At 37.9% G+C, this 72,089-nt stretch overlaps 1 long non-coding RNA gene across 1 annotated transcript; it reads right to left on the bottom strand.

Moving 5' to 3' along the window:
* Positions 1-17,602: 17,602 nt before the first annotated feature.
* Positions 17,603-46,727, bottom strand: LOC122690841. Its single transcript, XR_006340120.1, has 3 exons — positions 46,648-46,727; positions 37,844-37,848; positions 17,603-17,665 (listed from the first exon to the last, which is right to left on the bottom strand). It is a non-coding gene; the product is annotated as an uncharacterized LOC122690841 (long non-coding RNA).
* Positions 46,728-72,089: the final 25,362 nt, after the last annotated feature.

Raw genomic sequence — 72,089 nt, 5'->3', positions numbered from 1 at the left:
GGGACGCTGGTATATGTGGCATATCGAGTGGAGTGACTCAGGGACCTATTGAGGTCGGTAAGTACTAAGGCATGGGTCAAACGGCTGGAAAGCCCCATCATTTTTCTACTTTACTTCACCATTTGTTTAAAGTTCAGGGACTTCTGGTTTCATGCCAACGAATAGAAGCTTGCCTTCAAACAGTAGTTGAACATAATCCCTGGTTCCCTGATGAAGGCAGTTTTGATTTAGAAATTTGGCACCGGGTCAAAGAAAATGTTGAACGAGCCACTAGGCAAGGAGAAAATATTCCAATTGATTTTTGGCCCTTATGGGCTCTCATTAAAGCTGTAATGCTACCATTTTAAGGTAATTCTAGCCCTCACGATATTCGACAACAGACAGAACATTTATTGCATGAATATGAATTAGATGATGAAACTTTACAAAAGGCTTAACTAGAACAACACAAAATATTTCAAAACTTTCCTACTAGCCTTGCCCCAGCTGCTCCAACTCCTCCTCCTCCTTCTCCTCTGCCAGCAGGCACATATCCAGAGGTCTCTCCTTTGTTAAAACTTAATGATTCTGATAACGACTCTCCTGAGGCATTTATTGATACCAAAACTGGCAACACTCTTATGGATAATTATGATAAGTCCTTGACATAGACTCATACTTACAAAAAATCAGCACCTATCCACTTTTCTCAGCAACAGAGACTCTCTGATTTACTGGCTTTGCAGTCACAAGTTTCTGATGCCAATGGTTTTTCCGTCTTTCCAGTTTTAAGAAATTCTGACACTCAAGGGCACATAATATCTCAATATGACAGTATTAATCTTTTTCACATGCAACAAATGAAGAAGGCTATAACTATGTATGGCCCACATTCACCTTTTACAAGAGAGCTTCTAAATGTTGTAACATCTTCTATTGAAAACTTTATTCCCTATGATTGGTGAACTTTAATAAAAGCTCTCCTTAAACCCAGAGAATATCTTCAGTGGACAATGTGGTTTCATGATATAGCCAGAGATCATGCTAACAAGAATGCTCGAGCTGGCACTCCTCAAAATCAAATTACTTATGAAATGTTAACTGGCTCCGGACAATTTGATACTATAGAAGCTCAAATACAATGCCCTCCTTTGTTGCATGAACAATTAAAAACAGTGGCCCTTGAAGCTTGGGATCGAATTACTCCTCAAGGAGAGCCTACAAGTAGTTACACTAAAATATTACAAGGACCTAATGAAAGTTATGCTGATTTTTTGGCTAGATTAGAAACTGCTATTTCCCGCACTGTAATCAGAGAAGAAGCTAAAAGACAGCTAGAGAGATTACTTGCTTATGAGAATGCAATCAGGAATGTCAAAGAGCTATCGCTCCAACTCTTGAGACTGGAACTATTATTGATTATTTGAAAGCTTGTCGCAATCTAGGATCAGAAATTCAAAAGATGCAAATGCTGGTTGGGCAATGGCTGCTACCGTTAGAAAGAGAAATTAAGGATGCTTTAATTGTGGAGATAAAAATCATTTAAAAAGGGACTGCCCTAAGAAGGCTAATAAAATACCAAAAATTTGCCCTCGCTGCTGTAGAGGAATGCACTGGGCCAAAAGTTGTAAATTTAAATTTGATATTGATGGAAAACCTATTCCGGGAAACTCCGAACAGGGGACCCCCCAGGTCCCCTACAACAAAAACCAGGGGCAAATTCTATCTTTTCCCTCAAACCCTCAACATCCGGCAGTGCTGCCGTCGATATACCAGCCCTAAATGATTTTTTCCTTTACCGTCAAGCAGTCCCTACTAGAGTGCCTACCAGACTTTTTGGACCCCTGCCCCCACAAACATTCGGTCTTTTGCTTGGCTGATCTAGTCTGACTTCTAAATGAATTACTGTTCACCATGGAATAATTGATTCAGATTATAAAGGAGAGATTCAAATTCTGATGTCATCTCAGATTCTATGGCAATTCAAAAAGGGGGACAAAATTGCTCAATTACTTCTTTTACCTTACATTTCTATTAATTCCTCTAATAATGTACGGACATGTGGGTTTGGCAGTACAGATCAAAAACAATCTTTATGGACATCATTAGTATCTGAGTATGCCCAACCAAATATAAATATCAAAATTAATGGTAAAAGATTTTCCGGTCTCCTCGACACTGGATCTGATATTACTATTATTTCCAAACATTTATGGCCCAAATCCTGGCCTGTACAAAAGGTCTTTTGCCAAATTGCAGGAATTTCTCAAACTAAAGTACAAGAAGTTTATCAAAGTGTTCAAATATACTCATGTGAGGGACTAGAAGGCCAACCTGCAACATTAAAACCTTATGTGATAAATGTACCCTTTAATCTAATAGGAAGGGACTTACTTATGCAATGGCAAACTCAAATATACATTCCACATTTTTCCTAGGGGCCACTGCTCATTTAACAAACAAAGCAATTATTAAAATAATTTGGAAGAATGATGAGCCTATTTGGACAGAGCAGTGGCCCCTTACAAAGGAAAAATTACAGGTTGCTAAAAAACTTATAGACACACAATTAGAATTGAAACATATTGAGGAATCTTGCTCTCCATGGAACTCTCCCATTTTTGTTATAAAAAAGAAGTCTAACAAATGGCGCCTCTTAACAGACTTTAGAAAAGTTAATGCATCTATGAAACCTATGGGTGCATTACAACCAGGAATCCAATCACCTACTACTATTTCTCAAAACTGGCATATTATTATTATTGATTTACAAGATTGCTTTTTAAATATACCTTTACACCCTTTAGACCGAGAGAGATTTGCTTTCTCTCTCCCTTTTCCTAACCACAACAGGCCTCATAAATGATATCAATGGACTGTGCTGCCTCAAGGAATGATGAATTCTCCCACCATGTGTCAATACTACGTGGATAAAGCCCTTGAGCCTGTGAGAAAACAGTTTCCTGACTTTCTTATTATTCATTATATAGATGATATATTATTTTCAGCTCCATCTGTTTTAGAAACTCATCACATGTTTGATATAACTCAACTATGCTTAAAAAACTCTGGGTTAATCATTGCCCCTGAAAAAATTCAAACCTCTACACCTTACCATTACTTAAGATTTATTGTTAATAGACAGTGTATTATTCCTCAATTAACTCAGATTCGTACTGATAAATTATCAACTTAAAATGATTTTCAAAAACTCTTGGGCAATATAAATTGGATTAGACCCTCATTAGGCATTGCTAATTATCAACTAACTAATCTATTTAATACTTTGAAAGGAGATCCTAATTTAGACAGCCCTCATTCACTTTCTCAAGAAGCACAAGAGGAACTCTATTTAGTGCAGAATAAACTACAAAAACAGTTTCTTACTCGTATCAGATTAGATTTACCTCTAGAATTATTTGTACTGCCCTCTCTTCATTCTCCCACAGGACTTCTTGCCCAACAAGAACACCCAATAGAATGGATCTATACACATTTTAGAGGAGTAAAGTCACTTACACCTTACCTTGATTTAATTGCTGTTATCATTATCAATGGAAGAAAAAGAACTAAAACTCTAATTGGCTCTGATCCTCATAAAATTGTAATACCTATCAATAAATTTCAATTTGAAAATGCATTACAAACTTCCACCGATTTTCAAATAGCCTTTCTAGAATATTTTGGAGAAATTTCATTCCATTATCCATCTAGCAAGCTATGGAATTTTTTCAAAAATACTGAATTTATTATTTCCCACATTGTCAGCTCACAGCATATACCACAAGCTGAAGTTTTTTATATAGATGGAACTAAAAATGCCAAAGCCTCATTCTGGTCTCTCAAAGAATATAAAGTCTTTTACACTAAGTTCCATTCTGCTCAACAAAATGAATTATACGCTCTTATTCAAGTTATTTCCCTGCATCCTTACGCCATTAATATAGTTTCTGATTCCTTATATTCAGTTTTTGTATTAAAGAATATAGAAACCTCTATCATAAATTCCAATCAATCTATTATTCAACAACTTTTTTCAGAATTACAATCCATTATTAGAAGCCGCACTTCTCCCATTTATATTACCCATATTCAGGCGCATTCTTCCCTTCCTGGTCCTATGACTTATGGTAATGAACAGGCTGATAAACTTGTTTCTTTTGCTACTCCGGAAGAACAACATGCTTTGTTGCACAACAATGCTGGTTCCCTACACCAACTATGGAAAATCCCATACTGCCAGGCTAAAGAAATTATTAATAATTGCTCTACTTTTAAACCCCTACATCTTTGACCCATTGCACAAGATGCTGATCCTCGGGGATTGCAACCTAATGAACTATGGCAGATGGATGTAACTCATTGTCCTGAACTTTCTCCTTCTTCCATCCTACATGTCTGTATCGACACCAATTCTTCTTTTATATGGGCCACACCTCTTCGCGGTGAAGCTACACGTCACGTTATAACTCACTTATTAGCCTGCTTTGCTATAATGGGAACTCCTAGCTTTATTAAAACAGACAATGGCCCTGCCTACACTTCAAGATATCTCAAACAATTTTTACAATCCTTTTCTATTAAACATGTTACCGACATTCCTTATAATCCACAAGCACAAGGCATAGTGGAACGAGCACATCACACACTAAAATTACAAATAAAGAAATTAAAAAGAGGACCAATAGTATTAACTAATGACTCCACACATATGCCTTCTCCCTGGAGCTTTAAAGGACCCTCACACCCTGAAAAAGAAGGGAAACTAAGTAATATCATTAATATCTCTTTAGGTTATGAAGTCCTCCCTTTATGTATGGGCCCAGCAGAATTATGTATAAACGTGACAAACTTGGCCTTTCATCCTGCCTCCAGAAAAGGATTTTTGGATACTACTTGGATTATTTACTCCCCTTTCTTTGTCAGTGAACCACGTTTATACTACTGAAACTTTAGGGAAAGAATTAGGGAAAGAACAAAGAACAACATGCCAAGGGTTTACTAATAAGAACTTTAAATATATTTCTGTTCATTGGGACAAATGTCAGGCTAAATCAGGAAAATTAATATTTTTAGCCAATCATACAATTGTTGATTGGGGACCCTACAGTATGTGGTTATCTAACTGCTCAGATAATATTAACAGTACTGTATGTGATTACATTACTTAAGTGGCATGGAAGGTTACCAATACTACAATGGAGCATCACCATGACAGAGGACTTCTTGGATGGCATGACAGTGGAATGGCCCCCCCTCGTCCTCAAATTGTCCTCGATAAACAGACTGGGCCTGAACAATGGGATATCTGGAAGCTTGCTGCAAGCACTGAGGAACTTGGGACTTGGACCGAACATTTCACAAGGACCAATCATAGCCATAGCAATTATTTCTTTTGCTATAATCAATCATATTTTATACAAGCCTGTGTTCTATTTCCTTTTGTTATAGCTATAGGAAACTTACAATTCAATAAGACTTTACGTTCTGTAACTTGCATAAATTGCAGATTATATACTTGTCTTAACTCCTCTATTTCCTTAAGATATGATTCTCTTTTGATTCTTCGATCTCGACGTAGTCTATGGTTACCAATAAATCTCCAACGGCCCTGGGAAGAAGGTCCCATGGCTGGACTTGCTTCCCGGTTGCTTACTAAATTGCTTCGGCGATTCATTGGATGGCTGATTTTTAGTAGTTTGGGATTAATAGCCATTTGCACCACTGCTGCTGTCACTGGTGTTGCTTCACAAACCTCTATTCAGACACATAATTTTATTCAAAATTGGACTAAAGATACCCATACTATATGGGCCACTCAGACTCAGATAGATGAGGAAATTCAAGAAGAAATACAGGAACTGAAAACAGCCATCGAATGGGTTGGAGATCAATTAACAGATGTACAAAAACAGGTGATGCTAAAATGTGACTGGAACTCTACTCAATTTTGTGTTACTCCTGTTCATTTCAATAATAGTGCCTACAACTGGGAACAAATCAAGTTTCATTTACAAATCATACATGATAATGCCTCTCTGAATGTACAATTATTACAAAAAGAAATATTTGAAACCTTTTCTAATAATCTGCCCTCTTCCATTGATATGGAAACTTTAGCTAAACAATTAGTTGATGAATTATCTGGGCTAGACCCACGTGGATGGTTTCAAAGCCTTACTCATAGCATTGGATCTGGAACCATAATTTTGGTGATTGTCTTAACAATTATATTTGTTGTCTACCGTTGCCTTCATGCAAAGATTGTCAAAACTAAGCGAACTCTGATGGTCAGAACTATTTTTACAAATATTAATACATAAATAAGGGGGAATTGTCAGGGAGTGTTTGACAGGAGGATGCCTACGTGCTGTCTCTCATGAGTCCTTTGTCCCTCTTCAAGTGGAATAGCACGCTGCTCCCAGGGACTGAGGTCATTGTGTGAGGCAGGCTTGGGTCTCCTTTAGTAAACATTCTCTTTTTGACAAAATTGCTTAGTCTTGCTCCCCCTTCATGAGATATGGATTGTCTCCTGACCTTGTGACTAGGATTACCCCTTGTTCCCTTGGTAACGGTTAGTGTATGTTTGGTTTTCTGATCCCTATCTTTCCCGAAAGAAGTTTCTTGTACTGCAGCCTGTATATACTCATAGAAAAATCATTAAAGCACCTTTGCTTCATCAGAGCTTAGATCCCCGGGTCTTTTTTGTCTCTCTCTCTCTCTTTTTCTGGCTGACTCTCTGGAGTGTGGAGACCCGTCGTGCTCACTTTTCTGCCCGGGCTTCTAAGACCCCCTCGAGAGGGCGCCTGGTGCCTTCGTGAGCGATGCAAGTCCTGTGTCAAGGACTTTATTGGTCCTCTGCATAAACCAAGGGATATCAGCCTCTTTCTCTCTTTCACTTTCTTATCGTTGACTCCGTACCACCAGGTTCCAGTCCATTAAAGGACCCCAACAAGAAACAACAACAAATTTTTATCCTGAAACTTTAACAAATTCATTGATGGTGTCTAGTATTTCTCTGGTTGCAACATTGAGATTTCCTATTTTTGGTATTATATAATTTGCATAGAGTGACAATTTTCCAATTTGACTTTTTAAAATTTCTTTTTCTTCTTTTCTCTCTCTCTCTCTCTTTTTTGTTTTTTTAAACGATGGTTAAGACACCTCTATATCTCCAAACAGCTGAAGTTATTTTGGAGCTTTCCTGGTGGCAGACAGTAAAGAATCTGCCTGCAACGCAGGAGACCTGGGTTCTATCCCTGGGTCAGGAAGATCCCTTGGAGAAAGGAATGACTACGCACTCCATTATTCCTGCCTGGAGAATTCCACAGACAGAGGAGCCTGGTGGACTACATTCCATGGGTTCTCAAAGTCAGTCATGATTGAATACTAACACACACAGACAGGACTTCTGAAACTTTGTGGAATAAACCTTGCAAGAGTGGACATCCTATCTTTTCTCTAATCTTAGAGTAAGTGCTTTCATCATTTTATCAATGAGTATGCTGTTAGCTGTTGGTTTATCATATATGGCCTTTATTATGTTTAGGTTTGTCCTAGCCTGTCATAGCCTTCCTTCCAAGAAACAAGTGTCTTCTAATTTCATGGCTGCAGTCACCATTCACAGTGATTTTTGAGCCCCAAAAGAGAAAACCCATCACAGTTTCCACTTTATCCCCTTCTGTTTGCCATGAAGTGATGGGAATGGATGCCATGATCTTAGTTTTATTAATGTTGAATTTTAAGCCAGCTTTTTCACTCTCCTTATTTATCCTCATCAAGATGCTCTTTAGTTCCTCTTCATTCTCTGCTATAAGAGTGGTATAATCTACATATCTGAGGTTGTTTATATTTCTCCCCACAATCCTGGTTCCAGCTTGTAAATCATACAACCTGGCGTTTCACATGATGTTATGCCACATATAAGTCAAATAAACAGGGTGACAGTATACAGCCTTGTCATACTCCTTTCCCAATTTTGAACCAGTCAATTTTTCCATGTAAGGTTCTAACTGTTGCTTCTTGACCTGTATACAAGTTTCTCAGGAGACAGGCAAGGTGGTCTGGTATTCCCACCTCTTTAAGAATTTTCCAAAGTTTGTTGTGATTCACACAGTCAAAGGCTTTATTATAGTCAATGAAACAGAGGTAGATGTTTTTCTGGAATTCCCTTGCTTTCTCTATGATCCAATGAATGATGGCAACTTGATCTCTGGTTCTTCTGGTGTTTTTAAATCCAGCTCGAACATCTGGAAATTCACAGTTCATGTACGGTTGAAGCCTTGCTTGGAGTATTTGGAGCATTACTTTGCTAGTGTGTGAGACGAGTGCAATTGTGCGATAGTTTGAGCATTCTTTGGCATTGCCTTTCTTTGGGACTGGAATGAAAACTGACCTTTTCCGGTCCTGTAGCCACCGCTGAGTTTTCCAAATTTGCTGACATATTGAATGCAGCACTTTAGCACCATCATCTTTTAGTATTTTGAATAGCTCAGCTGGAGTTTCATTACTTCCACTAGCTTTATTGGTAGTAATGCTTCTTAAGGCTCACGTGACTTCACACTCCTTGATATCTGGCTCTAGGTGTGTGACCATACCAATCGTTTTTATCTGGGTCATCAAGACTTTTCTTGTATAGTTCTTCTGTGTATTCTTTCCATCTTTTCTTAATCTCTCCTGCCTCTGTCAAGTCTACCATTTCTGTGCTTTATCATGTCCATCCTTGCAAGAAAGTTTCCTTTGTTATCTCCAGTTTTCTTGAAGAGATCTCTAGTCTTTTTCATTCTATTGATTTCCTCTATTTCTTTTCATTGAAAAGGGCCTTTTTATCCCTCCTTGCTTTTCTTTGGAACTCTACATTCAGTTGGATATATCTTTCACTTTCTCCCTCGCTTTTTGCTTCTCTTCTTTCCTCAGCTATCTGTGAAGCCTCATCAAATAACCACTTTGCCTTCTTGTGTTTCTTTTTCTTTTGGATGGTGTTTGGTCACTGCCTCCTATACCACGTTATGAACCTCTGTCCATAGTTCTTTAGGAGGTCTGTCTACCAGATCTAATCCTTTGAATCAATTCATAACCTCAATTGCATAATTGTATGGAATTTTATTTAGGTCATACCTGAATGGTCTAGTAGCTTTCTCCACTTTCTTTAGTTTAAGCCTTAATTTTGTTGTAAGGAACTGATGATATGATCCACAGTCAGCTCCAGGTCTTGTTTTTTGCTGACTCTATAGAGCTTCACCATCTTTGACTGCAAAGATTATAAAAGAATATAATCAATATGATTTCAGTATTGGACATCTGGTGATGTACCTGTGTAGAGTCATCTTTTGTGTTGTTGGAAATGAGTGCTTGCTATGACCAGTGCATTTTCCAGGGAAAACTCTGTTAGCATTTGCCCCGCTTCATTTTGTACTACAAGGCCAAACTTGCTTGCCTGTTACTCCAGGTATATCTTGACACCCTAATTTTGCATTTCAATTCCACATGAATAAAAGGACATCTTTTTTAACAATAAATAAGAAAGACTGTTTATCAGGTTTCACAATCAGTAGCCAGAGAAAATAAAACATAATTACAATTGCAAGCCTTAATGGAAATTAGATTAACCTAACCATATAAAATAACTAAATACAATTTGGTGGGTCAAGCAGAGTGATGTGGTAAGTGGAAATGCATACATGCACTTGTTTTCACTTGCCCAGACAATCTATGTCTTTTGGTTGGTGCATTTAATCCATTTTATTGATTTTAGATAATTCTTTTCTAATATATGTACCTGTGCTTAGTCTCTCACTCATGGCTGACTCTTTGCAACCCTTTGAACTGTAACCCACCGTGCTTTTCTGTCCATGGGACTTTTCAGGCAAGAATACTGGAATGGTTTGCCATTTATTTATCTAGGGGATTTTCCTGATCCAGGGATTGAACTCACATCTTCTGTGTCTCCTGCATTGTTGCAGGATTCTTTACCTGCTGAGCCATCAGGGGAGTCCAATGCCCAATATACCTAATGCTATATAAATTTCTCCCAATGCATTGCTTTCATTGCATCCCACAAAATTTGATGTTGAATTTTTATGCTCATTTTTGGGAAATAATGTATAATTTTTGAGAATTTCTCTTTTACTCATGTGTTGCTTATTCTCCAAATATTTTGAGATCTTCTAGCTATCCTTTTTCTACTGATCTCTAGTTTTAGTGCATCATGGAATGAGAAAATAGGTTATATGATTTCTCCTCTTGTCCATTCATTGAATTGTGTTTCATGGCTTAGAATTCACTATCTTAGTGAATATTTCATGTGAGTTTGAGAATGTCAATTAGGCCAAATTAATATGGTAGTACTGGTCATGCAAATTTATCCCTTTCAGTTTTCTGCCTGTTTGATTAATTAATTAGTATTAGAAAGGTGTTAAAGTCTGGACTGTAATAGTGGATGTATCCATTTATCATTTCAGTTTTACCCATTTTTGCTTCATTTTTTTTATTACCTGTTGTTAGGTGCATACATATATATGATTGTTATGTCTTCTTGTATAAATGATCCCATTATGATTTTGTAGTGCCCCTCATTATCCTGATAAGTTTCCTTTTTGTGAAGGTTGCTGTGCCTAAAATTAATATAGATACTAGATTTTTAAAAATAGTGTTAGCATGATGTATCCTTCCCCATTGCTTTACTTTTAAACTATCTGAATCTTTGTATTCAAAGTGTATTTCCTATCAGCAACTATTGTTGTATTTGATGTTTTATATTTTAAATATATATTCATTAAGGTAATTTAAATTTTTCTGTATTTAGAACAAATTTTTTCATAGTTTAATTAATATGTTTCTGTTTTTATTCTGCAATGGCGTTTCTTAAATTTCTTCCCATACTTTTCTTCCTTTCACAGTTTTTTGAAATTTATTTTTAATTGAAGGATAATTTCATTACAATATTGTGTTGGTTTCTGCCATTGTTCAGTTGTTAAGTCATGTCAAACACTTTGTGATCCCATCTCCCGGAGTTTGCCCAAATTCATATCCATTGAGTGAATGATGCCATCCAACCATCTCATCCTCTGTCACCCCCTACTTCTCTTGCCCTCAATATTTCTCAGTATCAGGGTCTTTTCCAATGAGTCAAATTTTTGCATCAGGTGGCCAAAGTATTGAAGTTTCAGCTTCAGAATCAATTCTTCATATGAATATTCAGGGTTGATTTCCTTTAGCATTGACTGGTTTGATCTCCTTGCAGTCCAAGAGACTATCAAGAATCTTCTCCAGCACCAGAATTCAGAGGCATCAATTCTTAATTGCTCAGCTTTCTTTATGGTCCAACTCTCACATGCATACATGATTACTGGAAAAACCATAGCTTTGACTATACAGACCGTTGTCAGTAAACTGATGTCTCTACTTTTTAATATACTGCCTAGGTTTGTCATAGCTTTTATTTGAAGGAGCAGGCATCTTTTAATTTCATGGCTGCAGTCACCATCCTCAGTCAAGATCTGCCATACCTCAACATGAATCAGCAATAGGTATACATATTTCCCTTCCATTTTAAATCTCTTTCCCATCTCCCATGTGATCCCACCCCTCTGGGTTGTCATAAGGCACCAGTCTTGCGCTCCCTGCATTATACAGCAAATTTCCACTGACTATGTATTTTACATATGCCAATGTGTATTTTTCAATGTTACTCTTTAAATTCATCCCTTCCTCTCCTTCCCCAATTGTGTCCACAAGTCTGTTCTCTATGTCTGCATCTCCATTGCTGCCCTGCAAATAAGTACATAAGTACTATTTTTCTAGATTCCATATACATATGTGTGCGTTAATATGCAGTACTTATTTTTCTCTTTATTAATTCACTCTGTATAATGGGCTCTAGGTTCATCCACCTCATTAGAAGTGACTCAAATGTATTCCTTTTTATGGATGAGTAGCATTCTATTCTATATATGTACCACAACTTCTTTATCCATTCATCTGTTAATGAACATCTAGGTTGCTTCCATGTCTTAGCTATTGTACATAGTGTTGCAATGAACATTGGGGTACATGTGTCTTTTTCAACTATGGTTTCTTCAGGATATATGAACAGCAGTGGGATTGCTGGGTCATATGGTAGTTTTATTCCTAGTTTTTAAAGGAATCTCCATACCATTCTCCATAGTGGCTGTATCAATTTATACTCCCACCAACAATGCAAGAGTGTTCCCTATTCTCCACACCCTCTCCAACATTTATTGTTTGTAGATTTAAATATTTTTTAATTTAATTTTTATTTTTTAAGGAAACATTTTGTATTGGGGTATAGCTGATTAACAATGTTGTGATAGTTTCAGGTGAACAGTGAAAAAACTCAACCAAACATATATGTGTATCCTTTCTCTCCCAAACCCCCCTCCCATCCAGGCTGGTACATAAAATTGAGCAGAGTTCCATGTGCTATAGAATAGGATCCCATTAGCTATCCACTTTAAACACAGCAGTGTATATGTGACCTTTCTAAAGCCCCCAATCATCCCTTCCCCCAGCAATCATAAGTTCATTTTCTAAGTCTTTGAGTCTCTTTCTGTTTTGCAAATAAGTTCATTTGTATTATTTATTTTTTAATTCCACATATAAGGGATGCCATGTGATTTTTCTCCTTCACTGTCTTACTCACTTCATTCAGCATGACACTCTAAATCCATCCCTATTGCTGCAAATGGCCTCACTTCATTATGTCCTCAAACCCTTATCAGTCACATCATTTGCATATATTTTCTCCCAATCTGTGGTTGTCTTTGGTTTTGTTTATTGTTTCTTTTGCTGTGCAAAAGCTTTTGAGTTTAAGCAGGTCCCATGATCAACTGAGATTCATCCCAGGGATGCAAGGATTTTTCAACATCCACAAGTCAATCATAGTGATACACCATATGAATAAATGGGGAGGGAGGTGGGAGGGGGGATCGGGATGGGGAACACATGTAAATCCATGGCTGATTCATGTCAACGTATGGCAAAAACCACTACAATATTGTAAAGTAATTAGCTTCAAACTAATAAAAATAAATGAAAAAAATTGAGAAATAAAAACCATATGATCATCTCAATAGATGCAGGAAAGGGTTTTGACAAAATTCAGTACTCATTTATGACAAAACTCTCCAGAAAGTGAGCATAGAGGGTACATACCACAACATAATGAAGGCCATATATGACAAACCTACAGCTGGCATCATACTCAGTTGCCAAAAGCTGAAAGCGTTCCCTCTAAGATCAGGAACAAGACAAGGATGTCCACTCTCATCACTTTGATCCAGCATAGTTTTGGAAGTCCTAGCTATAGCAATCAGAGAAGAAAAAAAAAAGTAAAGGGAATCCAAATTGGAAAAGAAGAAGTTAAACTGTCACTGTTTGCAGATGACATGATACTAGACATAGAAGATCCTAAAGGTGCTATCAGAAAACTACAACTCATCAATGAATTTGGTAAAGTTGAAAGTTACAAAATTAATACACAGAAGTCTTTTGCATTTCTATACACTAACAACGGAAGATAAGAAAGAGAAATTCAAGTAGCATTTCCATTTACCACTGCATCCAAGAGAATAAAATACTTATGAATAAATCTACCTAAGGAGACAAAATATCTGTACTTTGAAAATTATGTTGATGAAAGAAATGAGAAAAGATATAAGCAGCTGCTTGTAAATTTATTGATGATGGCCATTCTGACCAGCAAGAGGTGATACCTAATTGTAGTTTTGATTTGCATTTTTCTCATAATGAGTGATGTTGAGTATCTTTTCATGTGTTTATTAGCCACCTGTATGTCTTCTTTGGATAAATTTCTGTTTAGGTCTTCTGAACTCTTTTTGATTGGGATATTTGCTTTTCTTTATTGAAATTAATCAACTTATTTTAATTGAAGGATAATTACTTTACAATATTGTGTTGGTTTTTGCCATACAACGACATGAATCAGCCATGGGTGCACATGTGTCCCACCATCCTGAACACCCCTCCCGTCTTCCTTCCCATCCTATCTCTTTGGGTTGTCTCGGAGCACCAGTTTTGAGTGCCCTGCTTCATGCATCGAACTTTCAGTGGTTATCTATTTTACATATGGTAATATACATGTTTCAATGCAATTCTCGCAAGTCATCCCAACCTTGCCTTCTCCCACATAGTCCAAAATACTGTTCTTTACATCTGCGTCTGTTTTGCTGCCTTGCATATAGGATTCTCATTACCATCTTTCTGTGTTAATATAATGTATTGGTGTTTCTCTTTCTGACTTACTTCACTCTGTATAATAGGCTCCAGCCTCATCCACCTCACTAGAATGGACTCAAATGAGTTCTTTTTTATAGCTCAGTAATATTCCATTGTGTATATATACCACCACTTCCTTATCAATTCATCTGCTGATGGACATCTAGGTTGCTTCCATGTCCTAGCTATTGTAAACAGTGTTGCAATGAATATTGGGGCACATATGTCTCTTTCAGTTCTGGTTTCCTCGATGTGTATGCCCAGCAGTGGGATTGCTGGGTTGTATGACAGTTCTATTTCCAGCATTTTAAGGTATCTCCACACTGCTCTCCATAATGGCTGTAACAGTTGGCATTCCCACCAACAGTGTAAGAGGGTTCCCTTTTCTTCACACCCTCTCAAAAATTTATTGTTTGTAGAATTTTTGATGGTGGCCAATCTGACAGGTGTAAGATGATCCCTCATTTTGGCTTTGATTTGCATTTCTCTGATAATGAGTGATGCATCTTCTCACGTGTTTATTAGCCATCTGTATGTCTTCTTTGAAGAAATATCTGTTTAGTTCTTTGGCCCACTTTTTAATTGGGCTGGTCTTTTTTTCTGATATTGAGCTGCATGAGGTGCTTGTATATTTTGGAGATTAATTCTTTCCCAGTTGTTTTGTTTGCCATTATTTTCCCCCATTGTGAAGGCTGCCTTTTCACCTTGCTTATAGTTTCCTTATATGTGCAAAAGCTTTGCCTTTTAATTAGGCCTCATTTGTAAATTTTTGTTTTTATTTCCATTACTCTGGGAGGTGGGTCAAAGAGAATCTAGTTGTGATTTATGTCAGAGAATATTCTGCCTATATTTTCCTCTTAGAGTTTTATAGTTTTTGGTCTTACATTTAGATCTTTAATCCATTTTGATTTCGTTTTTGTGTATGGTATTAGAAAGTGTTTTAGTTTCATTCTTTTACACAGGGTTGACCAGTTTTTCCAGCACTACTTGTTAAAGAGATGGTCTTTTCTTCATTATATATTTTTGGCGTCTTTCTAAAAGATAAGGTGACTGTAGGTGCATGTATTTGTCTGTGTGTTTCTATTTTGTTCCACAGATCTATATTTATGTCTTTATAGCAGTACCATACTGTCCATTCTGTCTTGATGACTGCAGCTTTGTAGTGTAGTCTGGAGCCAGAAAGGCTGATTCCTACAGTTCCATTCTTCTTTCTCAAGATTGCTTTGGCTATTCGAGGTGGTTTTTTTTTTTTTTGTATTTCCATTCAAATTGTGAAATTATTTGTTCTAGTTCTTGAAAAATACCATTGGTAGCTTAATAGGGATTGCACTGAATCTATAGATTTCTTTGGGTAGTATAATCATTTTCATTATATTGATTCTTCCAATCCATGAACATGGTATATTTCTCCATCTATTTGTGTTATCCTTGATTTCTTTCATCAGAGTTTTATAGTTTTCTATATATAGGTCTTTTTTTTTTCTTTAGGTAAATTTATTCCTAAATATTTTATTCTTTTCGTGCAGTGGTGAATGGGACTGTTTCCTTAATTTCTCTTTCTGTTTTCTCATTGTTAGTGTATAGGAATTCAAGGGATTTCTGTGTGTTAATTTTATATCCTGCAACTTTACTATACTCATTGATTCAGTACAGTTCAGTTGCCCAGTCATGTCTGACTCTTTGCGACCCCATGGACTGCAGCACACCAGGCTTCCCTGTCCATCACCAGTTTCTGGAGCTTATATAAACTCATTTTCATCAAGTCGGTGATGGCATTCAACCACTTAATCCTCTGTTTTCCCCTTTTCCTCCAGCCTTCAATCTTTCTAAGTATCAGGGTTTTTTTTTTTTTTTTTCCCCCCAATGAGTCAGTATTTTACATCAGGTGGCCAAACTATTGGAGTTTCAGCTTCAGCATCTGTTCTTCCAATGAATATTCAGGACTGATTTCTTTTAGGATGGACTGGTTGGATCTCCTTGCAGTCCAAGGGACTCTCAAGAGTCTTCTCCAACACCACAGTTCAAATGCATCAGTTCTTTGGTGCTCAGCTTCCTTTACAGCCCAACTCTCATATCCATACATGACTTATGGGAAAATGATAGCATTGATTAGACGGACCTTTTTTGGAAAAGTAATGTCTCTGTTTTTAAATATGCTGTCTTAGTTGGTCATAGCTTTTCTTTCATGAGCAAGCGTCTTTTAATTTTATGGCTGCTGTCACCATCTATAGTGATTTTGGAGACCCCCCCCCCAAAAAAAAAATAAAGTCTTTCACTGTTTCCATTGTTTTCTCATCTATTTGCCATGAAGTGATGGGACCAGATGACATGATCTTTGTTTTCTGAATGTTGTTTTAAGCCTATTTTCACTCTCTTCTTTCACTTTCATCAAGAGTTTATTTAGTTCTTCGCTTTCTTCCATAGAGGTGGTGTCATCTGCATATCTGAGTTTATTGATATTTCTCCTGGCAATCTTGATGCCAGCATGCTTCATCCAACCTGACATTTTGCATGACATATTCTGCATATAAGTTAAACAAGCAGGGTGGCAATATACAGACTTGACATACTCCTTTCCTGATTTAGAACCAGTCTATTGTTCCATGTCAAGTTCTAACTGTTGCTTCTTAACCTGCGTTTCTCAAGAGGCAGGTCACGTGGTCTGGTATTCCCATCTCTTGAAGAATCTCCCACAGTTTGTTGTGATCCACATAGTCAAAGGCTTTGGCGTAGTCAATAAATCAGAAATATATGATTTTCTGGAATTTTCTTGCTTTGTCAGTGATCCAGAAGATGTTGGTAATTTGATCTCTGGTTCCTCTGTTTTTTCTAAATCCAACTTGAATATCTGGGAGTACACAGTTCATATACTGTTGAAGCCTGGCTTGGAGAATTTTGAGCATTACTTTGATAGCTTGTGAGACGAGTGCAATTGTGTGGTAGTTTGAACATTCTTTGGCATTGCTTTCTTTGGGATTGGAATGAAAGCTGACCTTTTCCAGTCCTGTGGCCACTGCTGAGTTTTCCAAATTTTCTGGCATATTGAGTGCAGCACTTTCACAGCATCATCTTTTAGTATTGAAATAGCTTAACTGGAATTGCATCACCTCCACTAACTTTGTTTGTAGTGATGTTTCCTAAGGCCCACTTGACTTTGCACTCCAGGATGTCTGCTTTTGGTGTTAGTGTGATGGTGGCCTCATAGAATGAGTTTGGGTGTTTCCCTTCCCCTGCAGTCTTCTGGAAGAGTTTGAGTATGAGAGGTGCTAGCTCTTCTCTAAATTTTTTGTGGAATTCACCTGTGAATCCATTGGTCCTGGGCTTTTGTTTGTTGGAAGAGTTTTGATTACAGCTTTGATTTCCATGATTGTGATGGGTCTGTTAAGATGTTCTATTTCTTCCTGGTTCAGTTTTGAAAGGTTATACTTTTCTAATAATTTTCAATTTATTCCAAGTTGTCCAATTTATTGACATATAGTTGCTTATTAGTTCAGTTCAGTCACTCAGTCATCTCCGACTCTTTGCGACCCCATGGACTGCAGCACACCAGGCTTCCCTGTCCATAACCAACCCTGGAGTTTACTCAAACTCATGTCCATTTGGTCGGTGACGCTATTCGAACATGTCATTCTCTGTCATCCCCTTCTCCTCCTGCCTTCAATCTTTCTCAGCATCAGAGTCTTTTCAAATGAGTCAGTTCTTCACATCAGGTGGCCAAAATATCGGAGCTTTAGCTTCAGCATCAGTCCTTCCAATGAATGTTCAAGACTGATTCCCTTTAGGATGGACTGGTTGGATCTCCTTGCTGTCCAAGGGACTCTCAAGAGTCTTCTCCAACACCACTACTCAAAAGCATCAATTCTTTTGCGCTAATCTTTCTTTATTGTCTAACTCTCACATTCAAACATGACTACTGGAAAAACCATAGCTTTGACTAGATGGACCTATGTTGGCAAAGTAATGTCTCTGCTTTTTAATATGTTGTCTAGCTTCATCATAATTGCTCATAGTAGTCGCTTATGATCTTTTTATTTCTGTGTTGTCTCTTGTGATTTCTTGATTTTAATTTCTAATTTTATAGATTTCATGCTTCTCCCCCCACCTTTATTTTTGATGAGTGTGGCTAACGGTTTGCCTATTTTATTTACCTGCTCAAAGAACCAGCTTTTAATTTTGCTGATCTTTGCCATAGTCTCCTTTGTTTCTTTTTCATTTTTTTCTACTCTAATTTTTTATGATTTCTTTCCTTCTGTTAACTTTAAGGGTTTTTTTGCTCTTCTTTTCCTAGTTGCTTTAGTTGTAAAGTTAGTTTGTTTCTTGTTTCTTGAGGTAGGCTTGAATTGCTATGAACCTCCCTCTTACCACTACTGGAGTTTACTCAAACTCATGTCCATTCGGTCGGTGACGCTATTCGAGCATTCAAACTACATTTACTGAAACCCATATGTTTTGGGTTGTCATATTTTCATTTTCATTTGTTGCTATGCATATTCGGATTTCTTTTTTGATTTCTTCCATGATATGTTGGCTATTCAGAAATGTGTTGTTTAGCCTCCATATGTTTGTGCTTTTTAATAGTTGTTTTTTCTTCCTGTAGTTGGTATGCAATCTTACTGCATTGTGATTACAGAAAGGATGCTTGAAATAATTTCACTTAAAAAAAAATTACCAAGGCTAAATTTATGGCCCAGGATGTGACTTATTCTGGAGAATGTTCCGTGTGAATTTGAGAAAAGGTGAAATCCATTGTTTTAGGGTGAAATGCCCTGTAGATTTCAATTATGTCTAACTGGTCTATGGTATCATTTAAAACGTGTGTTTTCTTGCTAATTTTCTGTTTGGTTGATATAACTATAGATGTGAGTGGGTATTAAAGTCCCCCACTATTATTGCGTTACTGCTAATTTCCATTTTCATACTTGTTAGCATTTGCCTTATGTATTGGGACTCTCTTATGTTGGGTGCATATATATTTATAATTGTTATATCTTCTTCTTGGAATGATCCCTTGATCATTATGTAGTGTCTTTCTTTGTCTCTTATCACAGTCTTTATTTCAAAATCTATTTTATCTGATATGAGTATTGCTACTCCTACTTTCTTTTGGTCTCCGTTTGCATAAGATATCTTTTGCCAGCCCCTCACTTTCAGTATGTATGTGTCCCTGGGTTTGAGGTGGGTCTCTTATAGATAGCATATATAGAGTTCTTGCTTTTGTATCTGTTTGTCCAGTCTTTGTCTTTTCGTTGGAGCATTTAACTCATTTACATTTAAGATAATTATCAATAAGTATGATCTCATTATCATTTACTTTGTTATTTGGGCTCATTTTTATAAACTTTTTCTGTGTTTCCTGTCTAGATAAGATCCTAGACATTTGTTGAAGAGCTGGCTTTGGTTGCTGAATTCTCCAGCTTTTGCTTGCCTCTAAAGCTTTTGATTTCTCCTTCATATTTGGATGAAATCCTTGCTGGGTATAGTAATTGTGGTTGTAGCTTTTTCTCTTTCATCACTTTAAGTATGTCCTAACATTCCCTTCTGGTCTGAAGAGTTCCTATTGAAAGATCAGCTGTTATCCTTATGGGGATCCCCTTGTGTGTTATTTGTTGCTTTTCCCTTGCTGCTTTTAATATTTGCTATTCGTGTTTAATTTTTGTTAGTTTTATTAATATACATCTTGGGGTGTGTTCACCTTGGGTTTATCCTCTTTGAGACTCTCTGTGTTTCTTTGACTTGGGTGGCCATTTCCTTCCCCATTTTATGGATATTTTCAACTGTTATCTCCTCAAATATTTTCTCTTGCCCTTTCTTTAGGTCTTCTTCTTCTAGCACACTTATGATTCAAATGTTGGGGTGTATAACATTATCCCAGAGCTCTCTGAGATTTTCCTCATTTCTTTTAATTTTTTTCCCCTCTCTGCTTCATTTATTTCTACCATTCTGTCTTCGACCTCACTTATCCTTTCTTCTGCCTCAGTTATTCTACTGTTGGCTCCTTCCAGAGTGTTTTTAATCTTAGCTTTTGCATTGTTCATTATTGATTGATTCTTTTTTATTTCTTTTAGGTCCTTGTTAAACATTTTTTGCATCTTCTCAATCCATGTCTCTAGTCTATTTTTCTATGACTCCATTTTGTTTTCAAGATTTTGTATCATCTTTACTATCATTATTCTGAAATATTTTTCAGGTAGATTCTCTATCTCCTCCTCTTTTGTTTAGTTTGGTGTGTTTTATCATGTTGTTTCACCTGTTTAATATTTCTATGCCTTTTCATTTTGTATAGATTGTTGTGTTTGGGGTGCCGTTTCTGCAGGCTGGAAGTTTGTGGTTCCTCTTAATTGTGGCATCTGTTCCCTGTGGCTGGGGTTGATCTAGTGGCTTGTAAAGGTTTCCTGGTTGGGGGAACTTAAGTCTGTTATGGTGGGTGGAGCTGGATCTTTTTTTCTTGGGAGTGCAATGAAGTTTCCAGTAGTGTGTTTTAGGGTGTCTGTAGGTTTCATATGACTTTGGACAGGCCATTTTTAAAGTTCAGTGTTCTTTTTCTGTTTTTATGGAGAATTAGTGTGGTGTATCTTGCACTGGAACCTGTTGGCTCTTGGATGGAGCTTGGTTTCAATGTAAGTATGGAGACTTTTGGGTGAGCTCTTGTCTATTAATGTTCCCTGGGTTCAGGAATTCTCTGATGTTCTAAAGTACTGGAGTTGATCCTCCTGCCTCTGGGTTTCAATCCTTTTCCTACAGTAGGCTCAAGACTTCTCCATCTGTACAGCACATGAGATAAAACCCCTATGTTAATGGTGAAACAACTATCCACAGCAAGGAATACACAAAGAGATTCACAGAGTTATACAGAGAAGAGAAGAGGGAGGAAGGAGATAGAGGTGACCCAGAGGAGAAAAGGGAGAGTCAGGGCGGGGGGGGGGGGGGAGAAATCAAGCCAGTAATCCAATTTCTAGGTGAAAGATTAGAAGATTAGATTAGATTAGATTGAAGATTAGATTAGATTAGACTGAAGATTAGATTCTTAAAGGTACAACATCGACATCAAATATCAAGAAATAAAATTAAAAACTTAGAATAGAGGTTAGACTCTCAAAAATACAATATAAAAATATAAAACAGAATGTATCACAAAAATTAACCAAATATATATGGAATTTATTTTTAAAATAGTTTTTTTTTTAAAAGAAAGTTAATAGTAGGGGATAATTATGAAAGTTAATGCAGTAATCAAGAACTAATTTTTTTTTTTAATTAAGAAGTGATAATAGTAAAAATACACCTAAGAATTTCTCTGGAGCTGTTGTGGGCAGTGTGGGGTCAGTTCAGTGTCAGATTGTCCTTTGTTATAGCTTGTACTTGTCAAGGTCTATAGTTGGCCCTCAAATGCACAGTCTTAGCATTAACTGCAGGGTTTTGATCTGTTGCACCTGTCACTTCTGGGGCGGTTCCCCCTTCTTTGTTTATTTTGGCTTCTTCTGTTTGCAAGTCTCTTCAGTGTCTAATATCCACCCTGGCATAAAAGGGGGTGAAGATGACCACTTATTTAGGCTCACCTGTTCAGTTGTGCTGTGGGGAAGGAGGGACACTGCAAACCAATACTGCTGGCATGTGTTGATAGTGCTCACAGTGGATGGCCCACACTGGGTTTGCCACAGCCCAGGGTGGTGTGTGCTTTCCAGGTCCATGCTTCTTAGGCTCCAGTGTGCTCTGCAAGGGCACCGCTCCAAGTGGACCCTGTGTTTCATGAACTTCTCAGGTTTAAGCCACTCAGATTCTCAGGTGCTCTGCAAGGGCACAGACGTGGATGGGCTATGCATTTTGTGCCCTTACCAGGTCCAAGACTTTGTTTCCCAGGTGCTCCATGAGGGTACACTCCCTTGTTTGCCATGTGTCTCCTCCAAGGAGCTGATCTCAGGTTGTGACACTCCTGGCAGATGCGAACCATCGAGGATCCCAGAAATATGTGGTTAGCAACTGACAGCCTAATCACAGTTTGGTGGAAGATGCCGTCTCTGGGGCCAAGATTGCAGCAGCCCCTTGCCTTCTGGCTCTGGATGCCACACACCTGTGTCTCTACCTCCAGAAAGGGAAGGCACTAAACGGCAGCCAGCTTGCTCTCCTCTGGTATTCACTGGGAGGCTATGCTTTGTTCTATGAGTGCACCAGGGTTCATCATGCAGCATAAGAGTCTTTTGCGGGAAATGTCCCCCTCTCCTCCTTTTTCTGTCTCCCTGAAGATTCCACGGTTTGGGTTACTATCTTACTTTAGCTCCCTCAGATTGTCCTTAGGTCATTCAAGCCTTGTCCTTGCCCTAAGGACTGATGAAGCAGCCTGTGCCTCCCTGCCCAGTACCCACTCACTGCTGGTGGACTTGAGCCTCTTAGTCACTTCTCTGCAGGTGGTTGCAGTTAGGTGTGTATTGTGTATTTTTTTCCCCCGGTTATTTTGTCCTTTGAGATTCCAAATCTCCCCACTGACATGCCTGTGAGAGGGTCCTATTGTGTGGAAACTTCTCCTTCCTTCATGACTCCTTCCCCATCCATAAATCATTTGTCTCTGTTTTCATCTTTTATATTCTGTCCAACGTCCTTTTGAAGACATTGGGCTGCTTTTCTGGGCACCTGGTGTCCTCCACCAGCATTCAGTAGCTGTTTTTGGAAGTTTCTCAACAATAAAACGATCTTTTGAAGAATTTGTGGGCAAGAAAGTCATCTCCCCATTCTATTCCTCTGCCATCTTGGGGCCCCTCCCACGGATATTCGCTTTTCTGATATTGAGCTATGTTAGCTGCTTCTATATTTTGGAGATTAATTCCATGTCAGTTGTTTCATTTGCAATTTTTTTCCCAATAAGGCAGTTTTCTTTACACCTTGTTTATAGTTTCCTAAGATGTACAAAATTTTTCAAACTTAATTAGGTTCCATTTGTTTATTATGTCCAAGCAGAAGTGGAGATGTTTCTTGGAAATCCCTTGCTTTTTCTATGATCCAAAGATCCTGTCAATTTGATCTCCAATTCCTATATCTTTTAATTTTCTAGTAATCTCTTTAGGATTTTCTTTTTTTTTTCCCTTTAAAAAAAATTTTTTTTTTTAAAAATAGGAACATAATTACTTTACTTTACAATATTGTGATAGTTTCTCCATACTTCAACTCAAATTAGCCATAGGTATACCCATGTCCCTTCCCTCTTGAATCTCCCACACACCTTCATCCCCATCCCACCCCTCTATGTTGTCAGATGCACAGACTTTGAGCTCCATGTGTCATACAGAAATTTATTTTTACATATTTATTTAAATATGTAATTTATTTTACATATTTTACATATAGTATTATATGTCAATTTATAGTATTATATGTTTCAATGCTACACTCTCAAACCATCCCACTCTCTCCTTCCTTTATGTCTGTGTCTCCTTAACTGCCCTGTAAATAGGGTCATGAGTAACATCTTTCTAGATTCCCTATGTATGTGTTAATGTATGCTATTTGTATTTTTCTTTTTGGCTTACTTCACTATGTATAATAGGCTCTAGGTTTATCTGCCTCATTAGAACTGACTCAAATGCACTCCAGCTGAGAAATATTGCATTGTGTACCACAACTTCTTTATCCAGTTATCTGTAGGTGGACATCTAGGTTGCTTTCATATCCTAGCTACAGTAAATAGTGCTGTGATGAATATAGGGGTACAAATGTCTTTTGCAATTATGGTTTCCTCAGAGTATATGGATTGTAGTGGCATTTGATGGGTCAAATCATAGTTTTATTGCTAGTTTTTAAGGAAAATCTACACTGCTCTTCATCATGGCTGCATTGATTTACATTCTCATCAACCTAAAAAGAAGGATCCCTTTTCTCCACACCCTCTCCAGCATTTATTCTGTAGATTCTTTGATGATGGTCATTCTGACCTGTGTGAGATGATACATCTTTGTAGTTTTGATTTGTATTTCTCTCATAATGTGCAATGGTGAACATCTTGAAATGTGTTTATTAGCCATCTGTATGTCTTCTTTGGAGAAATATCTGTTTAGGTCTTCTGCCCACTTTTTGATTGCAGTGTTTCTTTTTCTGGTATTGTGCTATGAAGTGCCTGTATATTTTGGAAATTTTTATTGTGTCAGTTGTTTCCTTTGTTGTTATTTTCTCTCAGAGGGTTGTCTTTTCACCTTGCTTCTAGTTTCCTTCATTGTGCAAAAGCTTTTAAGTTTAGGTCCTATATGCTTATTTTTTATTTATTTATTTTTTCTATATGCTTATTTTTATTTCCATCACTCTAGGAGGTGGGTCATAGAGGATCTTGCTGTGATTTATGTCAAAGAGTTCTTCTCATGTTTTCTTCAATGACTTTTATGGTTTCTGGTCTTACATTTAGGTCTTTAAGCCACTTGGATTTATAGTTCTGTATGGTCATAATTATTCTAATTTTATTTCTTTATATTTTGGTGACCAGTTTCACCAGCACCATTATTTAAAAGACTATCTTTTACCCATTGTATATTTTTGCCTACAGGGTCAAAGATAAGGTGCCTTTAGGTGTCTGGATTTATGAACTTTCTATCCTGTTCTATTGGTGCATATTTCTGTTTTTGTGCCAGTACCATACTGTCTTGATGAGTGTAGCTTTGTGGTGTAGTCTGAAGTCAGAAAGGTTGATTTCTCCAACTCCATTCTTCTTTCTCAAGATTGTTTTGCTTATCTGGGTTTTTTTTGTGCTTCCAAACAAACTGAGATTTTTTATTCTAGTTCTGTAAAAACTAACATTGGTAGTTTGATAAGGATTGCATTGAATCTATAGATTGCATTGGGTAGTGTAGTCATTTTTGCAATATTGATTCATTCAACCCAAGAAAATATTTTATATGCCCATCTCTTTTGTCACCTCTGATTTCTTTCATCTGTGTCTTATATTTTTGCATACAGGTCTTTTGTCTTTAGATAAAGTTATTTCTAAGTGTTTTATTCCTTTTATTCAATGGTTGATGCTTTCAAACTGTGGTGCTGGAGAAGACTCTTCAGAGTCCCTTGGACAGCAAGGAGATTAAACCAGTCAATCTTACAAAAATATCAACCCTGAATATTCATTGGTAGAACTGATGCTGAGGCTAAAGTTCCAATACTTTGGCCACTTGATGCAAAGAGCCAACTCATTAGAAAAGACACTGATGTTGGGAAAGATTGAGGGCAGGAGGAAAAGGGGTGACAAAAGATGAGATTGTTGGATGGTGCCATCAATTCAATGGTCATGAATTTGAGGAAACTCTAGAGATAGTGAAGGGCAGAAAAGCCTGGCATGCTTCAGTCCAATTGATTACAAAGAGTTGGACATGACCTAGCAACTGAATAATATTTCCTAAGTGTTTTACTCTTTTAGTTGCATTGGGAAAGGCATTGTTTCCTCAATTTCTCTTTTTTAATTTTTCATTATTGGTGTATAAGAATCCAAGGGTTTTCTGTGCATTGATTTTATATCATGTCACCTTCCCATATTCACTGATCAGCTCTAGAAATTTTTCAGTGGCATCTTTAAAGTTTTTATATAAATAATCATGTCATCTGCAAACAGTAAGAGTTTACTTCTTCTTTTCCAATTTGGATTCCTTTTATTTCTTTTTCTTCTCTGATTTCTCTGGCTAGTATTTCCAAATCTATTTTGAATAATAGTGGTGAGAGTGGGCACCCTTGTCTTCCTAATTTTAGATGAAATGCTTTCAGTTTTTCACATTGAGAATAATGTTTTCTGTGGGTTTGTCATATAAGGCCTTTTTTATATTATGTCCCTGCCTACTTTCTGGAGAGTTTTCATCATAAATGAGTGCCAAATATTGTCAAAAGCTTAGTTTGCATCTATGGAGATGATCACATTGCTGTTCTTTCAGTTTGTTAATATGGTGTATCACATTGATTGATTTGTGTGTATTGGAGAGTTCTTGCATCCATTGGTTAAAGTCCACTTAATTGTGATATAAGATCTTTTTAATGTGTTGTTGGATTCTGTTTGCTAGAATTTTTTTGATATTTGAATCTATGTTCATCAGTGTTATTGGCGTGTAATTTTGGTTTTTGGACATCTTTGTCTGGCTTTGGTATCAGGGTGATGGTGGCTTCATAGAATGTGCTTGGGAGTTATTATTCCTCTGCAAATTCATGGAAATGTTTGAGCTGGATAGTTGTTAGCTCTTCTCTAAACTATTTGCATAATTTCCTTGTGAAGCCATCTGGCCCTGGATTTTTGTTTGTGGGATGATTTTTTATTACAGTTTTGATTGCTGTACTTGTGATTGGTCTGTTCATATTTCCATTTTCTCTTGGTTCAGTTTTGGAAGGTTATACTTTTCCAAGAATTTGTCCATTTCTTCCAGATTGACCAGTTTATTAGCATATAGTTGCTCGTAGTAATCTACTATGATCCTTTGTATTTCTATGTTGACTGCTATAACTTCTCTTTCTTATTTCTAATTTTATTGACTTGAAACTTCTTTTTTTTTCCTTTATGAATCTGGCTAATGTTTTGTCAATTTTTTTCATCTTCTCAAAGAACCAATTTTACATTTCATTGAATTTTGCTATAGTCTTATTCATTTCTTTTTTGTGTTTTTTGGCTCTGATCTTTATGATTTTTTCCTTCTACTACCTTTGGGTGTTTTGTGTTCTTTAGTTGCTTTAGGTGTAAGGTAAGGTTCTCTTTTATTTTTCTCTTGTTTTTTCAGGTGGCTTGTATTACTGTAATTTCCTTCATAGCACTGCTTTTACTGCATCCCATAGATTTGAGTTGTCATGTTTTCATTGTTATTTGTTTCTAGGCATATTTTAATTTCCTTTGATTCCTTTAATGATCTGTTGATTATTCATCAGGGTATTGTTTAACCTCCAAGTGTTTATGTCTTTCATAGTTTTTCCCCCTGTAGTTGATACCTAATCTTATAGTTTTGTGGTCAGAAAAGATGCTTGAAATGATTTCAATTTTTAAAAATTTACCAACACTTGGTTTGTGTCCCAAGATGTGATCTATCCTGGAGAATGTTCCATGTGCACTTGGGAAAAAATGAAATCTACTGTTTTTGGATGAAATGTCCTGTATATATCAATTAGGCCAACTGGTCCAGTATATCATTTAAAGCTTGTCTTTCCTTAATATATTGTCTGGATGATCTGTACATCCCATTATTACTGTGTTACTATTGATTTCCCTTTTAATAGTTGTTAACATTTGCCTTATGTATTGGGGTGTTCCAATGCTGGATGCATAAATATTTATAGTTTTCATATCTTCTTCTGGATTGATCTCTTGATCATTATGTAGTGTAGTTCCTTGTCTCCTGTAACAGTCTATTCTTTTTTACTTTAAAAATTATTTATTTTTGATTGAAGGATAATTGACTTACAGTATTTTGTTGGTTTCGACCAAACATCAACATGAATCAGCCATAGGTTTACCCATGTCTTCTCCCACTTTGACATCTCTCCCACCTCCATCCCCATCCCACCCCTTTAGGTTGCTTTGGAGCCCCAGTTTGAGTTCCCTGAGTCATACAGAAAATTCTCATTGGCTCTCTATTTTACAAATTGTAATGCATGTTTCCATGTTACTCTCTCCATACATCCTTTTATCTAATATGAGTATTGCTATTCACACTTTCTTGTGATTTCTGTTTGCAAAGAATTCTTTTTCCATCCCCTCACTTTCAGTCTGTTTGTGTCCCTAGGTTTGAGGTGGATCTCTTGTAGACAGTACATATAGGGGTCTTGTTTTTGTATCCATTCAGCCATTCTGTCTTTTGGTTGTAGCATTTAGTCCACTTACATTTAAAGTAACTACTGAAATGTATAATATCATTGCCATTTACTTTATTGTTTTGGGTTTGTTTTTGTAAGTTTTTTTTTTCTCTTGTGTTTCCTGTCTCCAGAAGTTCTATTAATATTGTTGTAAGCTGCTTCAGTGGTGCTGAATTCTCTTAACTTTACTTGTCTGTAAAGCTTTGGATTTCTCCTTCAAATCTGAATGAAATCCTTGCTGGGTAGAGTAATCATGGTTGTAGGCTTTTCCTAGCATCACTCTAAGTATATCCTGCCATTCCCTTCTGGCTTGCAGATTTTCTGCTGAAAGATCAGCTATTATCCTTATGGAGATCCCCTTGTGTGTTATTTGTTGCTTTTCCTTTGCTACCTTTATTTTTTTTTCCTTTGTGCTTAAGTTTTGTTAGTTTGATTAGTGTGTATCTTTGCACATTTCTCCTTGAGTTTATCATGTGTGGGAGTCTCTGGGTTTCCTGAAACTGAGTGGCTAATCCCTTTCCCATTTTATGGAAGTTTTCCACTAGAATCTCTTTAAAAATTTTCTCATAAACTTACTTTTGTCTTCTTATTCTGGAATCCATATGATTTTAATTTTGTTATGTGTATTGTTGTCCCAGAGGTCTCTGAAACTGTTCTCATTTCTTTCTATTCTTTTTTTCTTTATTCTGCTCTGCTTCAGTAATTTGCACCAATCTATCTTCCAGCTCACATATCCATTCTTCTGCCTCAATTATTTTACTATTGGTTCCCTCTAGTGTATTTTTAATCTCAGTTATTGTGTTGTTTGGGCTTCCCTGGTGGCTCAGATGGTAAAACATCTACCTGGAATGTGGGAGACCCAAGTTTGACCCCTGGGTCGGGAAGATCCCTGGAGAAGAAATGGCTACCAACTCCAGTGTTCTTGCCTGGTGAATCCCATTCACAGGAAAGCCTGGTGGGCTACAGTCCATGGGGTCGCAGAGTTGGACATGACTGAGTGACTAATACCTTCAGTTTCTAGTGTGTTATTCATTGCCGATTGTCCATTCTTTAATTCTTCTAGGTCCTTGCTAACATTTCTTTCATTTTCTGGATCTGTGCTTCCAGTATATTTATTTTTACCTGCAGTTTATTTTCAAGATTTTGGATCATCTTTACTATCATTACTCTGAATTCTTTTTCAGGTAGACTGCCTGTATCCTCTTCCTTTGCTAGTCTGGTGGGTTTTTACCATGTTCCTTAATCTGTGCATATTTCTCTATAATTTCATTTTGTTCAATTTACTGTGTTTGGGGTCTCCTTTCTGGAGTCTGGAAGGTTGTATTTCCTCTTACTTGCGGCGACTGCCCTCCACGAGTGGGGTTGGACCAGTGCCTTATATAGGTTTCCTGGTTGGGGGGATGTGTGCTTGTGTTCTGTTAGATGGAGCTGGATCTTGTCTCTCTGAAGATCAGTGCTGTGTCCAGTAGTGTGTTTTGGATTAAATATAGGTTTGGTATGGCTTTGCACAGGCTGTCTGCTAATGTTCAGGGTTGTGCTTCTTTCTGCTGAAAGATTGGCATTGGAAGCCCAGCACTGGACCTTGGTGGCCTTTGAGTAGGGCTTGGTCTTAGTGTTGAGATGGAGGCCATTGGAAGAGCTTTCATTGATTAATGTTCTATGGTGTTGGGTGTTTTCTGGTGAATGAACAACCTGAATTCAGGCCTCCCAACTCAGGGGTTCAGCCCCAACCCCTTACTGTAGCACCACATCTTCACAGACCACACAACACCCTTGTCTTGTTCCTGACTTTGGAGGAAATGCTTTCAGTTTTTCACCATTGAGTTTAATGTTTGCTGTGGGTTTGTAACATACTACTTTTATTATGTTGAAGTATGTTCCTTGTATGCCTACTTTCTGGAGAATTTTCATTATAAATGGGTTTTGAATTTTTTCAAAGACTTTTCCTGCATCTATTGAAATAATCATATGGTTATGTCTTTCAATCTGTTAATATGGAGCATCACATTGATTGCTTTGTGAATACTGAAGAATCCTTGCATCCCTGGAGAAAGGCCACTTATGATGTATGACCTTTATGACATGCTGCTAGATTCAGTTTGCTAGAATTTTCTTGAGAATTTTTGCACATCTGTTCATCAATGATGTTGTCCTGTAGTTTTCTTTTTTGTGGCATCTTTGTCTGATTTTGGTACCAGGGTGATGCTGGCCTCATAGAATGAGTTTGGGAGTTTACTTTCCTCTGCAGTTTTCTGAAAGAATTTTAAAAGGATAGGCATTTGCTCATCTCTGAAAGTTTGATAGAATTCACCAGTGAAACAATCTGGTCCTGGGCTTTTGTATGTTGGAAGATTTTTTTATTACAGTTTCAATATCTGTGCTTGTGATTGATCTGTTCAAATTTTCTATTTCTTCCTGATTCAGTTTTGGAAGGTTATACCTTTCTAAGAAATTGTCCATTTCTTACAAGTTGTCCATTTTATTGGCATGTAATTGCTTACAGTAGTCTCTTATGATTGTTTGTATTTCTGTGTTGTCATAATTTCCCCATTTTCATTTCGAATTTTATTGATTTATATCTTATCTCTTTTCTTTTTTATGAGTCTGGCTAAAAGTTTGTCTATCTTGTTGATCTTCTCAATGAACCAACTTTTAGTTTTATTTGATCTTTGCTATACTCACCTTCGTTTGCTTTTCATTTATTTCTGCTCTAATTTTTATTTTTCCCCTTCTAGTGACTGGGGTTTTTTTGTTTTCTATTTTGTTTAGGTGTAATGTGAGGTTGTTTATTTGATGTTTCTCTTGTTTATTGAGGTAGGCTTGCATTGCTATGAACTTCCTTGTTAGCACTGCTTTTACTGAATCCCATAGTTTTTGGGTTGTTGTGTTTTCATTATCATTTGTTTCTATGCATCTTTTGACTTCCTTTTTGATTTCTTCTTTGATCTGCTGGTTATTCAGAAGCCTGATGTTTGGCCTCCATATGTTTGTGTGTGTGTTTTTTTTTAATTTTTTCCCTGTGGTTGATACCTAATTTTAGAGCATTATGATCAGAAAAGATGCTTGAAAAGACTTTAATTTTTTAAAAGTTTACCAAGGATATATTTGTGATCCAGGATGCGATCTATCCTGGACAATGTTCCATGTGCACTTAAGAAAAAGGTGAAATCTTGTGGGTTTTTTTTTTTTTTTTCGGGGAGGGGGGTTAACCAATCCAAAGTATAGTTTAAAGCTTGTGTTTCCTTGTTGGTTTTCTTTCTGGATGATCTGTCCAGTGGTTTGACTGAGGTATTAAATTGCCCACTTTTATTGTGTTACTGTCAATTTCCACTTTCACAGTTGTTAGCATTTCCTTATGTGTTGAGGTGTTCCTGTGTTGGGTGCACCTGTTCATGGCAAATAGATGGGGAAATAATGGAAACAGTGAGAGATTTTATTTTGGGGGGCTCCAAAGTCACTGCAGATGGTGACTGCAGTCTTGAAATGAAAACATGCTTGCTCCTTGGAAGAAAAGCTATGACCAACCTAGACAGCATATTAAAAAGCAGAGACATTACTTTGCCAGCAAAGGTCTGTCTAGTCAAAGCTGTGGTTTTTCCAGTAGTCATGTATGGATGTGAAAGTTGGATGATAAAGAAAGCTGAGCATAAAAGAATCGATGCTTTTGAACTGTGGTGTTAGAGAAGACTCTTGAGAGTCCCTTGGACAGCAAGGAGATCCAACCAGTCCATCCTAAAGGAAATCAGTCCTGAATATTCATTGGAAGGGCTGATGCTGAAGCTGAAACTCCAATACTTTGGCCACCTGATGTGAAGAACTGACTCATTGGAAAAGACCCTGATGCTGGGAAAGATTGAAGGTGGGAGAAGAAAGGGACAACAGAGGATGAGATGGTTGGATGGCATCACCAACACGATGGACATGAGTTTGAGTAAGCTCTTGGAGTTTTTGATGGACAGGGAAGCATGGCGTGCTGCAGTCCATGGGGTTGCAAAGAGTCAGAGATGACTGAGCGACTGAACTGATGGTGTTGGGTATATATATATATATACACATTATAATAATATATAGTATATTATAAATATATATTATAAATAAAGTTTTATATATATATATATAATTGTTATATCTTCTTGGATTGATCCCTTGATCATTATGTAGTGTTCGTCTTTGTCTCTTACAACAGTTTTTAATTTAAAGTCTATTTTATCTAATAAGAGTATTGCTACTCCACTTTCTTTTGGTCTCAATTTGCATGATATATCTTTTCCAGCCTTTCTCTTTAAGTCTGTATACGTCCCTAGGCTTGAGTTGGTTCTCTTGTAGACAGCATATATACAGGTCCTGTTTTTGTATACATTTTGCTAATCTTTGTCTTTTGGTTGGAGCATTTAACCAATTTGCACTTAAGGTAATTATTGATAAGTATGATCCCATTACCATTTAATATGTTGTTTTGGATTCATGTTTATAAACTTTTTCTGTGTTTCCTGTCTAGAGACGATCCTTTAGCATTTGTTGAAGAGCTGGTTTGATGGGGCTGCATGCTTTCAGCTTTTGCTTGTCTATAAAGCTTCTGATTTCTCCTTTAACTCTGAATGAGATCCATGCTGGGTAGAGTAATCTTGGTTGTAGGTTTTCCCCTTTCATCACTTTAAATACATTCTGCCATTTCCTTCTCACCTGCAGAGTTTCTGATTTGAAAGATCAGCTGTTATCCTTATGGGGATCCCTTTGTATGTATTTTGTTGCCTTTCCCTTACTGCTTTTAATATTTGCTCTTTGTGTTTGATCTTGTTAGTTTGGTTAATATATGCCTTGGTGTGTTTCTCCTTGGGTTTATCCTGTATGAGATTCTCTGGGTTTCTTGGACATGGTGGCTATTTCCTCCCCCATTTTAGTGAAGTTTTCAACTTTTGTCTCCTCAAGCATTTTCTCGTGTCCTTTCCGTTTGTATTCTTCTTCTGGACACCTATGATTCAAATGTTGGAGCAATGCTAACATTGTCCCTGAGGTCTCTGAGGTTGTCCTCATTTATTTTTATTCTTTTCTCCTCTGCTTCATTTATTTCCGCCATTCCATCTTCCAGCTCACTTATCCTTTATTCTGCATTAGTTACTGTCCATTTCTTTTTCAGTTATTCATGCTCTGATCTTTATGATTTCTTTGCTTCTACTAACTTTGGTTTTTGTTGTTTTTGTTATTCTTTTTCTAGTTGCTTTAGATGTAAGGTTAGGTTGTTTATTTCATGTTTTTCTTGGGCTTCTCTTGAGGTTCAGACAATAAAGAAGTAAGAGTCTGTCTGCAATGCGGGATACCCAGGTTTGATCATTGGGTCAGAAGATTCCCTGGAGAAGTGAATGGCAACACACTCCAGTATTCTTGCCTGGAGAATTCCATGGACAGTGGAGCCTTGGTGGGCTAAATCCATGGGGTCACAAAGAGTCAGACATGACTGACCAACTTCCATTTTTACTTTCTTCCCTTGAAGTAGATTTGTATTGCTCTAAACGTCCTTAGAATTGCTTTTGCTGCATCCCATAGGTTTTGGGTGGTCGTTTGGGTTTTTTGTCATTTGCTTCTATGTATTTGTTATTTTCTTTTTAATTTTTTTCAGTAACTGATTGGTAATTTTAAAATTTGTTGTTTAGCCTCCATGGGATTGTGTTTTATACAATCTTTTCCCCTGTAGTTGATATCTAGTTTCACATCATTGTGATCAGAAAAGATGCTTGACATGATTTCAATTTTTAAAAATTTACTTAGACTTGATTTGTGACACAAGGTATAATCTGTCTTGCAGAATGTTCCATGTGCACCTGAGAAAAACAGTAATCTGCTCTTTTGGAATGGAATATCCTGAAAATATTAATTCAGTCTATCTGCTCTAATGTGTGAGTTAAGGCTTGTGTTTCCTTATTAATTTTCTATCTAGAGGACCTGTCTATTGGTTTAAGTACTGTCAATTTCCCCTTTTACCGTTGTTAACATTTGCCTTATGTATTGCACTGCTCCTATGTTGGGTACATAAATTATAACAGTTACATATTCTTGGATTGACTGCTTGATAATCATATAATGTCCTTTCTTATCTCTTGTAATAGTTTTTAAAGTCTATTCTGTCTGATAGGAGTATTGCTACTCCCTCTTTCTTTCTTTCTTTCTTTATTTATTTTTTTGTTTTGTTTTTTTATTTATTTTTATTTATTTTTTAATTTTTTTATTAGTTGGAGGCTAATTACTTCACAACATTTCAGTGGGTTTTGTCATACATTGATATGAATCAGCCATAGATTTACACGTATTCCCCATCCCAATCCCCCCTCCCACCTCCCTCTCCACCCGATTCCTCTGGGTCTTGAATGCAAACTAGTACAGCCGCTATGGAGAACAGTGTGGAGATTTCTTAAAAAACTGGAAATAGAACTGCCATATGACCCAGCAATCCCACTTCTTGGCATACACACTGAGGAAGCCAGAATTGAAAGAGACACGTGCACCCCAATGTTCATCGCAGCACTGTTTATAATAGCCAGGACATGGAAGCAACCTAGATGCCCATCAGCAGATGAATGGATAAGGAAGCTGTGGTACATATACACCATGGAATATCCCTCTTTCTTTTGATTCCCATTTGCATTGAATATTTTTTTTCCAATCATCTGAGTTTCAACCTACATGTATCCTTAGGTCTAAAATGAATTTCTTTTCTTTTCTTTTTTTTAAAGTGAATTTCTTGTAAGTAGCATATACATGGGTCTTGTTTCTGTATGCATTGAGTGAGTCTTTTGTATTTTGGTTGGGGCACTTTATCCATTTACATTTAAGGTAGTTATTGGTATGTATGTTTCTATTGCCATTATTTTAATCATTTAGGGTTTGTGTGTGTTTTTCTTCTCTTGTATTTCTGGCTAGAGTTCTTTCAGCATTTATTGTAAGTCTGGTTTGGTGGTGCAAATTCTTTTAGCTTTTGTTTGCCTATAAACTTTTTGATTTCAACATCAAATCTGAATGAAAACATTGCTGGGTAGAATAATCTTGACTGTGGCTTTTTCTATCTCATTACATTAAATATATCCTGCCACTCCATTTTGGCCTTCAGAGTTTCTGTTGAAAAATCAGCTGTTAGCCTTATGTATGTTATGTAATTGTGTATTATAGCTTTTGCATTTCCCTTGTGGCTTTTAATATTTTTTCTTTGTGTTTGTTAGTTTGATTAATGTGTGCATTGGTGTATTTCTCTTTGGGTTTGTCCTGCATGGGACTCTCTTGTCTTCCTGGACTTGGATGGCTATTTCCTTTCACATGTTAGGGAAATTTTCAACTCTAAAGTCCTTAGGTATTTTCTCAATACCCTTTATTTTTCTCTTCTTTTCTGGGAGCTCTATAATTTGAATATTGGTATGTTTAATATTTTCCCAGTGGTCTCCGAGACTGCCCTCAATTATTTTCATTCTTTTTTTTCTTTATTCTGCTCCTCAGTAGTTATTTTTTACTATTCTTCTAGGTAACTTATCTGTTCTTTTGCCTCAGTTATTCTGCTATTGTTTCCTCATATAGAATTTTTAATATCAGTGATTCTATTGTTCCTGTTTTTTTTTTTTTAATTCTTTATTTCTTCTTGGTCTTTGTTAAATGTTTTAAATATTTCTTGCATTTTCTCCGTTCTACTTTCAATATTTTAAAACTTCTTTACTCTAACTTCTTTTTTAGTTAGGTTCTCTATTTCCTCTTCATTTATTCAGTCTTGTAGTTTTTTAGTTTGCTCCTTCATCTGTAATGTAATTTTGTCATTTAATTTTTTGATGGGTGGAACTGTGTTCCCTTCTTACTATTTGTTCAGCCTGAGGCTTCCAGCAGTGGAGTTTGCAGGCAGATTTTTAGAGTCAGGCCATGGTGTTGCAGTGTAGACCTCTGTAATACCTCCATTAATATTCTTTGGGGCTTGGGGTTCTGTGTTACTCTAGTGGTTCTGACTCAGTGCTCCCACCTCAGGGATTCAGGCCTTTTCTCTTGCCAGTAAGCCAGGATCTCACAACCATGGGATGCAGGGGAAAATAAATTTTAAAAAAAGAAAAAAAAAAAATAGAGGAAAAATCAGAAAAGTAACAAAGAATAAAAGATAACAACCCCTGAAAGGTAAAACTGGAATCCAGTAGTTAAGAGAGAGAAGAACAAAAGAAAACAATATATAGATTTTAAAAAATAAAACTAAAAGTACAATGGAGCAGAATAATAACAAAGATTAAAAATAATAGAATTTAAGTTTAGAAAAAAAATTAGAAGTATGAAATGACCACTGGAGGGGAAAACAAAAATCCACTGGCAAATAGTGAGAAACAAACAAAAACAAAAAGGTAACAGACACCTTTGCTGTGAAGGGTAGGGCTTAGGTGTGGAAGGGCTTAAGTGGTGGAAGGGTTTAGGTGGAAGTGGGATATGGCAGCGGTGGGGTTCTGACTCAGGACCCACACCTTCAGAAATGGCCCTGGGTTGGGGTGGTGGGCAGCCCAGCTCCACCCAGCCAAGGGGGCTTCTGAAGTGCCTCTGGCTTCAGTGTGCAGAGGATAAGGCCCAGATCTCCATGAAGCCCCCAAGGCCAGGGGAGGGGGAACCCCAGATGGATTCCCCTCTCCTCCACATCCAGAGGGATCCCTCTGCAGCTGGCCCTGGTCTGTTTCAATTTCCTTCTGCACCCACAGGACCTACCTGGGCAGAGAGTGCACTCAGAGGTGTCCCTGGAGAACAGAGGAGGGCCCAGAGATTGGAGTTCTCAGCCTATATGGTAGAAGGTGCCCAGAGCGAGGGGTTCTTGGAGGATGGAGCAGGCTTCCAGATGAAGAAGGAAACCAGAGAGTAGAAGGGGATCCTGGATGGTACAAAACCTGGTCCAGAAGTCAGACAGGACCCTTGGATGGATGAGGGGGCATATCGAAGATGGGGATCCTGGAGGGAGGAGGAAACTTGAGAGCAGAGGGGAACTCTGGAGGGTGGATGGGGGATCCTGAATGATGTAGGGCTCATCCTGGAGGGAAGAAGGGACCTGAAAGGAAGGAGAGAGCTCTGGAGGGCAGAGAGGAACCCAGAGCACAGAGGGGAAACCCTGGAGGCAGAGGGCCCAGTACAGAGGGCAGATGGTGGTCCCTGGAAGGATGAAGGGTCCCCAGAAGATTGTGCCCCAGAGGGAAGAGGAAACTGGAAGGCAGAGAGAAGAGGGGTTTCTGGAAGGGGGAGCCTGGAGGGCAGGGGGGGGGAATCAGGTCAGGAGGGCAGAGGTGATCCCAAAGGGCAGAGGGCTAGGCCTGTAGGAGGCTCCCCAGGGATGAAAGTGGGTGGGGGAACACCAGGCAGTTTCCTGTCCCTGGAACCCCTCAGGAGCCTCCCCACTCCCACTCACGTCCAGATGACCCACAAGAGGGGAGGGACCCCTGAAGATCAGAGAGTGATCCAGAGGGCAGAAGCCTCAACTGGAGGGTAGAGAGGGCCCAAGAGGGCAGAGGTCCCAGCTCTGGTGCCCCAGAAGGCTTCCTGGGGCCAAGGGAAAGGAGAACCCCAGGAGCTTCCTCCAGCGAATTATCCAGTCCTCTTAAGGGTCCCTCCCCCTCCCAGCTCAGCAGGCATTCTGCTCCAAGCACCCCAAGGTGACCAAACCACTCCCAGCAACTAGATCACTCCAGGAGCCCAAACCACTTCCCCTCCCCCAGCAGCCCCTGGCAGAGTGAAGGGGAACACCAGGGCTTCCCTCAGTGTACCCTCAGTTCCCCTCAGGGGCCCCTCCCCTTGCCAGGTTAGCAGGAAGACTGCTCCAGGCACTCCAAGGCACCCAAACTACTCTTGGTGCCCAAATCGCTTCCTTGCCTCCAGCAGCCTCTCTGTTGTTGGTCCTCTGGCCTAGACCTTCCTCCACTCCTCCCTTCTCAGTACCTGGTTGCCCCAGGGCTCCTCATGTCTGTTCACCAGAAGTCTCACACTATTGACTGGTAGGTAGTCTAGGCATGGGGAGACACAAATTCTTGTGTCTTCCCTCATCACCATCTTGGCTCTGCCCTCAGAGATGTTTAAAAATATACAGCATAGATGACAAAGACACACTGACATTTGATATACTACTACATTTTACTTTACACCATTATCTGAGAGACTTTAAAGTCTGACCTTTAAAGAATTAGCTTTCTTTTCTGAAAATTTTCACATTTCTAATTAATATTTTAATAAATATTGCACAATATATTTATGGAGGAAATTCCACTGTTTTACATAAAGATAGTTTTAATTCAGGAGAATTCTCTTCTATCAAGTCGTGTCCCATTCTTTGAGAACTCATGGACTACAGCACACCAGGCTTCCTTGAACTCCACAATCTCCTGGAGTTTGCTTAAATTTGTGTCTATTGTGTCAGTGATGCAATCTCATCTTCTGCCCCCTCTTCTGTTTTTAACTTCAATCTTTCTCAGCATCAGAGTCTTTGCAAATCGATGGTTCTTCTCATTGGAAGGCCAAAGTATTGGAGCTTCAGCTTCAGCATCAGTCCATCGAATGAATATTCATAATTGATTTTCTTTAGGATTCACTGGTTTGATCTTCCTACACAAGGGATTTTCAAGAGTCTTTTCCAGCACCACAATTTGAAAGCATCAATTCTTCAGCACTGAGGCTTCTTTATGATCCACTCCAAAATACATACATGACTACTGGAAAAAACATAACTTAGACTACACGGACTTTGGTGGGCAAAGCAATGTCTCTGCTTTTTAATATGCTCTCTAGGATTGCCGGAGTTTTACTTTTAAGGAGCAAGCATCTTTTAATTTCATGGCTGCAGTCACCATCCACAGTGATTTTGGAGCCCAAGAAAATAAACTCTGTCACTGCTTCCAATTTTTCCCCTTCTATTTGCCATTAAGTGACAGTGAAAGTGTGATGCTGCAAGCCATGTGCCAAGCTGGGATTTGTGACCTCCAGAGAAGAGGATTTCAATCCAGGGCCAGAGACCAGGCTTGGCCACTGGAGCTTTTTGTGTAACAGAATTTTATTAAGGTATAAGAGAGACAGAGAAAGCTTCTGACATAGACATCAGAAGGGGGCAGAGAGAATGCTCCCTTGTTAGTTCTTAGCAGGGTGTTTTATATCTGTTAGCAAGCTATTAATCAGACAAGAGTGACACCTGAGGGAGGCTGAGGGAGTTTCACTAGGCCTCTCTCCCACAATATGCATTTTTTAGATAAAATGGCATGGGGTGTACCCTGGCCATAAAACAACTGACATCAATACTGGTTTGTTGAGGCAATATCAGCCCAAGGTTTGAGAGAAGAAAAAAAAAAAAGTTAGTCTTAGATAGAACCATTTTGAAGAAAGGCAGATTCCAAAGCAAATGCATAGTTTCATTAACATACCTTAAGAAAAAGACTTCCATAAGAAAAACACATTGGTTAGCTCAAGGTAGAACCAAGTATCATCAACAAGAATCAGCCATAGGAACACCCATGTCCCCTCCCTCCCGAACCTCTCTCCCATCTCCCTCCCCATCCCAACCTTCAGCCTGTCACAGCACCCCTGTTTGAGTTTCCTAAGTCATAGAGCAGATTTCCATTGGCTATCTATTTTACATATGGTCTTGTAAATTTCTGTTACTCTCTCCATGCTTCTCCCCTTCTCCCTCCTCTGCTCCCCTCATGTTCATAGGTCTGTTCTATATGTCTGTTTCTCCATTGCTGCCCTGAAAAGAAATTCATCAGGGCCATCTTTTTAGATTCCATACATATTTGTCAGTATATGATGTATATATTTCTCTTTCTGATTTACTTCACTCTGCATAATAGGCTCTAAGTTCATCCACCTGATTAGAACAGATTCAAATGCATTCCTTTTCATGGCTGAGTAGTATTCCATTGTATATATGTACCAGAGCTTCTTTATCCATTAGTCTGCTTCCATGCTCTAGCTATTGTAAATAGTGCTGCAATGAACATTGGGGTATCTGTGTCTTTTTCAATTTTGGTTTCCTCAGGATATATGTCTAGGAGTGGGATTTCTGGGTCATATGGTGGTTTTATTCCTAGCTTTTTAAGGACTCTCCATATCATCTTCCATAGTGGCTGTATCAATTTACATTCCCACAAGCAATGCATGTGTTACCTTTTATCCACACCCTCTCCAACATTTATTCTTTGTAGATTTATGATGATGGCCATTTTGAATGGTGTGAGGTGATATCTCACTGTAGTTTCTAATTTATTTATTTGTTTATTGAAAGATAATTGCTTTATAAAATTTTGTTGTTTTCTGTCAAACATAAGCATGAATCAGCTGTAGGTATACATATATCTCCTCCCTTTTGAACTTCCCTCCCATCTCCCACCCTATCCCACCTCTCTAGGTTGATACAGAGCCCCTGTTTGCGTTTTCTGAGCCATACCGCAAATTCCTGTTGGCTATCTATTTTACATATGGTAATGTAAGTTTGCATGTTACTCTTTCCATACATCTCACCCTCTCCTCCCCTTTTCCCATGTCCACAAGTCTATTTTCTATGGCTGTTTCTCCATTGCTGCCCTGTAAGTAAATTCTTCAGTACCATTTTTCTAGATTCCGAATGTATACATTAGAACATGATATTTATCTATCTCGTTCTGACTCACTTTACTCTGTAAAATAAGTTCTAGGTTCATCCACCTCATTAGAACTGACTCAAAGGCATTCCTTTTTGTGGCTGAGTAATGTTCCCTTGTGTATATGTACCACAACTTCTTTATCCATTCACCTATCGATGGACATTTAGGTTTTCCATATTCTAGCTATTGTAAAAAGTGCTGCAATGAACAATGGGATACATGTGTCTTTTTCAATTTTTGTTTCCTCAGGGTATATGCCTAGCAGTGTAATTGCTTGGTCATATGGTGGTTTTATTCCTAGTTTTTTTTAGGAATCTCTATACCATCTTCCATAGTGGTTGCATCAATTTATATTCCCATCAATGGTGCAAGAATGTTCCCTTTTCTTCACACCTTCTCCAGAATTTACTTTTTGTAGACTTTTTAATGATGGCCATTCTGATTGGTGTGAGGTGATATCTCATGTCTCTAATAATTTCTCTACTAATTAGTGATGTTGAGCATCTTTTCCTGTGTTTATTAGCCATCTGTATGTCTTCTTCAGAGAAATGTCTGCTTAGGTCTTTTCCCTATTTTTTTGATTGGGTCTTTTGTTTATTTGGTATTGAGTTGTATGTGCCACTTGAATATTTTGGAAATTAACCCTTTGTCAGTTGTTTCATTTGCTATTATTTTCTTCCATTCTGAGGGTTGTCTTTTCACCTTGATTAGTGTTTCCTTTGTTGTGTAAAAACTTTTAAGTTTAATCAAGTCCAACTTGTTTATATTTCTTTTTCTTTCCATTACTATAGGAAGTGGGTCATAGAGGATCTTATTTGATTTATGTCACTGAGTGTTCTGCCTGTGTTTACCTCTAAGAGTTTAATAGCTTCTGGTCCTACATTTAGGCCTTTTTTTTTTTCCCAAGTAAATATAAGGAATTTATTTTTTTATAAATTTATTCATTTTAATTGGAGGCTAATTACTTTACAATATTGTAGTGGTTTTGCCATACATTGACATGAATCCGCCATGGGTGTACATGAGTTCCCCATCCTGAACCCCCCTCCCACCTCCCTCCCCATCCTATCCCTCCAAGTCATACCAGTGCACCAGCCCTGAGCATCCTGTCTCATGCATCAAACCTGGACTGGCGATCCATTTCACATATGATAATATACATGTTTCAATGCCATTCTCCCAAATCATCCCATCCTCTCCCTCTCCCACAGAGTCCAAAAGACTGTTCTATACATCTGTGTCTCTTTTGTGTCTCGCATATAGGGTTATCGTTACTATCTTTCTAAATTCCATATATATGCATTAGTATACTGTATTGATGTTTTTCTTTCTGGCTTACTTCACTCTGTATAATGGGCTCCAGTTTCATTCACCTCCTTAGAACTGATACAAATTTATTCTTTTTAATGGTTGAGTAATATTCCATTGTGTTTATGTACCACTGCTTTCTTTTTTTTTTTTTTTTTTAAATTTTTTTATTAGTTGGAGGCTAATTACTTCACAACATTTCAGTGGGTTTTGTCATACATTGATATGAATCAGCCATAGATTTACACTTATTCCCCATCCCAATCCCCCCTCCCATCTCCCTCTCCACCCGATTCCTCTGGGTCTTCCCAGTGCACCAGGCCCAAGCACTTGTCTCATGCATCCCACCTGGGCTGGTGATCTGTTTCACCATAGATAGTATACATGCTGTTCTTTTGAAACACCCCACCCTCACCTTCTCCCACAGAGTTCAAAAGTCTGTTCTGTATTTCTGTGTCTCTTTTTCTGTTTTGCATATAGGGTTATCGTTACCATCTTTCTAAATTCCATATATATGTGCTAGTATGCTGTAAGGATCTTTATCTTTCTGGCTTACTTCACTCTGTATAAGGGGCTCCAGTTTCATCCATCTCATTAGGACTGGTTCAAATGAATTCTTTTTGACGGCTGAGTAAAATTCCATGGTGTATATGTACCACAGCTTCCTTATCCATTCATCTGCTGATGGGCATCTAGGTTGCTTCCATGTCCTGGCTATTATAAACAGTGCTGCGATGAACATTGGGGTGCACGTGTCTCTTTCAGATCTGGTTTCCTCAGTGTGTATGCCCAGAAGTGGGATTGCTGGGTCATATGGCAGTTCTATTTCCAGTTTTTTAAGGAATCTCCACACTGTTTTCCATAGTGGCTGTACTAGTTTGCATTCCCACCAACAGTGTAAGAGGGTTCCCTTTTCTCCACAGCCTCTCCAGCATTTATTGCTTGTAGACTTTTGGATAGCAGCCATCCTGACTGGTGTGTAATGGTACCTCATTGTGGTTTTGATTTGCATTTCTCTAATAATGAGCGATGTTGAGCACCTTTTCATGTGTTTGTTAGCCATCTGTATGTCTTCTTTGGAGAAATGTCTGTTTAGTTCTCTGGCCCATTTTTTGATTGGGTCATTTATTTTTCTGGAATTGAGCTGCAGGAGTTGCTTGTATATTTTTGAGATTAATCCTTTGTCTGTTTCTTCATTTGCTATTATTTTCTCCCAATCTGACGGCTGTCTTTTCACCTTACTTATAGTTTCTTTTGTAGTGCAAAAGCTTTTAAGTTTCATTAGATCCCATTTGTTTAGTTTTGCTTTTATTTCCAATATTCTGGGAGGTGGGTCATAGAGGACCCTGCTGTGATTTATGTCGGAGAGTGTTTTGCCTATGTTCTGCTCTAGGAGTTTTATAGTTTCTGGTCTTACATTTAGATCTTTAATCCATTTTGAGTTTATTTTTGTGTATGGTGTTAGATAGTGTTCTAGTTTCATTCTTTTGCAAGTGGTTGACCAGTTTTCCCAGCACCACTTGTTAAAGATGTTGTCTTTTTTCCATTGTATATCCTTGCCTCCTTTGTCAAAGATAAGGTGTCCATAGGTTCGTGGATTTATCTCTGGGCTTTCTATTCTGTTCCATTGGTCTATATTTCTGTCTTTGTGCCAGTACCACACTGTCTTGATGACTGTGGCTTTGTAGTAGAGTCTGAAGTCAGGCAGGTTGATTCCTCCAGTTCCATTCTTCTTTTTCAAGATTACTTTGGCTATTCGAGGTTTTTTGTATTTCCATACAAATTGTGAAATTCTTTGGTCTAGTTCTGTGAAAAATACCGTTGGTAGCTTGATAGGGATTGCATTGAATCTATAGATTGCTTTGGGTAGAATAGCCATTTTGACAATATTGATTCTTCCAATCCATGAACACGGTATGTTTCTCCATCTGTTTGTGTCCTCTTTGATTTCTTTCATCAGTGTTTTATAGTTTTCTATGTATAGGTCTTTTGTTTCTTTAGGTAGATATACTCCTAAGTATTTTATTCTTTTTGTTGCAATGGTGAATGGTACTGTTTCCTTAATTTCTCTTTCTGTTTTTTCATTGCTGGTATATAGGAATGCAAGGGATTTCTGTGTGTTAATTTTATATCCTGCAACTTTACTATATTTGTTGATTAGTTCTAGTAATTTTCTGGTAGAGTCTTTAGGGTTTTCTATGTAGAGGATCATGTCATCTGCAAACAGTGAGAGTTTCACTTCTTCTTTTCCTATCTGGATTCCTTTTACTTCTTTTTCTGCTCTGATTGCTGTGGCCAAAACTTCCAACACTATGTTGAACAGTAGTGTACCACTGCTTTCTTATCCATTCATCTGCTGATGGACATCTAGGTTGCTTCCATGCCCTGGCTATTATGAACAATGCTGCGATGAACATTGGGGTACACGTGTCTCTTTCAATTCTGGTTTCCTCAGTGTGTATGCCCAGCAATGTGATTGCTGGGTCATATGGCAGTTCTATTTCCAGTTTTTCAAGGAATCTCCACACTGTTCTCCATAGTGGCTATATTAGTTTGCATTCCCACCAACAGTGTAAGAGGGTTCCTTTTCCTCCACAGCCTCTCCAGCATTTATTGCTTGTAGACTTTTGGATAGCAGCCATTCTAACAGACATGAAATAGTATCTCATTGTGGTTTTGATTTGCATTTCTCTGATAATGAGTGATATTGAGCATCTTTTCATGTGTTTGTTATCCCTCTGTATATCTTCTTTGGAGAAATGTCTGTTTAGTTCTCTGGCCCATTTTTTTTTTTTTTTTGATGGGGTCATTTATTTTTCTGGAATTGAGCTGAAGGAGTTGCTTATATATTTTTGAGATTAATCTTTGTCAGTTGCTTCACTTGCTATTACCTTACCCCATTCTGAAGGGTGTCTTTTCACCTTGCTTATAGTTTCCTTCGTTGTGCAAAAGGTTTTAAGTTTAATTAGGTCCTATTTTGTTATTTTTGCTTTTATTTCCAATATTCTGGGAGGTGGGTCATAGAGGATTCTGCTGTGGTTTAGGTCAAATAGTGTTTTGCCTATGTTTTCCTCTAGGAGTTTAATAGTTTCTGGTCTTACCTTTAGATCTATAATCCATTTTGAGTATATTTTTGTGTACAGTGATAGGAAGTGTTCTCATTTCATTCTTTTACAAGTGGTTGACCTGTTTTCCCAGCATCACTGTTAAAGAGATTGTCTTTTCTCCATTGTATGTTCTTGCCTCATTTGTCAAGGATAAAGTGTCCATAGGTGCATGGATTTATCTCTGGGCTTTCAATTTTGTTCCGTTGATCTATATTTCTGCCTTTGTGACAGTACCATACTGTCTTGATGACTGTGGACTTGTAGTATAGCCTGAATTCAGGCAGGTTGATTTCCTCCAGTTCCATTCTTCTTTCTCAAGATTGCTTTGGCTATTTGAGGTTTTTTGTATTTCCATACAAATTGTGAAATTATTTGTTCTAGTTCTGTGAAAAATACCGTTGGTCGCTTGACAAGGATTGCATTGAATCTATAGGTTGCTTTGGGTAGTATATTTATTTTCACTATATTTATTCTTCTGATCCATGAACATGGTATATTTCTCCATCTATTTGTGTCCTCTTTGATTTCTTTCATCAGTGTTTTATAGTTTTCTATATATAGTTCTTTTGTTTCTTTAGGTAGATATATTCTTAAGTATTTTATTCTTTTCATTGCAATGGTGAATGGAATTGTTTCCTTAATTTCTCTTTCTGTTTTCTCATTGGTAGTGTATAGGAATACCAGGGATTTCTGAGTGTTAATTTTATATCTTGCAACTTTACTATATTCATTGATTAGCTCTAGTAGTTTTCCAGTGGAGTCTTTAAGGTCTTCTATGTAGAAGATCATGTCATCTGTAAACAGTGAGTTTTACTTCTTCTTTCTCAATCTGGATTCCATTCTTTTTTTTTTTTTTCTGCTCTGATTGCTGTGGCCAAAACTTCCAAGACTATGTTGAAAGTAGTGGTGAGAGTGGGCACCCTTGCTTTGTTCCTGACTTTACGGGAAACGCTTTCAATTTTTCACCATTGAAGATAATGTTTGCTGTGGGTTTGTCATATATAGCTTCTATTATGTTGAGGTATATTCCTTCTTTCCTGTTTTCTGGAGGGTTTTTATCATAAATGGATGTTGAATTTTGTCAAAGGCTTTCTCTGCATCTATTGAGATAATCATATGGTTTTTATCTTTTAATTTGTTAATGTTGTGTATTACATTGATTGATTTGTGGATATTGAAGAATCCTTGCATCCCAGGGATAAAGCCCACTTGGTCATGATATATGATCTTTTTGATATGTTGTTGGATTCTGTTTGCTAGAATTTTGTTCAGGATTTTTGCATCTATGTTCATCAGTGATATTGGCCTGTAGTTTTCTTTGTTTGTGGCATCTTTGTCTGGTTTTGGTAATAGGGTGATGGTGGCCACATAGAATGAGTTTCAGGGTTTATCTTCCTCTGAAATTTTCTGGAGAGTTTGAGTAGGATAGTTGTCAGCACTTCTCCAAATTTTTGGTAGAATTCAGCTGTGAAGCCATCTGGTCCTGGGCTTTTGTTTGCTGGAGGATTTTTACTATAGTTTCAATTTCCGTGCTTGTGATGGGTCTGTCAAGATTTTCTATTTCTTCTTGGGTCAGTTTTCAAAAATTATACTTTTCTAACAATTTGTCCATTTCTTCCAAATTGTCCATTTTATAGGCATATAGTTGCTGCTAGTAGTCTCTTATGATCCTTTGTATTTCTGTGTTGTCTGTTGTGATTTCTCCATTTTCATCTCTAATTTTGTTGGTTTGATTCTTCTCTCTTTGTTTCTTGATGAATCTGGCTAATGGTTTGTCAATTTTATTTATCTTCTCAAGGAACAAGCTTTTAGCTTTGTTCATTTTTGCTATGGTCTCTTTTGTTTCTTTTGCATTTATTTCTACTCTAATTTTTAAGATTTTGTTCCTTCTACTAACCCTGGGGTTCTTCATTTCTTCGTTTTCTAGTTCCTAGTGTAGAGTTAGGTTATTTATTTGACTTTTTCTTGTTTCTTGAAGTAAGGCTGTATTTCTCTGAACCTTCCCATTAGCACTGCTTTTACAGTGTCCTGTAGGTTTTGGGTTGTTGTGTTTTCATTTTCATTCATTTCTATGAATATTTTGATTTCTTTTTTTATTTCTTCTGTGATTTGTTGGTTATTCAGCAGCCTGTTGTTCAGCCTGCATATGTTGGAATTTTTAATAGTTTTTCTCCTGTGATTGACGTCTAATCTTACTGCATTTTGGTCAGAAAAGATGCTTGGAATGATTTCAGTTTTTTTTTTTTTTTAATTTATCGAGGCTAGATTTATGGCCCAGTTTGTGATCTATCCTGGAGAAGGTTTCATGTGCACTTGAGAAAAAGGTGAAATTGATTGTTTTGGGGTGAAATGTCCTATAGATATCAATTAGGTCTAACTGGTCTATTGTAGCAATTAAAGTTTGTCTTTTCTTGTTAATTTTCTGTTTAGTTGATATATCCATAGATGTGAGTGGGGAATTAAAGTTTCCCACTATTATTGTGTTATTGTCAATTTTCCCTTTCATACTTGTTAGCATTTGCCTTACATATTGTGGTGCTCCTATGTTGGGTGCATATATTTTTATAATTGTTCTATCTTCTTCTTGGATTGATCCTTTGATCATTATGTAGTGTCCTTCTTTTTCTCTGTTCACAGCCTTTATTTAAAGTCTATTTTAGATGATATGAGTATTGCTACTCCTGCTTTCTATAGAGACCAGAAGATCTCTATTTGTGTGGAATATCTTTTTCCAGCCCTTCACTTTCAGTCTGTATGTGTCCCTTGTTTTCAGGTGGGTCTCTTGTAGACAACATATATAGGAGTCTTGTTTTTGTATCCAGACTTTGTCTTTTAGTTGGGGCATTCAACCCATTTACATTTAAGGCAATTATTGATAACTATGATGCCATTGCCATTTACTTTGTTGTTTTGGGTTTGAGTTTATACATCCTTTCTGTGTTTCCTGTCTAGAGAAGATCCTTTAGCATTTGTTGCAGAGCTGGTTTGGTGGTGCTAAATTCTCTCAGATTTTGCTTGTCTGTAAATGTTTTGATTTCTGCTTTACATTTGAATGATATCCTTGCTGGGTACAGTAATCTAGGTTGTAGGTTTTTCTCTTTCATCACTTTAAGTATGTCCTGCCATTCCCTACTGGCCTGAAGAGTTTCTATTGAAAGATCAGCTGTTATCCTTATGGAAATCCCCTTGTGTGTTATTTGTTATTTTTCCCTTGCTGCTTTTAATATTTGTTCTTTGTGTTTGATCTTTGTTAATTTGATTAATATTTGTCTTGGGGTGTTTCATCTTGGGTTTATTCTGTTTGGGACTCTCTGGGTTTCTTGGACTTGGGTGACTATTTTCTTACCCATTTTAGGGAAGTTTTCAACTATTATCTCCTCAAGTATTATCTCATGGTCTTTCTTGTTGTCTTCTTCTTCTGGGATTCCTATGATTCGAATGTTGGGGTGTTTCACATTGTCCCAGAGGTCTCTGAGGTTGTCCTCATTTCTTTAAATTCTTTTTTCTTTTTTCCTATCTGCTTCATTTATTTCTACCATTCTATCTTCTACTTCACTTATCCTACCTTCTGCCTCTGTTATTCTACTTTTGGTTCTCTCCAGAGTGTTTTTGATCTTATTTATTGCATTATTCATTATATATTGACTCTTTTTTATTTCTTCTAGGTCCGTGTTAAAGATTTCTTGTATCTTCTCAGTTCTTGTCTCCAGGCTATTTATCTGTAACTCCATTTTGTTTTCAAGATTTTAGATCATTTTCACTATCATTTTTCTGAATTCTTTATCAGGTAGGTTCCCTATCTCTTCTTCTTCTTTTTTTTTTTTTTTTTGGTTCGGCGGGCATTTATCCTGTCCCTTTACCTGTTGAGTATTTCTCTGCCTTTTCCTCTTGCTTACATTGCTGTGTTTGGGGTGGCCTTTCCGTATTCTGGCAGTTTGTGGTTCCTCTTTATTGTGGAGATTCCTCACGGTGGGTGTGGTTGGACAGGTGGCTTGTCAAGGTTTCCTGGTTAGGGAAGCTTGTGTCGGTGTTCTGGTGGGTGGCGCTGGATTTCTTCTCTCTGGAGTGCAATGAAGTGTCCAGTAATGAGTTTTGAGATGTTGGTGGGTTTAGTGTGACTTTGGGCAGCCTGTATATTGAAGCTCAGGGCTATGTTCCTGTGTTGCTGGAGAATTTGTGCAGTATATCTTGCTCTGGAACTTGTTGGCTCTTGGGTGGTGCTTGGTTTCAGTTTAGATATGGAGGCTTTTGGATGAGCTCTTATTGATTAATGTTCCCTGTAGTCAGGAGTTCTCCGTTATTCTCAGGTTTGAACTTAAGCCTCCTGCTTCTGAATTTCAGTTTTATACTTACAGTAGCCTCAAGATTTCTCCATCTATACAGCACCAATGATAAAACATCTAGGTTAATGATGAAAAGTTTCTCCCAGTGAGGGACACCTGGAGAGGTTCATAGTTTTACATGGAGGAGAGAAGAGGGAGGAGGGAAGATAGAGGTGACCAGGAGGAGGAGAGGGGAAATCAAAAGGGCAGAGAGCAAGCTAGCCAATAATCAATTCCCTATGGGTCTCCACAGTCTGGACCCCTCAGGTATGTTCACAGAGTTACACAGAGAAGAGAAGAGTGAGGAAGGAGACAGAGGTGACCAGGAGGAGAAAAGGGGGAATCAAAAGGAGAGAGACAGATTGAGCCAGTAATCATTTCTCTAAGTGTTCTCCACAGCCCGGAAGACACAAAGAGATTCAGAGAGTTGGGTAGAGAAGAGAAGGGGGAGGGAGGAGATAGAGGTGACCTGGTGAGAAAAAGGAGAGTCAAAAAGGGGAGAAAGCAATCAAGCCAGTAATCACACTCCCAAGTAAAAATGGGTGCTGAAGATTGGGTTCTTAAAGGTATAAAATTGATAACAAATACCAAAAATCAAAGATTAAAAATCTAGAGTAGAGTTTAGACTCTCAAAAATACAATATTAAAAAAAAATAATAAAGTCACAAAAATTCTAAAATATATATATGTATATGAAATTTGCTTTAAAAATTGGGCCTTTTCCGTACATCAATGTCTCTTTTTCTGTTTTCCATATAGGGTTATTGTTACCATCTTTCTAAATTCCATATATATGCGTTAATATGCTCGGGGCTGGTGTACTTGGAAGACCCAGAGGGATGGGGTGGGGAGGGAGGTGGGAGGGGGGATTGGGATGGGGAATACATGTAAACCCATGGGTGATTCATGCCAATGTATGGCAAAAACCACTACAGTATTGTAAAACAATTAGCCTCCAACTAGTAAAAATAAATGAAAAAAAAATACTCTACCTAAAAAATAAATAAATAAATAAAAAATAAAAATTGGGCCTTTGTTTTGAAAGGTAATAGTAGATTATAAAAACAAAAATTAAAGGAGTAATAGAGGACTTAAAAATAAAAAAAATAAAAATTAAAAAAATGATAATAGTAAAAATATGTCTAAGAATTTCTCTGGATCTTTTTTTTTCATTCACTTTTATTAGTTGGAGGCTAATTATTTTACAATATTGTAGTGGTTTTTACCATACATTGACATGAATTTCTCTGGAACTCTTGAGGGCAGTGTGTGGTCAGTTCAGTTTCAGATAGTTCCTTGATCCAGCTTTATACTTCTCAAGATCTATAGGCCCCTTCCAATGTAGTCAGTCCTAACTACAGGGTTTTAATCTGTTTGCACCTGTCACTTCCAAAGTGGTTCCCTTTGGTTTTTTTAGCTTCTGTTTGCTGGTCTCTTCAGTGTTTAATTTCCACCCTGACACAAGGGGGCGAAGGTGGTCACTTATTTAGGCTCACTTGTTCAGTCGTGCTGTGAGGGAGGGAGAAACACTGCAAACAAATATCACTGGCATGTGCTCACAGTGTTTCAGCTGCACTGGGTTTGCCCCCACTCATGGTGTGTGTGCTTTCATAGTCTACACTTCTCAGGCTCTAGGTTGCTCTGCCGGGAACTGTCTGAGGCGGGCCCTGGGTTGTGTGCACTTTCCAGGTCTAAGCCGCTCAGTTTCAGGTTCTCGAGTACTCCCCAAAGGCACAGACTGGGTTGGGCCTGTGTTTTGTGCCCTTTCCAGGTCTGAGCAGCTCAGGTGACCAGGTACTTGGTGAGCACAGTCACCTCCAGGTGGGCGGTGCTTCTTATTGCCTCCCCCATTCCAGCTGCTCAGTTTTCTGGGTGTACAATGGGCATGCCTTCTCAGGTGTGCTGTGTGTCTCTTCTGGGGAGCTGATCTCTGTCTGTGACCCTCACAGTGGATGTCAACTGTCCAGAATCCCAAGAACTCTTGGTTAGCAATGGAGCCTGTTTGCAATTTGGTAGAGGATGCCTCTCTGGGGCTGCGATTGCACCTTTCTGGCTCTGGCTTCCCCTGGCCTGCTTGTCTCCGACAGGGAATGGGCTGGTTCACAGCCTGCTAGGTCTCCTCTGGTATTTGCTCAGTCCTTTGTTCTGTGAGTGGGCCTGGCATTGCCTCAGGTTAGGGCTTTTTGCAAGATGGTTCTCTCTCTCTCTCTTTTTATTTCTCTCTCTCTCTGGCTACCCACAGTTTGAATTGCTATCTAACATTAGTTCCCTGGGATTGCCCTCAGGGCATTCGTGCCTGGTCCTTACCATAAGTAATGCAGCCCACACCTCCCTGTTCAGCCGCTGCTTGCTGGTGGTGGCTGCAAGCACTGGGAGTTGCTGTTAGGCATGTAATCTGTGGGTTTTAATTATTTATTTATTTATTTTTCCTCCCAGTTATGTTGCCCTCTGAGATTCCAAGTTTCCCCACAGACCCACAGGTGAGAGTGTTTTCTGGTGTTTGGAAACTTCTGTTTTAAGACTCCCATCTTGGGATGGATCTCCGTCCTTACCTCTTTTGTCTCTCTTTTTATCTTTTTTTATTTTGTCCTGCCTCCTTTAGAAGACAATGGGCTGCCATTCTGGGTGCCTGATGTCCTCTGCCAGCATTCAGAAGTTGTTTTGTGGAATTTGCTCAGCGTTCAAATGTTCTTTTGATGAATTTGTGGGGGAGAAAGTGGTCTCCCCATCCTATTCCTCTGCCATCTTAGGACGCCATTTATGTCTTTAATCCATTTTATCTTTGTGTATGGTGTTAGGAAGTGTTCTAATTTCATTCTTTTATGTGTAGCTGTCCAGTTTTCCCAGCACCATTTACTGAAGAGACTTTCCTTGCCCCATTGTATAGTCTTGCCTCCTGTGTCAAAAATAAGGTACCCATAGGTGCATGTGTTTTCTTCTGGGTTTTCTATTTTGTTCCATTGGTCTATATTTCTGTTTTTGTTCCAGTACCATATTGTCTTGATGACTGTAGCTTTGTAGTATAATCTGAAGACAAGAAGGTTGATTCCTCCAGGTCTATTCTTATTTCTCAACACTGTTTTGGATATTCGGGGTCTTTGTGTTTCCATAATAAATGTGACATTTTTTCTTCTAGCCCACTCACTAGTTCTGTGAAAAATGTCATTGGTAATTTGATAGGGATTGCATTGAATCTGTAAATTGCATCTGGTAGTATATTCTTTTTCACAATATTGATTATTCCTACTCAGGAACATGAAGTAACTCTCCATCTGTTTATGTCGTCTTTGATTTCTTTCAATATTGTCATAATAGTCTCTGTACTATCTGAGGAGGCCTTACAAATAGCTGTGAAAATAAGAGAATTGAAAAGCAAAGGAGAAAAGGAAAGATATTCCCATTTGAATGCAGAGTTCTAAAGAATAACAAGGAGAGATAAGAAAGCCTTTCTCAGTGACCAATGCAAAGAAATAGAGGAAAACAACAGAACAGGAAAGACTGAGATCTCTTCAAGGAAATTAGAGATACCAAGGGGACATTTCATGCAAAGATGGGCTCGATAAAGGACAGAAATGGTGTGGACCTAACAGAAGCAGAAGATATTAAGAAGAGGTGGCAAGAATACACAGAACTATACGAAAACGTTCTTCAAGACCCAGCTAATCATGATGGTGTGATCACTCACCTAGACATCCCGGAATGTGAAGTCAAGTGGGCCTTAGAAAGCATCACCACGAACAAAGCTAGTGGAGGCGATGGAATTCTAGTTGAGCTATTTCAAATCCTGAAAGATGACGCTGTGAAAGTTCTGCACTCAATGTGCCAGCAAATTTGGAAAACTCAGGAGTGGCCACAGGACTGGAAAAGGTCAGTTTTCATTTCAATCCCAAAGAAAGGCAATGCCAAAGAATGCTCAAACTACCGCACAATTGTCCTCATGTCACACGCTAGTAAAGTAATGCTCAAAATTCTCCAAGTCAGGCTTCAGCAATACGTGAACCATGAACTTCCAGATGTTCAAGCTGGTTTTAGAAAAGGCAAAGGAACCAGAGATCAAATTGCCAACAACCGCTGGATCATCAAAAAAGCAAGAGAGTTAGAGAAAAATATCTTTTTCTGCTTTATTGACTATGCTGAAGCCTTTGACTGTGTGGATCACAATCAACTGTGGAAAATTCTTCAAGATATTGGAATACTAGACCACCTGACCTGCCTCTTGAGAACCTGTATGCAGGTCAGGAAGCAACAGTTAGAACTGGACATGGACCAACAGCCTGGTTCTAAATAGGAAAAGGAGTACATCAAGGCTGTATGTTGTTACCCTGCTTATTTAACTTCTATGCAGAGTACATCATGAGAAATGCTGGGTTGGAAAAAGCACAAACCGTAATCAAGATTTCCGGGAGAAATATCAGTGATCTCAGATATGCAGATGACACCACCCTTATGGCAGAAAGTGAAGAGAAACTAAAAAGCCTCTTGATGAAAGTGAAAATGTTGGCTTAAAGCTCAACATTCAGAAAAGTAAGATCATGGCATCTGGTCCCATCACTTCATGGGGAATAGATGGGGAAACAATGGAAACAGTGTCAAACTTTATTTTTGGGGGCTCCAAAATCACTGCAGATGGTGATTGCAACCATGAAATTAAGACACTTACTCTTTGGAAGGAAAGTTATGACCAACCTAGATAGCATATTAAAAAGCAGAGACATTACTTTGCCAACAAAGTTCTGTCTAGTCAAGGCTATGGTTTTTCCAGTGGTCATGTATGGATGTGAGAGTTGGACTGTGAAGAACGCTGAGAGCTGAAAAATTGATGCTTTTGAACTGTGGTGTTGGAGAAGACTCTTGAGAGTCCCTTGGACTGCAAGGAGATCCAACCTGTCCATCCTAAAGGAGATCAGTCCTGGGTGTTCATTGGAAGGACTGATGCTGAAGCTGAAACTCCAATACTTTGGCCACCTTGTGCGAAGAGTTGAGTCATTGGAAAAGACCCTGATGCTGGGAGGGATTGGGGGCAAGAAGAGAAGGGGACAACAGGCGATGAGATGGCTGGATGGTGTCACCGACTTGATGGACATGGGTTTGAGTAAACTCTGGGAATTGGTGATGGACAGAGAGGCCTGGCGTGCTGCGATTCATAGAGTCACAAAGTGTCGGACATGACTGAGCGACTGAACTGAACTGATAGTACTTTCGTATCCTTAGATAAGTTTATTCCTAGATAATTCTTTTTGTTGCGATGGTGAATGAGATTGATTCCTTAATTTCTCTTTGTAATTTTTCATAGTTAGTATATAGAAATGCAACTGATTTCTGTGTGTTGATTTTGTATCCTGCAACTTTTCTAAATTCACTGATTTTCTCTAGTAGTTTTCTGACACTATCTTTAGGGCTTTCTATGTATAGTATCACGTCATCTGCAAACAGTGAGAGCTTTACTTCTTTTCTGATCCGGATTCCTTTTATTTATTTTTCTTCTCTGATTGCTGTAGCTAGGCCTTCCAGAACTATATTGAATAATAATGGAAAAAGTGGACACCCTTGGCTTGTTCCTGATCTTAGGGGGAATGCTTTCAGTTTATCACCACTGAGAATAATGTTTGCTGTAGGCTTATCATATATGGCCATTCCTATGTTAAGGTAGGTTTCTTCTATGCCCAGTTTTTGAAGAGTTTTAATCATAAATTGGTGCTGAATTTTGTCAAAGTCTTTTCCTGCATGTATTGGGATGATCATATGGTTTTTATCTTTCAATTTGTTAATATAGTGTATCACATTGATTTGCATATATTGAAGAATCCTTAACTCACTGGAATAAACCCAACTTGAACCTGGTGTATGAGATTTTTGATGGGTTGTGGAGTTCTGTTCGCTAAAATTTTGCTGAGGACTTTTGCATCTATGTTCCTCAGTGATATTGGCCTGTAGTTTTCTTTTTTTGTGTTGTGTTTGTCTGGTTTTGATATCAGTGTGATGGTGACCTCATAGAATGTATTTGAAAGTGTTCCTTCCTCTGCAATTTTTTGAAAGAGTTTTAGAAGGATAGGCGTTAGCTCCTCTTTAAATGCTTGGTACAATTCTCCTGTGAAGCCATTTGTTCTTGGGCTTTTATTTTTGAGGAGGGTTTTAATCACAGCATCAATTTCAGTGCTTGTAATTGGGTTGTTCATAATTTCTATTTCTTCCTGATTCAGCCTTGGAAGATTGAACTTTTCTAATAATCTGTCCATTTTTTCCAGATTATCCATTTTATTGTCATATATTTGTTCATAATAGTCTCTTATAATCCTTTGTATTGCTGCATTGTCTGTTGTAACCTCTCCTTTTTCATTTCTTATTCTGTTGACTCGATTCTTTTCTTTTTTTTTTTTTCTTCATGAGTCTGACCAAAGGTTTGGCAATTTCATTTATCTTCTCAGAGAATGAGCTTTTAGTTTTATTAATCTTTATGATTGTATCTTCCTGCTCACTGATTCATTCTTCTGCTTCAGATATTCTGTGATTGATTTCTTCTAGAGAATTTTTAGTTTCAGTAATTGTTTTGTTTGACTCTGTATATTTATGCTTTAATTCTTCTAGGTCTTTGTTATTTGATGCTTGCATTTTCTCCATTTTGTTTTCAAGGTTTTTGATTATCTTTACCATCATTTTTCTGAAATTTTTTCAGGTTATTTGCCTATTTCCTCTTCATTTATTTGGACTTCTGTGTTTCTAATTTGTTCCTTCATTTGTGTAGTATCTCTCTGCCTCCTAATTATTTATTTATTTTTTTACTTACTGTGTTTGAGGTCTCCTTTTCCAAGGCTTCAAGGTTGAATTCTTTCTTCCTTTTGGTTTCTGCCCTCCTAAGTTTGGTCCAGTGGTTCATGTAAGCTTCGTATAGGGTGAGAGTTGTGCTGAGTTTTTTTTTTGTTTGTTTGTTTGCTTGCTGTTCCTCTGATAGGCAAGGCTGAGTGAGGTGGTACTCCGTCTGCTGATGATTTGGTTTGTAGTTTTGCTTGTTCTTTAGATGAGGCATCATGCACATGGTGCTACTGGTCGTTGGGTGATGCTGGGTCTTGTATTCAAGTGGTTTCCTTTGTGAGAGTTCTCATTATTTGATACTCCCTAGGGTTAGTTCTTTGGTAGTCTAGGGTCTTGGAGTCAGTGCTCCCACTCCAAAGGTTCAGGGCTTGATCTCTGGTCAGGAATGAAGATTCCACAAGTGGTTTGTTATGGCATTAAGTGAGATTAAAACAAATACCCAAAAAGGAGAAACCAAAGATGAACCCCAGACAAATGGCAGTTACAAAATCAGTCAAAGAATAATTAAAATAATGCAATATACACATATACAGATACATCCATCAGCAAAGTCTAAACAGTCCAAGAAAAATAAAGTAGAGTAGATAGACCCAACAAACAAAGGAAATAAAATATCATATTTACCAGTTGAGAACAAAGCTAATTAAGGCACAAACCAGAAAACAAATCTAAAGCAAGGTGCCAAATGGGGAATAAAGCAATGAAACAAAACTGACAAATATGTTGGGAGGAAATGAAAAAATGAAAAGAAAGCAAGAATAGATATGCAAAGTTAAATATAGGTATATGAAGAAGATTTATATATATATATAATATGTATAATATATTTATAATTTATATTTATATAATTTATATATAAAAATGTATTTTTATATATTTATTATATATATAATTTGTATATAATTTATATTTATAACATATATATATATATATATAAGAAAAGAAAAATAGGAAGCTGAAAGAGAAAAAGGAAAATTCTACAGGACTGCAAAAGTCCAACCTAGAGGCAGAGGCTTATAACAATAAAAAGTATGACTGAATATACACAAATACATACACACACACAAGCAAAATCAGAACAGTCCAACAAAAATAAAGCACAATAGATTGACCCGGCGAACAAAGGAAACCAAAAAGTATATCTACTAGTTGAGAATAAAACTAACTAAAGAACAAGCTAGAAAACAAAACTAAATCAATGGGCCAATTGAGGAATAAAGCAATGAAAATAAAACTAACCAGTATGTTGAGAGGAGAGGAAAGAAAGAAAAGAAAGAAAGAATAGATATGCAAAGTTAGAGGTAGATAAAGAAGATTTATATACATTAAAGTTTAGCTGCAAGGGGAATAGAATAGTAGGAAAGCAAACAAAGGAATAAATGTAGAAAAAATAATAATAGGTTAGAAAAATTAAAGTTATAAAAAGAGAAAAGGGGAAAAAAAAGAAAATTCCACAGAACTGCAAAAGCCCAACATAGAGGCAGAGGTTTATGACAACAATTAAATATGTGACTGAGGGAGAAAAAAAAAAGCTCAAAAGCTTAATTAGATTTCATAGTGTGAATAAAATTGACACCTACAACAGAGGGGGAGAAAAGGACAAAAAGAAAAAGAAAAAAATCCAAAAGAATCTATAGAACAAGTGAAAACAAGAATAATGAATGTTTTTCTTGAGTCCTTTCCAGCGCTTGGAGCCACAGTCCACCTTACCTCCCTAGAATGTCCTCCAACGCTGTGATAATCTCTGGACCTGCTGTGGGGGCTGCTCAGATTCTAATCTGGTCCTACTCCTGTGTGTTCTTGTCTCCAATGTCCACAGCTATCAGAACTAGTGCATTTTCTTTTATGGTGGCTTTCAAAGTCCTTTTATATATTCCATAGACACAGAGTCTGCCTAGTTGAGCATTTGGATTTAATTTTCAGCTTGTACAGCTGGTGGGAAGGTTTTGGGTCTTCTTCCTTAGTCACACTGCCCATGGGTTTCAATTGTGGTTTTATTTCCACCTCTTGATGTGGGTCATCCACTGGGGTTTGCTCCTGGAGCTGCCCTGGTGTAATTGGGTTTGCCCCTGTGAGGGCCAGGTGTGGAGGTGGTGCAGCTTCTTGGGTCGTAGGGGTTCTGGCATCACCAGGTACTCAGGGGAGTTGGTGGCTAGGGCCGCCAGAAATACAGTGCTCTAGAAGGGTATGGCAACCAGTATTGGCCAATACGCTCCAGTATTTTTGCCTGAAGAACCCTCCTAACAGAGAAGCATGGCAGGCCAGACTACAGGCTCACAAAGAGTTGGAAAGGACTGAAGTGACCCTGCATGTATTGATGCAAGATTTGTTTGTTTGTTTTGCCTGTGGCAGCTCTGCCCCAGTGAGAGTTGAGCGTGAAGGTGGTGCAGCTCCTTGACTCGCAGGGACCCTGGCGGTGACAAGTGTGCAGGGACACGGACTGCCTCTGCCTCAGGAGTTATGGCCCTATCTGAGTCTTTTTTTGGCGGGCTTTTGTAGCTGACAATCAGAAGGGCTCTTTGGCCATCTTCCTCTGTAACTCCACCCTTTCAGGCACTTAGAGGGCTTCCTTGCCTGGAGTCCTTCTCTGTTGTTTGGCGTTTCAGGCACATAGAGGGGCCCCTGGCTGGGGTCCTACTCTGTAGTTTGACACATCAGGCACTTAAAGGACACCTTGAGTGGGGTCCTACTCTGTAGTTCAGTGTGTCACACATTAAATGGGCCAGCCTCTCTATTGTTCAGCTGCTGATGTTGGTGTGTGGGACGAGAGAGGCTATGGTGATGGCTCTACCCCCTATGTGTGACTCAGCAGTATTGCTTTACTTGCAAGGCTGACCAGCTTTCCTCCACAGGCATTTTACACCACAATCTCCTCCCTAACATCCCCTCAATCCATCTCTCCACAGTCAACAGCAGGCCTCACCTTGGGATTGCTCCACAGTCCCTAAATTTCAGCCCCCAGCCACTGAGCCTTCCAGGGGACCTGTGTCCCGGTCTGGGGTATGAATTGCTATGGCAAGGACTGTCTGATTCTAATTACACCTAGGCTGCCATAGATCAGCGGTTTCACTCTCACCCTTAAATGCTTCTCCTTTGACTCAGACAATTGCCCCAATGTGAGGATGTTCAGGGAAGGTCCAGTCCTAGTAATACTCCTGTTTTTCCCCTCATTCCTTCATCCTACTGAGTTTTGCATGGTACTATATATTCTTTTCCACTGGTCAGGTACTCCTGTCTGGTCTCAGCTGGTGTTCTGCATGCACTTCCTCGTTATAGTTTTGATTTTCATTTCTCTAATAATGAGTGATGTTGAACATTTTTCATGTACTTGTTAGGCATCTGTATATTTTCTTTGGAGAAATGTCTCTTCAGTTCCCTTTCCCATTTTTTGATCAGTTTGTTTACTTTTCTGGTATTGAGTTATATGAGCTGCTTGTATATTTTATAAGTTAATTCTTTGTTATTTGTTTCCTTTGCTATTATTTTCTCCCATTATGAGGGTTGTCTTTTCACCTTGTTTGCAGTTTCCTTTGCTGAGCAAAAGCTTTTAAGTTTAATTAGGTCACACTTGTTTACTTACTTTTTATTTCAATTACTCTAGGAGGTGGGTCAAAGAAGATCTTGCTTTGAATTATGTCATCAGGGGTCTTTTGTGGTTCTGAATGAATTATGAAATATTTTATACTAGTTTTGTGAAAAATGGCATTGGTAATTTGATAGGGAATGCATTGAATTTGGACACTGAATTTGGTTCAGTTCAGTCACTCAGTCGTCCGACATTTTTGCCACCCCATGGACTGCAGCACACCAGCCTTCCTTGTCCATCATCAACTCTGTGAGCTTGCTCAAAGCCATGTCCATTGAGTCAGTGATGCCATCCAACCATCTCATCCCTATCACACCCTTCTCTTCCTACCTCCCATCTTTCCCAGCATCAGGGTCTTTCCAATGAGTCCGTTCTTTGAATCAGGTTGCCAAAGTTTAGAGTTTCAGCTTCAGCATCAGTCCTCCCAATGAATATTTAGGACTAATTTCCTTTTGGATAGGACTGGTTGGATCTCCTTGCAGCCCAAGGGACTCTCAAGAGTCTTCTCCAACACCACAGTTCAAAAGCATCAGTTATTTGGTGCTCAGCTTTCTTTATAGTCCAAGTCTCACATCCATACATGACTACTGGAAAAAAATATAGCTTTGACTGGTCAGTCCTTTGTTGGCAAAGTAGTCTCTGCTTTTTAATATGTTGTCTAGGTCACTTATAACTTTTCTTCCAAGGAGCAAGTGTCTTTTAATTTCATGGCTGCAGTCACCGTCTGTAATGATTTTGGAGCACAAGAAAATGAAGTCTCTCACTGTTTCCATTGTTTTCCTATCTATTTGCCATGAAGTGATGGGATTGGATGCCATGAACTTACTTTTTAGAATGTTGAGTTTTAAGTCAACTTTTTCACTTTCCTCTTACACTTTCATTAAGAGGCTATTTAGTTCTTCTTTGCTTTCTGCCATAAGGGTGGTGTCATCTGCATATCCGAGATTATTGATATTCCTCCCAGAAATCCTGATTCCAACTTGTGCTTCATCCAGCCTGGCATTTCACATGATGTACTCTGCGTATGAGTTAAATAAGCAGGGTGACAATATACAGCCTTGATGTACTTGTTTCCCAACTTGGAACCAGTCTGTTTTTCCATGTCTGGTTCTAACTGTTGCTTCTTGACCTGGATACAGATTTCTCAGGAGATAAGTAAGGTGGTCTGGTATTCCCATCTATTGAAGAATCTTCCACAGTTTGTTGTGACCACACATTCAAAGGCTTTGACATATTCAGTAAAGCAGAATTGGATGCTTTTCTCAGTCATTTTCAATTCTTTGCGACCCCATGGACTATACAGTCCATGAAATTCTCCAGGCCAGATTACTGAAATGGGTAGCCTTTCCCTTCTCCAGGGGATCTTCCAAACCCAGGGATTGAACCCAGGTCTCTCACATTGCAGGCCAATTCTCTACCAGCTGCTCCTCAAGGGAAGACCAAGAATACTGGAGTAGGTAGCCTTTCTCTTGTTGAGGAAGATCTTCCCGACGCAGACCCAGAAATCGAACCAGGGTTCTCCTGAATTGCAGGCAGAGTCTTTAAGAACTGAACTCTCAGGGAAGCGCTTGTTGGAAGTATAGTCGTTTTCACAGTCTAGATTCTTCCTACCCAGGAACATGGAATATTTCTCCATCTCTTTATGTCATCCTTGATTTCTTTCATCAGTGTCTTACAACTTTCCGCATACAGGTATTTTGTATCTTTAGGTAGGGTTTTTCCAATATATTTTGCTATTTTTGTTGCAATGGTGAATGGTATTGATTCCTTAATTTCTCTCTCTGATTTTTCATTGTTAGTATAAAGGAATGCAAGTGATTTCTGTGTATTGACCTTGCATCCTGAAACTTTGCTGAATTCATTGATTAGCTCTAGTAATTTTCTGCTAGTTTTCTTTGGTTTGGGCTTCCCTGATAGCTCAGTTGGTAAAGAATCCACCTGCAATGCAGGAGACCCCAATTCAATTCCTGGGTTGGAAAAATCCTCTGGCAAATGGAATAGGTGACACACTCCTGTATTTTTGGGCTGGTAAAGAATCTATCTGCAATGCAGGAGACTTGGGTTCGATCCCTGGGTGGGAAGATCCCCTGGAGAAGGGAAAGGGTATTCACTCCAACATTCTGTCCTAGAGAATTCCATAGATAATATAGTCCATGGGGTCTCAAAAAGACAGACACAACTGAGACACTTTCACTTTTCTTCCTTTGGATTTTCTATGTATAGTGTCATGTCATCTGCAAACAGTGAGAATTCTACTTCTTCTTTTCCTATCTGGATTCCTTTTATTTCTTTTTCTTCTCTAATTGTCATAGCTAGGACTTCCAAAACTATGTTGAATAATAGTGGTGAGAGTGGACACCCTTGTCTTATTTGTCATCTGAGAGGTAATGCTTTTAGTTTCTCACCATTGAGAATAATGTTTGCTGTGGCTTTTCTTTTTTTTTTTTTTTAATTTTTTTATTAGTTGGAGGCTAATTACTTCACAACATTTCAGTGGGTTTTGTCATACATTGATATGAATCAGCCATAGATTTACACTTATTCCCCATCCCAATCCCCCCTCCCACCTCCCTCTCATATATGGCCTTTACTATGTTGAGTCAGGTTCCTTCTATGCCCATTTTTTTAAAGTGTTTTCTGTCATAAATGGATGCTGAATGTTGTCGAAGGCTTTTTCTGCATCTATGGAGATGATCACATCGTTTTTAATCTTTCAATTTGTTAATATGGTGTATCACATTGATTGATTTGCATATATAGAAGAATCCTTGCATCCCTGGAGTAAACCCGACTTAATCATGGAGTGTGAACCTTTTAATGTGTTGTTGAATTCTGTTTGATAGAATTTTGTTGATGATTTTTGCATTTATGTTCATCACTGATATTGGCCTGTTATTTTCTTTTTTCATGTTGTCTTTGCCTGGCTTTAGTATCAGGGTGAGTGACCTCATAGAATGAGCTTGGAAGTGTTCCTTCCTCTACAATTTGTTGGAAGAGTTTCAGAAAAATATGCATTAACTCTTCTTTAAATGATAGAATTCCTTGTGAAATCATCTGGCACTGGGCTTTTGTTTTGGGGGAGACTTTTGGTCATTATTTCTATTTCAATGTTTGTAACTGGGTTGTTCATAATTTCTATTTCTTCCTGGTTAGGTCTTCGAAGGCTGACCTTTTCTAAGGATCTGTCCAATTCCTCTAGGTTGCCCATTTTATTAACATATAGTTGCTTATAATGTTCTTTTATGATCCTTTGTATTTCTGTGTTGTCTGTTGTAACCTCTCCTTTTTCATTTCTAATTTTGTTGATTTGATTTTTCTCCCTTTTTTATTGATGAGTCTGGCTAGTGGTTTGTCAATTTTGTTTATCTTCTCAATGAAACAGCTTTTACTTTTATTAATCTTTGCTATAGTTTTCTTCATTTCTTTTTCATTTATTTCTGCTCTGATCATTATGATTTTTTTCCTTCTGCTGACTTTGGTTATTTTTTTTTTGTTCTTCTTTTTCCAGCTGCTTTATATGTAGAGTTAGGTTGTCTATGCAATGCTTTTCTTGTTTCTCAATGTATGATTGTATCAGTATAAAATTCCCCCTTAGAACTGCCTTTGCTGAATCCCATAGGTTTTGGATCATCGTGATTTCATTTTCATTTGTTTCTAGGAATCATTTGATTTCCTCTCCTATTTCTTCAGTAATCTCTTTGTTATTTAGCAATATATGTTTAATCTCCACGAGTTTGTGTTTTTTGCAGTTTTTCCCTATAATTGATATATAGTTTCAAAGTGCTATGGTCAGAGAAGATACTTGATAGAACTTCAATTTTCTGAAATTTACTGAGGCTTCATTTGTGGCCCAAGATGTGATCTATACTGGAGAATGTTCCATGTGCACTTGAGAAGCAAGTGTATTCTTCTGCATTTGGAGGGAAAGTCCTAAAGATATCAATTAAGTCCATTTGGCCTAATGTTTAATTTAAGGTTTTTGTTTCCTTATTGTCTCTCTGTTTTGATGAGCTGATCTGTCCATTTGTGAAAATGAGGTGTTAAAGTCCCCTACTATTATTGTGTTGTTGTTGATTTCCTCTCTTATGCCTGTTCAGTTCAGTTCAGTTGTTCAGTTGTGTCCAACTTTTTGTGACACCATGGACTGGAGCACACCAGGCTTCCTTGTTCATCACCAATTCTTAGAGCTTGCTCAAACTAATATCCACTGAGTCAGTGATGCCATCCAACCACCTCATCCTCTGTTGTCCCCTTCTCTTCCTGCCTTCAATCTTTCTCAGTATCAGTGTCTTTTCCAATGAGTCAGTTCTTTGCATCAGGAGACCAAAGTACAGCTTCAGCATCAGTCCTTCCAATGAATATTTAGGACTGGTTTTCTTTAGGATGCATTGGTTTGATCTCCTTGCAGTCCAAGGGACTCTTAGGAATCTTCTCTGACACCACAGTTCAAAAGCATCAGTTCTTCAGTGCTCAGCTTTCTTAATATTCCAACTCTTACATCCATATATCACACTTGGAAAAAACATAGTTTGACAAGATGGACCTTTGTTGGCAAAGTAATGTCTCTGCTTTTTAATATGCTGTCTAGGTTGGTCATAGCTTTTCTTCCAAGGAGCAAATATCTTTTAATTTCATGGCTGCAGTCACCATCTGCAGTGATTTTGAAATCCCCCAAAATAAAGTCTGTCACTGTTTCCATTATTTCCCCATCTATTTGCCATGAAGTAATGGGACCGGATGCCATGATATTATTTTGTTGAATGTTGAGTTTTAAGCCAGTTTTTCCACTCTCCTCTTTCACTTTCATTGAGAGGCTCTTTAGTTCCTCTTCACTTTTTGCCATAAGGGTGGTAACATCTGCATATCTGAGGTTATTGATATTTCTCCCAGCAATCTGATTCCAGATTGCGCTTCATCTAGCCCAGCATTTCACATGATGTACTATGTATATAAGTTAAATAAGCAGGGTGACAATATACAACCTTGATGTACTCATTTCCCAATTTGGAACCAGTCTGTTATTCTATGTCCAGTTCTAACTATTGCTTCTTCACCTTCATACAGATTTATCAGGAGACAGGTAAGGTGGTCTAGTAATCCCATTTCTTGAAGAATGTTCCACAGTTTGTTGTGATCTACACAGTCAAAGACTTTGGCATAACCAATAAAGCAGAAGTAGATGTTTTTCTCGAATTCTCTGTCTTTTTCCAACGCAAGTTAGCAATTTGATCTCTGGTTCCTCTGCCTTTTCTAAATCCAGCCCCTCCCACCCCACACCCAGTCAGTCTCTCCCAATAGGAAACTTCCATAAGCCCCTATCCTCATCCATCAGAGGACAGACAGAGTGAAAACCAGAATCACAGAAAACTAACCAAACCATGTCTGCCTTATGTATTTAGATGCTCCTATGTTGGGTGCATAAATATTTATAATTGTTGTGTCTTCTTCTTGGATTGATCCCTTGATTATCATGTAGTGTCCTTCTTTGTCTCTTATAATATTCTTTATTTTAAATTCTATTTTTTCTGAAATAATGTTTGCCACTCATTTCACTCAGTAAGAATTGGTTTTCTTTTGGCTTCCATTAGCATGGAATATCTTTGTCCATCCTTTTACTTTCAGTCTATATGTGTCTCTATGTCTGAAGTGGGTCTCCTGTAAGCAGCATATATATGGATCTTGTTTTTGTATCCATTCAGTCACTCTGTATCTTCTGGTTGGTGTATTTAATCCATTTACATTTAAGGTAATTATTGATATATTGGACTTCCCTGGTGGCTCAGAAGGTAATTAAAGCATCTGCCTACAATGGGGAGACCCAGGTTCGATCTCTGGGTCGGGAGGATCCCCTGGAGAAGGAAATGGCAACCCACTCCAGTACTCTTTCTGGAAAATCTCATGGATGGAAGATCCTGGTAGGCTACAGTTCATGGGGTTGCAAAGAGTCAGACACGACTTCACTTTCACTTTCTTTCATTGATGCATATGTTCTTATTGGCATTTCCTTGATTGTTTTGGGATTGTTTTTGTAGGTCTTTCCTTTCTGTTGTGTTTACTAACTATACAAGTCCCTTTAGTATTTGCTGCATGGCTGGTTTGGTGGTGCTGAGTTTTCTTAACTTCTCCTTGTCTGCAAAGCTTTTGATTTCTCCGTCAATTTTGAGCAAAATCTTTGCTGGGTATAGTAATCTTGGTTGTAGATTTTTCTTTTCCAGTACTTTAAATATATTCTGCCATTCCCTTCTGGCCTGCTGATTTTCTGCTGAAAGATCTGCTATTAATCATATGGGTTTTCCCTTGTAGGTTACTTGTTGCTTTTCCCTTGCTGCTTTTATATTCTTTCTTTGTGCTTAATCTCTGTTAGCTTGATTAATATGTGTCTTGTTGTGTTTCTCCTTGGGTTTATCCTTAAGGGTCTCTCTGTACTTCTTTGACTTGATTGACTGTTTCCTTTCCCATGTTCAATTTCAATTATATTTTCTTCAGAAATTTTCTCAGTGCCTCTTTTATTTTTTTCCTTCTTCTGGGACCCCTATAACTCGAATGTTGGTGCATTTAATATTGTCTCAAAGGTCTCTAAGGCTATCCTCAATTCTTTCCCCTTTATTCTGTTCTTCAGCAGTTATTTCCAACATTCTATCCTCCAGCTCACTTATCCGTTTCTCTGCCTCAGTTATTCTGCTATTATAAGCCACACAGTCACAAGCTTTAGCAAAGTCAATGAAGCAGATATTCTTATGGAACCCCCTCACTTTCTTCATGTTCCAGTGAATGTTGGCAATTTGATCGCTGGCTCCTCTGCCTCTTTGAAACCTACCTTGTATATTTGGAAGCTACCAGTTCATGTACTACTGAAGCCTAAGTAGAAGGATTTTGAGGATTACCTTGCTGCTGCTGCTGCTGCTGCTAAGTCACTTCAGTCGTGTCCGACTCTCTGCGACCCCACAGTCAGCAGTCCACCAGGCTCCCCTATCCCTGGGATTCTCCAGGCAAGAACACTGGAGTGGGTTGCCATTTTTTTCTTCAATGCATGAAAGTGAAAAGTGAAAGTGAAGTCACTCAGTCGTGTCCGACTCCCAGCGACCCCATGGACTGCAGCCTACCAGGCTCCTCCATCCATGGGGTTTTCCAGGCAAGAGTACTGGAGTGGGGTGCCATTGCCTTCTCCAGGATAAACTTGCTAGTGTGTGAAATAAGCACAATTTTATGGTAGTTTGAACATTCTTTGGCATTGCCCTTCTTTGGAATTGGAGTGAAAACTGATCTTTTCCAGTCTTGTGGCCACTGCTGAGTTTTCCAATTTTGCTGACATATTTAGTAGAGCACTTTAATAGAATCATCTATTAGGATTTTAAACAATTCAGCTAGAATTCTATCACCTCCATAGCTTTGTTTGTAGTAATGCTTCCTAAGGCCCCCTTGACTTCACACTCCACAATGTCTGGCTGTAGGTGAGTGACTACACCATCATGGTTATGTGGGTCATTAAAACCTTTTTTGTATAGTCCTTCTATATGTTTTTGTCACTTAATCTCTTCTGCTTCTGTTACGTTCTTTCCACTTCGGTCTTTTATCATGCCTATCCTTGAATGAAATGTCCCCTTGGTATCTCTAATTTTCTTGATGAGATCTCTAGTCTTTCCTATTCTATTTGCCTCTGTTTCTTTGTATTGTTAATTTAAGAAACACTTCTCTTTCCTAGCCATTCTCTGGAACTCTGTATTCAGTTGGGTATATGTTTCCCTTTTCCCCTTCCCTTTCACATCTCTTCTTTCCTCAGCTATTTGTAAAGCTTCCTCAGACAACCACTTTGCCTTCTTGTATTTCTTTTTCTTTGGGATGGTTTTGGTCAATGCCTCCTGTACAGTTATATGAATCTACATCCATAGTTCTTCAGGTACTCTGTCTACGAGATCTAATCCCTTAACTTTATTCTTCATTTCTACTGTATAATCATAAGAGATTTTATTTAGGTCATATCTGAATGGTTTTCCATACTTTCTGCAATTTCAGACTGAATTTGCAGTAAGGAGTTCATGATCTGGGCCCCAGTCAGCTCCAAGTCTCATTTTTTTTTTCTTTTCTCCAAGTCTCATTTCTACTGATAGTATAGAACTTCTCCATCTTTGACTGCAAATAACATAATCAATCTGATTTGGTATTGACAATCTGGTGATGTCCATGTGTAAGGTTGTCTCTTGGGTTGTTGGAAAAGGGTGTTTGCTATGATCAGTATGTTCTCTTACCACTGCTGTAGCTCAGCGGTAAAGAATCTGCCTGTCAAGTAGGAGACCTGGGTTCGATCCCTGGTTTGTGAAGATTCCCTGGAGAAAGGAATGGAAACCCACTCCAGTATTCTTGCCTGGGAAATCCCATGGACAGAGGAGCCTGGTGGGTTACAACCATGGGTTCGCAAAGAATCAGACATGACTGAGCAATTTAGAACAGCATGTTTTCTTGGCAAAAGTCTGTTAGTCTCTGCGCTGCTTCATTTTCTACTACAAAGCCAAACTTGAATGTTACTCTTTTCTTCCTACTGATTTTCTATTCCTTTCTTCCTCTTGACTTCCTACTTTTGTATTTCAATATCCTATGATGAAAAGGAAATCTTTTTTGGAGTTAGTTCTATAATGCATTGTAGGTCTTAATAGAACAGGTCAACATCAGCTTCTTTTGTATCAGTGGTTGGGGCCTAGCCTTGAATTACTGTGATATTGAATTGTTTGCTTTGGGAATTAACTGAGATCATTCTGTTGCACCCAACTACTGAATTTTGGACTCTTGTTGACTATGAGGGCTACTCAATTTCTTCTAAGGGTATCTTGTCCACAGTAGTAGATATAATGGTCATCTGAATTAAATTATCCCATTCCTGTCAGTTTTAATTCACGGATTCTTAAGATGTTGATGTTCACTCTTGTCATCTCCTGTTTGACTACATCCATTTTACCTTGATTCATGGACTTAACATTCAGGGTTCCTATGCAATACTGTTCTTTACAGCATTGGGTTTTACTTTTACCACCAGATACATACATAACTGTCATTTCCACTTTGGCTCAGCTGCTTCATCCTTTCTGGAGCTATTAGTAATTGCCCTTCCCTCTTCTCCAGTACCATATTGGACACCTTCCAACCTGGGGGGCTGATCTTCTGGTGTCATATATTTTTGCCTTTGCATACTATCTATGGGATTCTCCACACAAAACTAGTGGAGTGGTTTTCATTTACTTCTCCAGTGGGCCATATTTTGTCAGAGCTCTTCAATATAATTCATCTGGCCTGGGTTACCCTGTATGGCATGGTTCATAGCTTCATTGTGTTATGTTATATATTATGCAATATATATGAAAGTTCATTCTAATTCCAAGAAATGAAAGAAGGCCTGTGTAGCAAGACTATATTCATTTGGCAAGAAGTGATAACTGCAGATATAAGAAATTTGGACTTTATTCCAAGACTAACAGGAAGAAACTGAAGGGGGTTGGACAATCAGCAATGAGAGAAGATTTATGCTTGAGTGAGTTAATTTTAGCTGCTTTGTTAAAGTAAATTGCGAGTCAGTGACACAGGTTAAGAATGTATGGTAGGAACCCAGCCTAAGGAAAACTGCATTGACTCAAGAACGTGGCATTAAACATGAAGAAGTGTGGACACTTCCTAGGAATAGTTATAATATTTAAGTAACAGAACACAATGATAGTGAAAGGGAGGGGGAATGGAAAGGAATTCCAGTAATTGTGATGTACAGATTTTTGGCTTGGTCAACTTGGAGACCTAATGTATATACCAATAAATAAAATAAAAATATTTGATTAGGACATGTTCATCTTGAATATGCTAAGATTGCAGTATTTGTGCGACATGTAGGCTTGGATAAATGACAGTGGTAAGGCAAAACAAAATGTATTAATTCCAGTAATGCATTATTCTAAAATAACTAAGTTGGTAAAAAGCTTTAGAATTACAGAAAAATACAGATATATATTTTAGTTTAGTACAAGTTTAGCACAAATGTATTCTCAATATATATCATAGAATCATTCCATTACATCAGTATTGGCATTTATTCAGGCTCATGTGATAGAGCCTAAGATCTTTGCAGTTAATCTGACAAAGTTAAATGCACTTTGGTTTTAAATTTTTATTCTTTTACTCTTTATATTTGTACATATGATCATATTTATTTGTGAACATTTTTAGACATAAAGAACAAACTACTGACTTCAGGTACTTGTTAAAATCTGTAGAGTAACTGATGTTAGAATTGGGAACTATTCTAAAGAATTAATGTATGTTAAAATTTAATGTTGAAAAGTATAAAATATTAAACAGTTATATATTTTAAGTATATTATTAAATGTTATATTTATAATATAAATATATATAAATGTATAATATCCAATATAATATACATTTATATGCCAGTATATTATATTTACAGTTATATATTAGTAAATATTATATGCAAAATAATTTGTTGCACATAAATTAATAACAACAGAAGTTGATTAAACACTGGGATTTAAATGAAATTCAATGAAATTTGATTAATTCAGCCATCATCTATCTTGGGTAAAATTTAAGATCCTAAACATGTCTACTCTATTCATCTTTAATTGGAGCCTGGGAAAGCCCAGAATGCTACAATCTTCTAACGCAAAGGAAATAAGTAATTATTAATCTGAATACTTAAAATAGGAGATCAGTCATGTTTCTTTGGTTTATTTCTAAAGCAAACATCCTAAAATAATCCCTAGGACTAAAACAAAATGTAGATTATAGAATAGCCAGGTGTCCTGGCCATATATTCCAAGGTTATCCAGAGTAGTGTGAAAAGTTTTTCTGAAAATGCTTTAGTTAATAATATTTTATGTAATAACTTTATTTCAATATACCACTTAAACTTGTAAATAATTCTCTCATTGCATTTATACCAAAAAATCACAATAAAAAATCCTCTATTTTAAGGAATCTTCCCATTGTTACAGAAAAGAATGATTTCAGCTGAATCTTTGTTCATAACTTCAAGACCACATTTTCCTTAAATGTAATGAGGCATATGAAAATTTCAAGTGAAAAGTAACTTATATACATCTTATTAATATTATCTACAGACTGAGAGAAGACATACTTTTCAAATATTATATTGCATAAAAAAGGAAGAAAGGACTAGAAATATGTGTAAAAATATCAATAGTTTATAAAAATTACTTCCATAAAATATGAATTGGAATTTTAAATGCATTAACAGACATACTCAGAAAAAATAGGCAAACTGTTCATTGCTATTCAGCACTTAACCAAAACTTTGGGCAAATTTTAACTGAAACACCAAATATCACAATTTCACAAATGATCTGAAGATCAAATAATTCATCAAATTAATGAATAAAATAATTTTTTAAAAGGTAAAAGAAACTGTGATAAAAAGAGTTAATATTGACATATGTCAAGACCAAATAATATCCTGCAACTTTACTATATTCATTGATTAGCTCTAGCAATTTTCTGGTAGAGTCTTTTTTTTTTTTCATTTACTTTTATTAGTTGGAGGCTAATTACTTTATAATATTGTAGTGGTTTTTGCCATACATTGACATGAATCAGCCATGGAGTTACATGTATTCCCCATCCCGATACCTCCTCCCACCTCCCTCTCTACCCGATCCCTCTGGGTCTTCCCAGTACACCAGGCCCGAGCACTTGTCTTATGCATCCAACCTGGGCTGGTGATCTGTTTCACCCTAGATAATATACATATTTTGATGCTGTTCTCTCAAAACATCCAACCCTCGCCTTCTCCCAGAGACCAAAAGTCTGTTCTGTACATCTGTGTCTCTTTGTCTGTTTTGCATATAGGGTTATCATTACCATCTTTCTAAATTCCACATATATGTGTTAGTATACTGTAATGGTCTTTATCTTTCTGGCTTACTTCACTCTGTATAATGGGCTCCAGTTTCATCCATCTCATTAGAACTGATTCAAATGAATTCTTTTTAACAGCTGAGTAATATTCCATGGTGTATATGTACCACAGCTTCCTTATCCATTCGTCTGCTGATGGGCATCTAGGTTGCTTTCATGTCCTGGCTATTATAAACAGTGCTGCGATGAACATTGGTGTGCACGTGTCTCTTTCAGATCTGGTTTCCTCAGTGTGTATGCCCAGAAGTGGGATTGCTGGGTCATATGGCAGTTCTATTTCCAGTTTTTTTAAGAAATCTCCATACTGTTCTCCATAGCAGCTGTACTAGTTTGCATTCCCACCAACAGTGTAAGAGGGTTCCCTTTTCTCTACACCCTCTCCAGCATTTATTGC

The sequence above is a fragment of the Cervus elaphus genome, chromosome X, assembly GCF_910594005.1.
Source record: "Cervus elaphus chromosome X, mCerEla1.1, whole genome shotgun sequence".
In the NCBI taxonomy this organism is placed as follows: domain Eukaryota; kingdom Metazoa; phylum Chordata; class Mammalia; order Artiodactyla; family Cervidae; genus Cervus; species Cervus elaphus.
Note: the sequence above shows the minus strand (reverse complement) of the source record. Positions and strands in the feature narration are given on the sequence as shown.